This window comes from Epinephelus moara, chromosome 6, assembly GCF_006386435.1.
Source record: "Epinephelus moara isolate mb chromosome 6, YSFRI_EMoa_1.0, whole genome shotgun sequence".
In the NCBI taxonomy this organism is placed as follows: domain Eukaryota; kingdom Metazoa; phylum Chordata; class Actinopteri; order Perciformes; family Serranidae; genus Epinephelus; species Epinephelus moara.
In genome coordinates, this window is record NC_065511.1 from 14,157,927 (window position 1) to 14,218,874 (window position 60,948).

Consider the following 60,948-nt stretch of genomic DNA (forward strand, 5'->3'; position numbering starts at 1 on the left):
GGTGTTCCTCTGTGAGGTCACTGAAAATGACCTGTCACAGCAGAGTGTCAACTTAACAGAAGGTAGGTCTGGACAAAATTGATGTAATCATAGTGATGAAATATCTATCAAGTACAACTTAGCGATGCTAACTAAAGATGTCATACTGTGAATCTGAGTGTATTTGAATGGCCAAATTAGAGTATAAACTGCCACGGGTGTTGATAGTGTTATTGCTGTGTCGCTGAGGCAAATGAGACAATATCTGATATTTTCTCCCACAGTGACAACAGGTAGAGTGGGTAATCAGAGCAGTCACACACACACACACACACACACATGGACTCACACATTCACACTCAGGCATAGAGCATTCATCTCTCACTAATCTAACCGCAGGGATCCCTCACAGTTTTGGCCCCTAATAGCAGGAGCTGTCAATATGGACAAGGTTAGTGAACCCAGGGCCATAACAAGCCAGACCCCCACCACCCGCCACCGTAGCACACACACCCCACATCCACACAATAAACACACTGCCTGGCTTTGATCACATACATGAACATCATGAGTGTAATTTCAGAATATAGCGATAAATGTGTGCACTGCACACGCCTTAATACACCTCAGTCTGGTGCTAATTGAATTTTATCCATTATACTCCAGGCTCCACGGTGGTATAAGGCACAACATGGCATATAATTAACCATTCATTTTCAGTGGCATAATATTATATGGATGTTATCACCAGGCCTCTATCAGGGGACTTGTATTGATGAGCTCAATACGCTCATCTGGAGTAAAAATCTAAATGTATAGAGGAAGTGCATGTGTTTTTCTCTGCCCATAACTGAGATTAAATTAGAGTAAAAGAAAAAAAAGTCAAAAGAAGAAGAATCATCATGCCGATAATAGGATTATTGTTTGTTGTTTGTTTGTTATGGATGGCGGATTAAAAAGAAAACCAGGGTTAAACGCAGGGAAGATTAGCACAGGCTGCGTGGTTATCGCCCTGCCGTTTCATAAAATTAGCAAACGCAACAGACTGAGAGCTCATTTGCATGAGGAGATAACGCTGGCATTGTTGTACGAGTGTTGCCGCTAATTAGAGGTTGTGCGAATACTGTTATGATGAATTAAACCCTTCATCATTAACACTGAGAAAACTCACAAATGATTGGACAGAGGGGGGAATAGCTGAAACAGGAGCTTGAGAGAGTATTTACAGGGTGTCAAGTTGACTGACATCCCCCCCAAAAAAGCGTCTAGGGAGGGGCGGCTTTCCCTTTCGAATATTATCAAAGTCAGTAAAGCCCCAGATTGAAATATTATGGGGTTTAATAAGACTTGGGGGGTGTGACCTGCTTCTGTGTGATGGGTTTGTGTGTGTGTGTGTGTGTGCCTTCTGGATGTGTGCACGCGTGCTTGTGAGAGTGTGTGTGTGCGATACGCGTTTCTGTACCATACTGTATGTGTGTTTGCTTTATCTAAAGTGGTTAATTAAATAGGAGAGTGGAATTGTCATTTAGTTTTAATTATGTGCCATAAATGAGGAGAGCAGCCGGCTCGCTCTCCCTCTCTCTATGAACTGGTCCTTCAAAAACATCAGTGAATAAAACCTAATATACGGTTCAGTTCGGAGTTATGCAATATGACGAGGGGAGGGTGGGGGGGGTTGGAGAGTGGGGGTGGTGAAAAGAGGGGTGGTGGTGGTGTGGGGGGGGGTAAAAAGAGAGACGGTGCTAATTAAAGTCAGCTCTCTGTCAGTTCTGGTGGATAAACACTTCAAGAAGCTTTGCAGATAGACGAGAGATGCCTTTGTGTCAGGGAAATCTCTCTTACGTGGAAACGTACTCCGCAAAGGGTGACAATCCCAAGGGAGAAAGCGTCTGATAAGGACCTTGTCTCAGTTTTTAAAAAGCCAGAACAGGCCTCATTAAAGACCAAAGTCATATAGATATGCCCTTCGTCTAGTTTCTATAGCCAGCTACCAAAAAACAATGGAGACACTTGGAATGCCAATTGTGCTGCCTACAGATGAACGTTAGGTTTTGCCAGGGAAAAATATAAATTAGTGATATTTTGTTGTGACTAACAATAATGATCGCTGACTTATTTGATTAACTGTAATGTACAATGTAGACATCTAATTTCTGGCTTCTGTTAATAATAATTAGCATCTACTTAACAGAGAACTGACAAAGTGCTTCCCATTTGCTGGAGATGCCTTCTCTTGTACAATAAATTTGTTTCTAGCAGCATGTTGCAATTGTATAAGATGTACTTTTTGACTAATAACCACATCAAAAAGTTGTACGACACCAACAGTATTTAAGCTCTGAGCTCATTTCAAGTTCCGAACTCTCAAGACAAAAACATCTTATTACAAATTTTAGTATTTTGGTTTGCATGTGGGATAATTCTCAGTTTGTTCATGAAGTATCTAATTCAAGCTTTAGTCTTTTGTTTTGCATAGGTTAATCTTTTCTGACTATCACATTCCACCGGTGACAACAGTGCTTCATGTGGTTCACACCTCATTCAGCTATACAATTAAAAAACAAAACTCTAGTCCCATAACAATCATTAGCCCTAAAACCTTTTGCTAATGATGACAGTCACATCTGCTAGAATAGCACATAGTGTAAATCTTAGGCAATGATTAGATGTGCCAGGCTAAGACAAAATGGTGTAGATGCTTCATCAGAAAGAGGACAAACTTTGGAGCTACTTTGTTGCTTTGAGCTAAATGCTAACATCAGCATGCTAACATGCTCACAGTGACGGTGCAAATACTGAACACTAAGTGGAACAAACACTGATTTGTATGTCATTAGTTTTGAAGAGTATTGGACAAATTTAAATTTTGACCTGACCTGGGGAAGATGAATATCTGAACCAAATTTTGTCCCAATTCATCTAGATGTTGACATATTTCACAAGATAAGAAATCTGTTTCCCCTAGCTGGAGAAACATTTTACCATTCAGAGCTGTCTATAAAAGATTCATAGTTCAGGTCATCATCTTAGTACGTAGCTAATTAGCTACCAAGCTACCTTAATGAAAGATAGCACACAATATCTGGCTGAATAAAAGAAGCAAAACAAAATGGTCGTGTTTCTTTCTTTGCGTTTAACTAGAAAATGTTGTTTGTAGAGGGCCACAATGTTACATTGAATTAATTCCAAACTGGTTGTTACTGCAGTTGTGATTTTGTACATGTTTTCAGAAGTGTAACAATGAGAGACACTGGAAGATGTGTTATGCTGTGTTGGGGTCATCGGCAGCAGTGCTCAGTGGTTGGATCGTGCAGCGTTAACTCTCTTTCTAATAATGGTCAAATGAGCACCTCTTCAAGTGTTACCAAATTTTTTTTAAATGTCATAAATGTCTCCTCCACATACCATCGGAGGTTAATGGCAAAGTAACCTCTTTCATGTCGCCAGGCGTTGATCCTGTGCTCATTTGTCTGCTTTGCTTTGCTGATGTTATTGTGTTACTTCCTGGTCAGCAGATACAGCCGGGGCCTCTGTTCTCGTAGATGTTGGTTGAGGGATGAAATGAGCGGCTGCTGCAGCTCCGAGGGGCCCCGTGCCTGCAGGCAAAGCTGACCCCGCCGTCCTCCTCCGACTGTCTGTGATGAGGCGGCGATACTCGCTTCAGGCTACAAACGTACAAGGGGGGTGGATGGAGGGAGGGGAGTGGGAGGGCAAGCCTGCATGGGGCAAAGGCTTAATTTGCCTGTTTTGTCACTAAATTTAAAAAGGGAGCTGCTCAGAAGTGTAACATTTTACACAGTGTTTAATCCCACTCTGTCATGGCAAACAAGGGGCTAATGGGGAAAAATGGGGTGAGGGAGTGGGGGGTGGGGTGGTTGAGAGGTTTTCCCTGAAGTGTGTGGAGCCAGTTGACTGGTGGAGATTTGCATCTTCTGCATAGCCAAATCTGCACCCATTAATGACAGCACCAAATGCATTTAATTTGTAATTTAAACAATGTACTCTGCACTCAAGATAGAAACCTATCAATTTCATAAAGGATATTGATGATTTTCAAAACTGATATTTTAAGCATAATTTTCTTTTCTAAAACTGTCCCCACTGAAAAATTACAGCAGTAGTTGTTTGCCTTCAAATGATCTGTGTATTTACATTTTTCTCTAGCAGTAAAGAGAAAAGGGCAAGAGATATATTGACCTTACATTGCCACAAACCTCTTAAGGAGGACGGATGGTTGGCCTTATAAATATTAGTCTAATATACAAACCGATTCAAATCCGAGCACAGAAATCATCTAACAAAAGGGTTCACGTGTGATTCATGAAACATTCTTATCTTGCCAGGAATGATCGGGCGTTGATAAGTGTGGAAGCTGAAAACAACTGTCATTTAAATATACCGGCCCAGTATATTCTCGGTTTAGAGGCTTCACTCATTGAGTTTACAGTATGGAAAGGCGTAACATGGCCAAGAAGAGAAACTTCTCTGCGCTAGAAATGAAAACGTTGGCGTCCCAGGTTCAATTGAACTAATTGCTTCTGTTTGGCTGCCTGAAAAGTGGCATCAAAGGAAATTGAACTTGAGGTTGGAATAATTCATGAATACATTATATGTACTAACCTATAGATTACATGTATTAATAACATTAGCCCTTACATCTCATAATATTGATATTGTTATAATATTTCAATACATTCTCACTCCGACCTCGTCAGATGTCATTGCCTGGACTTTCGTGGACTTTCCATGTCGACATTTGACATGCAAGGTAGTGTCTGTTGTTGATGTTCTGGGACGTCGTGTCAACTTCAGCCTGTTACATGCATTGTCTGTTTTCAAAATACACTTCCCTTTACACAGGAAATGTACACTTTGCATTCAGTTTCTTTCAAGATAAATGCGCTACGTGGGTACGACGCATCAAAAAATGAAATCATTGTGGGTTTTTCCTTCGACAACAAACATATGTGGTTACCTTTAGCCAACACACATGTGATTGGGTTTATGCAACAAAAGCATGTAGTTAGGTTTAGAAAAATATTAGCAGAATTCAGCTTTACATTCATACAGGAAGTGAACACCAACCTCCCGTGTGAAAGTTGATGAATGTTGGACCCATCCACCACTCCTCAGATGTACTATTTGGCCCGTACTTATGCTGTTGTTTGGCCACGTTTACACCTGATGACCCTTTTAGGTGCCATTTCTTGCACTGCAAGTCCACACTGACTCAAACTCTCCCTCACGTCCATACTAATAAATGCTGAGCTTTGTGTAGAAATGACCATACCCCCAGTTTTCTGTCATACGGTCATATCGTAAATCAGGGCCAAAGTGTGTAACAACATCAGAAACTGCAGTTTGTATCCTGTTTCCTTCCTGCAGTCAACACTGGTTTCTTGGGGTCATGACATGTTCATATGAGTTGCTCTAGGAATATTCACATGGATCAATTTGAGAGGCAATGGCAACCAACCCATTTTGTTGTCTAAGTAGTCTGTGACAGCTAGTATTTTCTTGTGTTAAAATGATTCCGTTCAAAGCAGAACAAAAATGATGACCCACATTAACTGTGTTTACCCCCTTTCTAAGTTTACTTGAATTATGTCCAGGTGGTATTGGTGAACTGTATCCTATGTTAAACAAGGATTCTTCATTAATCATTATCCTTCTGATTATCACCAACAGCTAAGTTTACTCACCTTTTTATTTACTACAGTAATACTGTGCATCGCGTCCTAGTGGCTGCGAAAAGGAGAGATAGCAAACAAAAAGGTATTTGGTGAAGGGGTTTTTTGGAACTACACCACATTTCTCTTTGACTGACAGCCAGCAGTATTTTCAAGGCTTTCCTTCCTAGTGTAGCCCGGGCGACAAACTGCACATCACAAGCCGGCCAAGATGGCATCCATCGCACAGCCCTGCCACTGATCTCACCGCCATCGGCCGCCAATCAGACTCATCACATAGCTGCCTTCTGCTTGCTGACAGCAGCCAGGGCCAAGAAAGTTAACTCTTCCTCCACCAGTCTGGACCAAAAAAATACTAGAATAACTGGTTCTGTCTGTGTCTCGCTTTCTCTTTGTTTCTGGTCAGATTGTATCTGCAGAAAACAGGACTGAACCACAGCAAGCGATCACTCTCTCCAGGATCCACCTCAGCCTTCTCACTGTCACCAGGACAGCAATGCAGCTGTTTTTTTTCCAGTCTTTCTTTTTTTACAGCTAGGCCAGCCTTATCATCTCAGTTTGCATACACAACACTGTGGTGAATTATTGTGTGAATGTGCATAGTGAACATCTCTAACTTAATTGGGAATATTGAATAGCAGATAATTAGATATTTGATGTGACACGTGGCGTCTAATGGGCTTGATGCAGTGGTCTCATGTTGTTCCCATAGCGAGAGGGATTTTTGATGTGTTGTCAGGCCCCAGTGTAAAAATAACTGAAGTGACAGCAGTGACTTGGTTGTCAGTGTTGTCGAGGCTGGTGCGGATTTTCACAGCCGTGGGTCCTGTGTATGTGTGTGTGTGTACGCCTGTGTATATGCGTGTTTGTGTTGTGTGTGTGTGTCTGTGTGCATGCCCACACTTGTATACGTGTGTGTGTTTGTGCACGGCAATGTTGTGGGTGACAGTGCTGATCGCTGTGTGATGACAGCCTATCATTGTCGCTGTGCAAGAGTGAGAGTGGCAGGGGGGCCTTTTTGGCATGTGTTTTCTCCACGCCTTCATCTGTGTCTATGGCACTCCGAGCTTGGCTTAACAAAGGAGAAGCAGGGTGGTGAGGTGGGGGGGTGGGGGGGGGGGGGGTACAGGACAACAGTGGTGGAGAGGTGTGAGCGGATGTTGTCAACTTTTTGTCTGAAAAAAGTGATGTGCATGTTGCACCTCTCCTCGGTNGGGGGGGGGGGGGGGGGGGGGGGGGGGGGGGGGGGGGGGTACTGGGTGCCGGATGTCGGAGGCTGGGTGGGGCTAGTCGTGGAGAAAATGTGTTGGTAACGCAGTCACATGGTGTCACTTCCATCCACGGTTCAGGAACAGGAAGCAGAATTCACAAACTCTGGGGGGCAAAAAGTCACCATGGCAACCAGCATCTTTTTTAAACTCTTCTTCTTGTGTGTTTGCATATTGCTGCTGCAAAAAACACAGCTTACTGATGTTTAACTATCAGTTACATTTAAGGTGCTCACAGTAGTTGCCTCCATTGCTGCACATTTGTCAGTTTCATGTGGCACATGAGGATCCAGAAACCAGATCAGTTGCATGAATTGGTTCAGCTGTATTTCGCATGGCAAAAAATACCAAGCAAACCTGACATTATCAACAAGTGCCATGCGGGAGCAACCATTTCTTTCTCTGGTCCGAAATTTGGTATGGGGAAGGACTTTTGTAAAAACTTGCCTTAAGCCATTATTCACAGTGTGTTTCAAGCAGACGGATTACATGATTCTCTGTCACAACAAAGCTCTGCAGCACTGGCCTGGAAACACTGTGAAAAGCCTCTTTCTTTGTGCTGTTATTACTGTGTTCATATATGGAAACCTAAACAGCATTCATGTTGGAAACGGCTGTTGAAAATACACACACATACACACAACGGGTGAAGTAAAATTATCTTGGTGCAGTGACAAGGAAGTGACAGGCTGTCCATTAAATCAACACCCAGGAACTGCAGCTACCTACCTTCCTACAACTACGGTGATGCATGGCCATTAACTGGACTGTCTGCCCGTCTGTACTCTCCACATTCACCAAAGCTTTCACTCATCCGCAGACTCCTCCATGGGGAAAGCAATATGAAATAGATCATATACAGTAATTGTACTCTTTAATTATCTGACCTGTCAATCCTTTTTTATATTAATAATATAAATAATGCATAATAAATGTGAACATCTTTATATTTGCTATTTTCTAACTTCTCAATCCCCCGCTTTAATTTCTCCACAAGTTCAGGTTGAGTTTACATTTTCTCTCTCAGTTATTTATACCAGGCGTACTGTGACAAAACCTGTCACTTACTCTTTTATCAGAGGAGAGGACAAACTTTTCAGATGCCTCAGAGACAATCCGCTGCATGTTGTAAACTCTGAGGATTGTGAGAAACGTACGCTTGGTAAGTGTGGAGGCAGTTAACCTTTGATAAACAGATGGACAACTCCAACTGGTGCTGTGAAATTAACAGGCTCGAAATAACAACGGGACAATTACATGCAAGCTGCCTACAGTGGCAGTCTGCTTCATTTTCCCTTGATTTTACTTTTTGTTTCTTATAACTGATACTGCAGTGGTCAATGTTCGGACTTGGGGACACCTCAGCAAAGTGAGGACAGTGACATTTTGAGAATATAGAAATGCCTAATGCAGTAACAGGTTTCACTTTATTACTCTAAAACCTACAGTGGTAAATTTGAAGAAGAAATCTACTGCCATAGTTGTACTGAGTCATATCCAATTTTGCCCGCAAATAAGAATTAATCTTTAACACATGGAATCAGGAATACAGACCACAGCATTCATGCCACACAAAGTCCGTATGTCAGTTATTTATCTCGGCAACAAAAAGGCCTCTCTTGATAGTCTTCTGTCTTCATTGCAGTCCAAGAAACCCCGTCAGCAACCTCTGACTACAAAAACCAATAATGTTAATGGAGGGTCACAAGGGAGCAGTGATTGAGCTGGTTGGGGGTAATGCAGGGATACTGCTTCCAAACAAACACATTGAAGTTCTTTACAGCAAGGGAATGAATGTACAATACATGCCCGTGAGGTCCAAATCCTCTGGGAAATAATCATTTTATATAAGTCTTAGAAAAAGCATTTAGAGCTTTACGGGACACTAAAACTCTCCATAAAAAAAGCTTTCATTGCAGGTTTTCCCAGACTGTTGAAGAAATCCCCCACACCACACTGGAGGTATTTCTGTGACCACATGTCTGATTTTAAAGTAATATTAACAAAAGTGATATTGACTAGTTGTGGTCAGGGGGGAATCACCACGGGGCCCATGGAGATTAGAGCATCTGTATTCTGTCCAGTGTGAGATAGTGTCTTGTCCGTTGTAATCAGGGTCTGACACTAAATTTATATTATGTCACCACATTTTTGTATTTCAGCACAAGCAAATGTTTATTCTGTTGGCACCAGTTTCAAAGACTTAGTTCGTAGCTTGAAAAGCCTAAAGCAAATTTTTAAAATTCTGGTTCAATCTGGTTTCATTTGATGTGAATGTCGCTGCCTTTGAATCACCATTAGCCAAATATTATAGAAGATTTTCTGTAGAATAATAAGATTTTAAAGGAGCTATATGCAACACTCGGAGCATATCAGTGTCTGAGCCGGGATGGTCTGTAAACAGTTCTCAACATAGAGGTGGCTGAACTGGCTGGCAGCACACAGTGCTAATAGCATGAACAGTGCTAACAAGAGCAACAGTGCTGACAGAGCTAACAGTGCTAACCTGGGAGGGAACTGGAGGGTAGTAGTTACGTTTTCTGGACGTCGCTGTCACCATTACCAGAAGTAACTGCCTGTAACTGCTTTATAAGCACAGTGCAGAGTGGCGGTGATTAGTCAGCCAATGGGATACAGACACAGGGTTTTAAATGCACTAACATGCACACGCAGTTGGACCAGCATTAGACATATAAGCACAGATTACAGCACACAGAGAGGTAGCATGACTTCATTGTCTGCTCAGTAAATCACTACTTCACAATATCTTTATATAGCAATGTAATTGTTGATACTATTTTAATGTTCTGAGTGTCTTATAAAGAACCTTCAAGAATTTATTCTTGATTAAACTCGTTGGAATTCATGGAACTCTTGATTTACAACCCCTGTATTTTACTTTGCCTTTTTTCAAATATGCGAATACAATGTAGATAGAAAATAGGTTTGCTTTTGCATATGATCACTTACATGGTAAAAGGTTGTTGTGATTCTAAGGGTCCACTGCTGGAGCGGGTCCGCAAACATTAACACAGTTCCCCATATTCTCACTTAAATCCATGTACAACCCTATTGCCAGTCAGGATCTTGACTCTGCAAAATCCTGTCCAGTGGCAACTTTTAAAATAAGTTTGTTTTTTTTCTGCAGTATCTGTGCAAGGCCATGGTATGGGTAAGGTATGACAAATAAACTATGATTAAGGGATGGTTAGGATTGGGCATCTAAAACTCTTGGTTACGGTAGGGAATGACTGTAGTTAGGTTAGCAAAAAGAAGTGGTAAACATTCACCGTAGAGTTGTGATGGTCTCCCATATGAAAGTTGGATGGGCTACTTGCCAACCCACCACCACGACCTCCACACCTTTCATTTCTGCTTCACTACATTAAGGGCACACATCTTCCTGCAGTAGCACTCACTGTGCATTCCAATACCCGTACTACCATGCTATATGGTATACCAGATGAAGATTTAGTATGTTCCAATACATAATTAGTCAAATGCAGTATGACAAAAATACCAGAATGTTTTACTACATCCAGTCTGATTTTGCTGTTTGCAACCTACCATGCTTTTTTGGCTATTCTGACCCACAATCCTCTGTGCAGTGGACAATAAGTCACATCAACTGAGCCGCAAACAGATGACAGCTTGACAGTTCATTGACAGCTGTTTGACAGCTGATTGACAGCTGTCAGATGTTGCAATGACGGATGACCAGTTGAATAGCAATAATAGGAATATTGATTGTTAAAGTGAACAAAATAATTATAAATATTACAAACAACAACAGGAAATATCTTTAAAAATAATAATGACTGAGACCTGTTGTCGTACTTTCACTGTTGCCAATACAATATGTTCGAATCTACAATCTGTGCAGTTATAACTTTTAAGTTAAACTACATACATTGTAAAGAAACTACATACATTGTACAGTAACAACAGCAGAGCTGTCTCCGTCTCTGGCAAACTCAGTGAGTGGCATTTGTTTTATCTCCAAGGTAATGGATATACAAGCAAGGGAGTCAAAGTTCAGGGCATAATATTATGAGAACATAGTATGTCTCAATTGTGTGCATACTGCAGTCAACAGTACATACTTTCTAAGGGCAGCTGCAGTACCTACTAAAAGTAACAAGAAAAAGTATGTGATTGGGAACACACCCTAAACGTCAGTACTGGACTTAAATGGTGTGTTGCAGATATGTAAACACATTTCATGAACAGAATTCCTAGGGTACAAGGTGGTTATGCTTTATAAAGATGTGTAAGGACATATGAATGGCTTTCCATGGAGAACAAGACAAGCAAAACCTTTCTCCACAATCACAGTCCAATCTTACTTCTGAATCCCATGATTGTTACATAAACCTGCACGGCAGAGTGTGGTGAAACACTGAAAATGGCGGTTGGAGATGCTCTACATACTCCATGCTCCTGATTAATGTGAATCAGTTTGGTTGGATCACAGTTATGTGTTTGACACGTAAGTGTTTTATAGGTTGAGGGGGCAGAGAGTTGTAGATTGCATCTTTAATGGGGGGTCAAAGAGAAACAGGTCTAACATGGGAATGTGTAAAACATACCTATTAAATCAGGCTTGTTAGTGAACTTTGAAGCCTTGTTTAAACGTTTGATTAATGTGATTATCATATCACAGCAGTCTCAAGAATACAGTTTTAGCAACAACATGTAATGTTGCGCCTTTCTTCCCTCAATGGGGCCCCATAGGTCGTTTGTACAGCAGCTAATTACGACCTATGTTTATGTTTAGTAGCCACAGGCAGTGACCTCGAGGACATCAGGTGACATAGTATAAGGAGCAACAAAGTCCATGTAGGGACATGGTCAGGGTGGTGGGCGGGTCAAAAAACACAGGATTTTCACCCAGGACACCGCTGTTCATGTCCCCTGTGAAACCAAAAGTCAACTATGAGTTATTCTTAAGTCTCTAACTCCATAAACAGCGCTAAACAACGGCAACAGTGCTGATATCCTACAATAAGCAGCCAACAAATCACATTACCTTCTTAATGTACAGTTACATAATTGACGTAAAGTTACTGAGATTAGGTTTAGGAAAGTTCACTCAAAGTTCACATGGTTCCTAACATGCAACTCGAGTGGAAAGTCCAGGGAAAAGTCTGCATTTTATGTGGGAACATATGACCTCATGGTTGTATGGTTTGGAGGACTTGTTGGTAAAAAACCTACACTTGCTACAGGGTGTAACATATCTTTTTATAGCAGCCATGAGGGAAATTGGATCGTGGAACTACTCAAACTGTAAGACAGCCCACCAATAGTCCAAGACCCAGATAGCTGGTCGTTCAGGTGAGTAATTCGGTGTTGTGAACCCTCTCAAAATGCACGTCAAATAGTGACTGATCAGGACGAATCCATACACTGTCTGACCAGCTTTAGGGTTCGTGGCAACAGACTGAGCTGAGATTAAATGAATGTTTCCCATCAAGCACCAGCATCAGTACAGTAATATCAGTGGACAGGTGACCAACAGGCCCTCAAGACCTACACATTCTCATCCATGCCTGCCCAGGATGAGGCCTGTCCAGAAAAAGGCCCAGAGGGCCCATACTGTACCTCACAGTCATGTCTAATTTTGGTTACTGCGGCAACGGCAGGGATTAGGAGCATGATGAGGGAGGGGCTCCTCTAACAAGACTGGTCATATGCATAATTCATGTAAACGAGCCAGGCAAGAAGGCGGGGGCAGGAGTAGTTGATGCGTGATGAGCACTTCCCAAAGACACACACACATAGCAATTCACAAATAACAGTTAACGCTAACCATAAGTTAACTGATATTACACTGTTAATGTTCATATTAACTAATTTGTAAAACATCAACACACATGCACATCTACCAAGTTTAGTTAAACATGGTCGTTATCTACCCATATATGCCGTGGCCTTTATAGCCACACCTACTTACTGATTTACCAAAAAGCACCAGTCAACGCACAAACATGCCAACATATAACATATCTAATTAATGCTTCATTCACTGAAGCAAAAATCATGTGAAGCTGATGAGAAGCGGTGTCAGCCGTGCCTTAACACCACGCTGCAGCTGAAGCTTGGAAAACAATCCCATCTAATGAAATGACAGAGGGTCATGTCAACAATATTAGTCATTTTTACTCATGAACAGATGTCTTAAGGGACAAGATTATGGCTGTGATTTCACTGTGACTCAACACGCATATCACCAAAGCGTGAATGTGCGTGTGTGTGTGGGTGCGTGTTAGAGCCTGGGTGTCTGTATTAGTGAATTTGAATGCGCTTGTTTATGTATATGTTGCTTCTCAGTGGACATGACAAATGTGTCGCCCCTTCAGTGTGTGCTACACCAAGATGCCGCCATCCACAGCCCCTCAAACACACACACACACACACACACACACACACACACACACACTGCCACCTCTGCGCCCTCGTTCTCCTCTTCCCACCCCCCCACCTGCATAATAACCCCCCCTCTGTCTTCACTGCCAGAGCGCCCATGTCCAAACCAAACACAACAGATCAACAACTCGGCATGCAGATCGTGTCACAGGATAAATTATGCGCAGCGTGTCAGCTTCATACGTGGGCTCTCGGCTGGCTGTCCGTGACATGTGTCAGGGTGCCCCTGCATCTCCGCCGTGCAACGCTAATGACGTGATGCCGGGTTAGCCTCCGCTGCACCCCACCCCACCTCTCCGCCTGCCCTCAACCACCCCAACCCTTCTACCCCTTCACCCACTCCCCTACCACCCCCCACCCATCACGCGACGATGAGACAGTGTGTCACCTCCAGAAGGGCGGAAGGGGAAAAAAAACTCAGGTTTTAAGGGGATAAAGATGGACAGCAGTGTCAGGTCCAGTGTGAGAGTGTGGTGGTTGATGACTGAGGGTCCTTAGATAGAAGAGTGGGACCAATATGGTCACTAGTATTACTCGGTATATGTAATACATCAAATATGTTGATTTTTGTGCTTTAAAAAAAATTAAATAATCTTCCTTCCAAATGTTACCTGTTAAAATGGGAAAATTTTCAATTAAACTTTTATTTGAAACCCACATAATATATTTAATTGTCAATAATAACAATGATAATATTACTTTTGCCAATACAAGTACATTTCTTTTTAGAGGTATACAACACTAAACCAAATACCAAAGGCCAGTATCAGCTCTGTATATCGGTCTAACCCTTTTACATACACAACATGACATGTAAGACCTTTTTAAAACAATTTACCGGTCTCCCCTTCCTCCCTCCCTCCCCTCAAATCTCTAACTTCTCTTCCCGCTCAAGATGGTGCATTTTTTATTTATGCCCTCCTTTTTTTCCCCTTTTTTTTTTTTTTGTTTTTAGTCTTTGTATGCAAATCCTGTCTGACTTGTCTGAATTATGTGTGTCTGTCCGGGAGCCTCTGTGATTCGGAGTGACTGAGGATTGCACACACGGTGATTGCATCCACTGGGCCTACTCTGAGCCTTGCATAAGTAATTGAGATGTCAGTATGTGTTCTCATATTCCCACAACAAAACTGTAGGAAAACATGCACTGTTGAAGGTCATTTGAATAATTCCTTAATGGAAGGGAGGCCTTGTTTTTCGGGATGCATGAAAAAGCAAATGTCAATGATCAAAATCAAGCAGCATCATATCTCACGGAGGCAGCACTGATTCCTGGAGCACTTCACCCTCTATCTCCTTCTCTTTCTCACTGAAAAGATAGATAAGGGATAAGTGTCTTTGTGCATATCAAACACAACACAAGCCACTATTTCTCAAGGGTCTTTTTGAAACACAAATTGGTTTTGAGACATTTTCTATGTTGACCTCTTTGATTTGAAATAGGAAATGACAGGGACATGGTAGTTCTCATATTCAGAAAACCACTGGGAGGTCAATGACTGAATCATACATATACACACAGGATAATGGGAAATGTGTCATTAATCTTTCATATGTGGATTGTTATTGTAGCTATAGACACGTCCCCAGGTGATCAGGCAAATAGAGATGGATTAGTTGATATGCAGAGAGAGAAATGTGCATAGAAAAATATGTAACAGATATATTTAAAGAGGAATCTCAGAGATATCAACATGCATGGTTTATTATTTGTCTAAATACAAGTCAAAGAAATGGAGAAGCAAAGATACAAAAAAGAGGGGGGGGAAAGGATGAAAGAGAAACAAGGAAAAAATTACAGTGCAGTGTAAGAGGAGAATGGATAGGTATCACGTCTTGTTTTATAAAACCACATCCCTCATCCACCAAGATGGAGGAAACATTTCATCCCCCCTGTATTCTTTGTGTTTTGTCCGGGCTTGTGATGGATGAAGGGCCTGGCGACACACACCTGCAGTTCTCATCCACCACCACATCATAACTAAAGGCTTGGCAGACTCAGATGATCTCCTACATCCGTTAGCCTGCTGCTGTCAAACACCATCATTCTCCAAAGACAACTCTGTCACATCAACCCTCCCACCACAAAATGAACCCACCTTGATGAAAGACTGCCGCGTGTCCATCAAAGAAATACAAATACACCGCTACTGACACCAGCTGGAGTGCTGCACTCTCGGTTACAGAGAGGTGAGTATCACACTGTAGTGCCTGAAATGACGTAGTCTTCTTCAGTGTATCTGAATCAAAAAGAGGCAAATGGATAAATTAATGTAAACAAATCAGACAGCTTTTTGTAAAAACAATGTGTGCTGACTGTAATGGACCCCATCAGGTTACCTGTATAGTTAATGGTTTAAGCTATGTAAAAGTGCTTAAATCTTTGGTGGAAAAAAGAGTTCAATCTTTTATTGTAGATTCAAAATGTCATTATTTTTTAAATGCTTTTACTGAGCCATAAGTGCTATGTAAAGAATGTAAAGAAACATGCATCCATCACCCCTTTGGAGACATTTCCTGTGCAGAACCTAAATGCAAAATTATATACACTCTAGGAAAACTTTGACAGAGCAAAGACGCCCCGCAAACTGTCTCTTTATGTTTACAATAATCAGAAATTTATTGGGAACAATGTGTCAGCACAGAGACCTTTATAATGTAAAAAACTAAAATATTAAAATATTTTTTATTCAAAATTACCTGATGAAGGTTTTTCCACCAAAATGTAATGATGTTGAATGTGGACGTTCACATAAATTTCTGATCATTGCAAGTGTAAAAGACATTATGCAGGAATTCTTTGCTCTATTATAGTTGGCCCCTCCTATGCACCTGTCATGCTACAGGTGTGCAAAAGTTTTGCTGTAGGGAAATCTTTGATAAAACTACATACTTGGAAATGAGGCTTTAAGGACCCAGGTTTTCCAGTACCCTGACATCTTTAACAGCTAAATTAATAAAAAAAGAAATTAATTGTAATATTGTATACACCCCTTTTCAGTGTCTGTGATTACACTGTCTCCAAATCCAAAGGAAAGGTTGCGGCACAAACACAACCTTTATGACACTATGCAGGACATGTTTTGGTTACTGCATATGTAGAGTAGAATTTCGCAGATCCTGTACATCTTACAGTATGAAGCAGAGCAACATAATTGAATCAAGCCTTCAAACTGACTCAAATCAACATAAAAATAGAGGCAGGTATCTTGTGCAAAAACGTGAATACTGATAACTCCTTCCTGAATGGAATTTCCACAATGAGGAGTTTTATCGGGATCCAAACAGATTTCTCCGACTTTAGTTTCTGATCCAGTGCAAAGGCTCTCAGTCGTCGTGGCTTTGTTTGTTGATTCCCTGTCAGACATTGTTTGTTTGGTTTGAGGTATTTTGGAAGGGTATTAAACCATACGTCGGAGTTGTGTGCAAAGTTGGAGGTTTTACAGACGGCAGACGTGCGCGCTGGGATCCTCAGCAGGCGCTTTGTCTTTGTTTCGCGCTTGACAATGATCTTCATGCCGCTATCATAGACGAACCAGGAACAAGGACCATGAACATATGAAGCCTAACAAAAGACTTGTTTGAAACCACAGGTGTGAGTGTGTGTTTGCACTGAGCATACATACATTGGGGGTAATAAAGCACCTTGAAGATTTAGAGGTGAACATCAAACATCAGAAGCACTGGCATCAATATGCCCTCCCTGTCTGTGACTCCTAACTACAGAGTGGCACCTCTCTGTTATTGCCTCTAACAGATGACACAAATATACACAGTATGCTTGATGTAATGTACAGAATCAGAGTGTGAAGTAGAGTACACATTCCCATGCAAACGCCAATACACCTCTGTTCTATCTCGGCAGAGGCAGATGCGAGTTATGCAGGTTAATACTCCCTCCCCGTGTTCCCACCAGCCCAGGTAATTTTGTTATTCCGTTTGTGCCCTCTGTCTACACCCACCCCTGTCTGCTGTACATAATGGTCCCAGCCCTGAGAGGAAGCAGGCATTTACTTATACAAAACCTTGAGGAAATCCCTACCAATCCTCAGGGCTCACGTTCAGCAGCGCCCAAAACACAAAGGCTATGCAAATCTGCCCAGCCTGCGTTTATCTACCCTCGGTTTCCGTTTGCACCACGGGAACCAGCATTGTGCCGTGCGTGGCGATTATCGCATGTAATTTACATAGAATACGCACAGGAAACAGTGCACTGATCTCTAACAAAGCAGGAAAGAGTCTCTATCGGCTCAGCAGCTATCTGACGGCACAGCAAAATTACAGGTTTAGCTGTGGGGTATTAAACCTACAAGGTGTTTTTTTATTTCTGGTGTGCAGGGAACACTATCTCCTCCAAATGTTGCTTGTTTATCTGCCTTGTTTGTTTTATAACCCAACTCTAGCAGCCCCTTTTCCGAGGAAGCTGCATCTTCAGCCGGGCTAATCTGCCCTCTGCCTGTGTTTCCTTTGTCACTGAATCCATGTATCAACACAGCGAGGTGCAGCCAGATCGAGGAGGTGTGTAATTGCACAAAGACACTCGCGCTAATATAGCCGGGAGAGCGAGTGTGTGTGACTGACTCAGCCGACACGAGACACATTGTGAGTGTGAGGAATGGAAGTCATAACACTGCAGCATGGCGTCATCCATACAAAGGCTGGCACTGTAAGTACTCTATCAGAAACTTGAGACATGAGGGCGAGATGAGAGATCAAATTCCTGATGCAGACGCTTCACCTGCAGGGCTGCCTGAGGAAGAAAACCCCACAACTTGCTGGGCGGTCATCCAGAGGTCATTGTACACAACGAATCACTTTCAGCTCTCGCTAAAGCTAAATGTTAAGGCCGTGGTATACACTGAAAGGAGTGAGACCTCAAGTTTAAGAACATAAAACAGCACACAAAGCAGAGAGTGCTTGTAAGAAGTGGTGAGAAAAAGCAGTGGCCACAATGCAACAGAAGAGACTGAAGGACTTGGATGATGTAGAGTAGAAGCTGCTTGATTAGCCAAAAAGGTGCAGACATCTTCTGTCATGCTCGGCAAGCAACTATGCAAACAATCATTTAGAGGAGACAGAAACAAAGTAAATGAAGTGAGGAGGAAAACGGTAACAGTTTACTGCACATTTTTTCACTGATCTTAGACAATCACAAGCTGGCTGTGGAAATCAAAAAGGTTCAGCCAATAAACCTGTTTGTGCTAACAATGCTGATGTTACACTTCATCCTGCGAAGTTGTGTTATCTGAAGAAACCTGCTAAAGTACAAACAGGTGTGTTGAAAATGTGGCATGTACTACACACATGTGCATTAGATTCTGGCTCTGACGAATGATGCAAGCAACTTTAAATTTAAGTAATAGCTCTGTTTTGATTACGGTTTCCATCTTGCCAAGATTCACAGTAACACCTCTCCACTGCCCCGTCACGAAAATCAATGTCACTTTTTAAATGCACAGTGTTAAGATACGCAGGGGTTTCTTGTTAGCAGCATTGCAGCTTCCTCCTGTATCAAATGAACAGTTGTGTTAATTATTGGTTGGTACAGTGTGGCCAGTCAGGAGGCTGTATCAAGCAGAACAGACACCCATCTGATTTTGTTCCAAGAAGACAGGCAAAAGTACACTGCCGTCATTAATATAACACTGATTCTTTCAGAACGGGCCCTCCGAAGGCCAGTCACAAGCCTAGCATGAGTTCCTTACAGTACAATAGGCACCCTTACAGGCTTATCATCCCCGTCATCTTCATCATTATAATAATCATCAGCAGTATGATGTGGCTCAGTCATCAGTTACAAGTATGACACAAGTGACTTTTCTTCTCCTCTTAAAATTTTTGCAAACATAAAAGCAGGCCTGTTGCAGAGTATGAGCTAACAGTGAGACAGGGGCGTTTTGGATCTCACCTCTGCCATTCTTAAGTTTAACCCAAAAAGTAAATCGTATTACACTGAGTTAGGATTTGACATGGGTATGATTGCTTTAATCTGTCGCCATGCTACAGAGTCAAATTTTATGTTGAGTTCGGTGCACCGCCATGACAAATGAACACACAACCACAGATGTATGACTGTTAACAACTGCTTTGGGGTTTATTTTACAATTGAGAAAGAAATGAAACAAACTAATCGGTGCTAAAAAGTTTTTTTTTCTTTTTTTTTTTACAATATTGTCGATAAAACATTGAAATGTATAGTCATTGTGCATCGCTTATTTATTTTCCACACCATTTCATGCATCAAATTGGATGCAAGTATAATTAAAATCATTTCTGTAAACCAAGCCAAAGAAGCTAAATTTGTATTTTCTTTAAAAAAAGGACATTTTGTAGCTCTACAGCATATATCTATATACACCATCTGTTTTTATTTTTTATCATTTTTGTATATAAAATGACAATATAAAAGTTAGAGAATGCACACACCTTAAGATACAAAGAATGTTGAGCCGTTTCAAATGGTAAGATATGTCTTATGGAGTACTGACATTTTCACTGGTAATCATTTACATGTAACGGACTGTTCTCTTTACAGTTGAATAAAGCGACACAATTTAGAAAGAGAATGTTGTAACAAACCATACAACTGGAAAATTGCTATAAGGTGATACTTCACAACAAGGAAAAGTTTTTTGAGCAAACTTGCATACTGACGGCCATTCATTTTTCACTGATTGACTCGTAACCAGAAGCAGCATTTCAGTTTTTCCAAATGTTCACGTGATCTTTTTTTTCTAATACACTGACAGATTTATGAGCAGGCCATTCATCATCAGAAACATTGCAATGACAGGAACCCAAAAAGGAGAAGGGGGGAAATGATAATCCTTGATCTTTGAAATCAATCTGATTTTGACAAATGCAAGATATTTCAAAACATGGTCTCTTTACAAATTCAAAATTCAACTGTCTAAGGTGCTACTTCAGTCTTTCAGGGTATTCTTTCATTCTTTTGGTGTATACATTTAATTTTTCACCTTCTTCATATCAAGTATTATACAGTTTTCTCTTCCACTAATTCTTTTTCCACTCACCACTCTTACCATTGAAGCAGTAGTTGTATTTTTGCCATGAAAAGATTAAAATCTTGTGTTTAACCTTGATTCACTAAAATACATGCACAGATCAGACAAATAGCATATAAATATATTACAAAATAAGTGTAAAAAAGCTTGGCAGAACAAAAACAAATCAACATGAAAAGACATGGTCCAGTCAGGCAGTTATCACAACAAAAAAATAATAAGACCGATTTTTTTTTCTGGCGGCTCAGTTCGGCCCAGTGCAGTAACTGTGAACAATGTCATTTTAGTGCAATGAAATTCTAGTCAGTTCCACAGCTGTCAGTCTCTACGCTCAGCTCGAGACCCCGCTTAAACCTTCTCCATCTTGTCTAGCTTCTCCAGTTTCTCCAAAGCAGTGACAAACACCAGGTGGTCCTCTGGAGACTTGCCATGGGTCTTGCTGAGGTGCAGTTTGACTGCGTGTTTGCTGACGAATGTCCGATTGCAAAGTCTGCACTGGTACACAGAGCCTGTGTCGTCCTCTGCCGTGGTCAAGGCTGACAGGGGGCTGCCGAATGTCATTTTGTCTGTGATCACCTTTGAGGCAGCCTGCTGCTCCCGAAGGTGCTCAGCTGACAGCTTGGACAGGTCCTTCAAGCTGAAGCCCAGGTGAGACTCCAGGTGGCTGATGTAGGAGGAGGGAGTCCTGAACTGGGAGGCACAGTCACCACAGAGGAACACGGGCTGGCACGAGTCCATGTTCTTGAGAAACTTGGTGCCCCCAGTCCGTCTCAGCTGGTACTTGACATTAGCCAGCCAGTGGGATATGGTGGTCATGGAGAGGCCTGTGAACTTACAGATGTGGACCCTTTCCTGGGGGCCCAGGTCAGTCATGGCATAGCGGCCCTCTGAGGTCTCCCTCAGGCTGGAGGCAAACTGTGCCTGGAGGATGAGGAGGTGCTGGGGATTCCAGTTGGACTGCCTCCCTTTCCTCTTCTGCACTGGGGAGAGGTCCTCTAGGGCATCCTCAAACGCACTGCCGTCGGCATCCGACTTCTCTGAGATGGAGGAGGGAGTTGAAGATTTGGGCGTCAGTCTCCCAGTGAGGTTTTTTACCATATCGGAAATGTCCATCAGAGCATTCTCTCTCAGAGGAGAGGACACTGAGTCAGGGAGGGAAATAAGGGGTTTGTTACCATTTACATTATTGTTGGTCAACAGCACATTGCTGCTGCTGTTGTTATTGTTATTGTTGCTGTTAACAGTGGATTTATTTTTACTCAGGTCTATGGGCTGGTCACTGTTGTCATACAACTGATAGTGGTTGACGGGCTCAGCTGGCTTGCCCTGAGGAGTTGGGTTGAAAGCTGGCTTATCCATCATGCTGTTGCTGATTTTGTAAAGCATAGATAGTGGGTCTGCAGCTGGGCTTACTGGTTTGGAGGCCTTACCCAGGTGTGTGTTCATGATTGACTGGAGTGCACTGAGAGGGTTAATGAAGGGACTTTCTGGTGAGTGATCGGTGATGATGCCAAGACTGTTGCCGTTAGTTACTGGGGATTGGCATGCCTCAGAGCTGTTCTTTGAATGGTTGTTGTGGCCATCTACAAGGCTCTCTTTGGGCTCCTTCTTGCAGATGAGCTCTGAATCTACACTGCCTGGGCTGCTACTTCTCATACCGGATGGTTTACCTAAAGAAAGGTCATTTGGAGATGCTAATTGTTCTCTCTGCTCTCTCAGTGCAGGAGAGGGGGATTTTACTAACGACGGGGGCCGGCATCGTTCCAGGCTCACCATCTTCTCCTCCTTTTCTTTCTTCACAGTGGCAGCTTTCCCTGTCACTTTCTCCACAAGCTCCTCCATGGCAGTGACGTTGCTCCTGAGGGGGGTAGGGGAGGAAGGGCTCCGAGGCGAGTGGATGACTGAGTTGGGGTCATTTACCAGGCCTCGTAGCCCACTGTTAAACATTGGCTGCATCTGGACACTCTGGACCATTGGGGGTAGAACAGTAGCAGAGCTCTTCATGGCACCTTGCAGCTGGTAGGCTGCATGGATGCTAGAGTAGCCACCCCATGTCGGTGTGCCTGTCTGGGCTTTGCTGATGGCACTGGATACCGTGTTCTCAAGGGATTTAAGAATATCTAACCCTCCTTTTGGTGCCTCCTCTAGATCTTCTTCTCTAAGGTATTTGTATGATGTGGCATCAGACTCAGATTTCTCACCTGAATCATCTCTCTCCTCCTTGATTTTTCTCTCCACTGGCTCACCTGCTTCAACCTTCTCATCCTCACCTCCTTCCCTCTTTTCCTCTGAGCATGAGGAAAGGGCAGGGGACACCGGCTGGGACTTAACACCACTGGGAACAGGGAGTCTGGTGGTGGTTGGTGGCAGTGGGATAGACTGAATCTTCTCTTCCACCACTGGATCAAAAACCAGCTGTTTGCCCTTCTTGGATGCAGAATTTGTAACCTTCAAAAAGTGACCAGTAACCATCATGTGGGCAGTCAGCTGTTGCAGTGTATCATGAGAGCTCCCACACTCCATGCATTTGAGGATCTGAGCTTTACGAGCTTCAAACTGCCATGTGTAGCTGGCACCATTCTGGTAGCCGTAGCGGTTGTTTGGCGTAACATAGGGGTTAGCTGCAGATTTTGCGTCTTTGCCAACATCCCCTAGGGATACACTACCACCACCACTACTAGCATGGATAGAGTCTGGGGAGCATGGGGAGACTATAGCATCTTGAATTGCTCGTTTTTTAGCTGAAGTGGGCACCAGTTTAGTGGCCAAGGCTGGCACTGGTTCTTTGAGAGGCACTTTCTGGTAATGCTTGGTCTTGATCATATGAACACTGAGATCTTGCAGAGACTCAAATGAGTGGCCACAGTACATGCACTTCAGTACCTTCTGGGCATCCTCTTTCCCCTCCATCTCCATCAGGGAGCGCTTACGTGGTTTGGACCAGCGCTTTCCCTGATCCTCCTCTTTGTCCTTGTTGTCATCTCGATAGTGGCCCGTCTCATTCATGTGGACTGTTAAACCTACCAGTGTGTCATAGGCAGCGCTGCAGTCTTTGCAGCGAAACTTGCTTGCACCAGTGAAAACAGAACCATACAGCTTGTTGTTCTGCCGGTAGAGCTGCACTGTGCTGAAGAGGCTAGGCTCTGGTAAAAGGTGGTAGGGGGTCTGCTGAAGAGTTTTGGCAAGAGCTGCCTGGTGCCAGTCATAGGCTACACCACTACCATTACTAGCCCCACCACTGCTGCTCCCACTGCAGCTGGTTGCACTGTGGCTGCTAACAGAGCTAGCTGCTGTGCCATTAGTGTTGCCACTCGCACTGCTTGTGTGGTTGACAGTGGTGCTGGAGCTCCTGCCGTTATGGTGACTGCTAGCCAAGTTGACTGCACTGCTCTTGTTTGTGGTTGTAGTCGTGGAGACAGAAGCAGTGGGGGCAGGCTCTGGAGTGGTGAGGGCACTGTTGACACTGCCAGCTGCAGCAGGCTTGGATTTCATGATGTCCATTGTGATGCTGGACCAAGAGGCATCTGAGATGAGGTTTGCATAGACGGCTTTCATCTGTGCCAGGCTATCCTGGAAAGAGAGGCCGTTGTTGGGGCGGAAGGGCAAAGCCGTGCCTTCCCTCTCCTGACCATCCCTGGAAGAGGTGCTCTTGAAGTCCGTCAGCCGATCGCTGGTATCACTGAGCGGAGACCCGTATCCAGCGTCAGGGTTAGTGCCATTGCTGAGTGGAGAGTCTCTGTAACTAGGCGGCTGGCCTCCATCCACATCTTCCTCTTCCTCATTGCACAGAAACTCAGTGTCCTGGCCATCTAATGAGAGGCCGTCATCCTGCAGGTGCTCTTCCTCATCGTGAACGTCTGCCTTAAGCTCGTCCTCGGGCATGTACGCTGGAGAGAAAGAGAGCAAGAGAGAGAAGACAAAAAGGGGGAGGAAAGAGGAAAATAAAAAGAGGTCAGCTCAGTGAAATTAAAGATTTACAGCACACCAACAGGACCACTGTCAAAATAACATGGAATGAATACTCAACGATGGGAAACGTAGGCTTTTACTCTCATCCGTTGTTGGTGTGTCCATGTGTCTGTATGCATGCATGCATGAATTTGTGTGTATTTCACACACATGTGGCTCTGAAAGCCAGTGGTGAAAAAAGCCTCCAAGGGAAAAATAAATCACTGAGCTTCTGACAGTTGTCCTTTTCCTTCCCAACTCCCTATTCCTCCGCACATGCCTCATGTTCCCCAGGAAATGACTGGCTGTTTGGCCTTGTTAGCCAGCTGCATGCTTGCATGTTCAACTCCCCCTTTTCTCTTTTCTTTCTTTCCTCCCCAAGCTTTATTGCCTTTCACTCATCCAGTCAGTGAAGTTCAGCTGCTCACATGTTCAGGTTATGCAACTGATCAGGGAGGGAAAGAAACAAAACGCTAATTTGGAGATATTGCAGCTTTTCCTAAACCCACTCTGACGAGCTGAAGGTCATTTTCATTTGTGCTATTAAGCAGGAACTGGCAAAACAATGGCACTTGGATGGAGAATGTCACAATGACTGTTGAAGGAAGGAGTCTGGGGCATTCAAAAATACTACAACTGTTCTGTGATCCAAAATGGCATGGACTGTGCTTAACAGAAAGACGGATTAAAAATGGAAAGCAAAAGGGAACTAAAGAAGGCTGAGATGTAACAGGTTTACCAGTAAAATGTATAAAGGCAAATTAGAGAGGAGGCCAGACCATGTGTACGTAATGTATGTGTGTGAGTGTGTTCACATGCTAGGGAAGACACAGCAAGCATCAGTAAGTAGGAGAGACAGGAGGTGGTTAGGGGAAGATCAAGTGAACGAAAAGATGTGGGGGAGAAAGAAAAAGTGAGCAGGAGGTGGTGGGCTTGGTGGGCGGGGAGACGGGGTGTAAGAGAAAAGGGAGAAAGAAGAGAGAGGGAGAGGGTGAGGGAGGCAGGGAGACAGGAAAGACGGCCCCCTAGCTTCTTCCTTTATCTCCTTCCTGCATGGTGAGATGTGTGTCCTAGATGCCAGTATCAGTCTCTCCTGATGAAACAGATGTGCTGTCAGCTTCAAACGGCACGCTAACCTGTCATATCATAATCTAAGTGGACATAATACCTGATATATATACACTGGCAACATTTACTGCTGCCTGAGAGGAGATGGGTGGAGGAGGTGGGGGAGGTGAGCAGCTGCACCGTCGACTGTGACTGTGTGATGATGTGCATGTGTGTGCGTGTGAGTGCCTCGGTAAGTGCCTGTTTGCCCGCATGCTCACCTCCCCATGCCTACGTGTGTACTTTACGCACTCTGCAGCTCATGCATGTTTGCTCTTACAGTGCAAACCTGAACCCACCGACCATAATATTGCCTATAAGTCTGAGTTCGCTGTGTGCTACTGATACACCCTTCTCCAAATGAGCAACATACTCCCCTAACGCCTGACAGGATTTCAGTGAAATGAGAGCACTACAGGAGAACCTGGCTGCGCTTCAATCCCACTGACAGACTGAGACCGAGACAGTTTCTAAAACTCCTGAAAATCCCTAACACAGCAGATTAGCATTATGTGCTGTACTCTCTACAACACATCTGCAGAGTGTCTTCTGTTACAGTGCCTTCCCCCTCGCTAACCCGCTTCCAGAACAGGAGGCTATCAATACATATCAGCCATTTAATATACAAAGCATCCTGCAGGAACGGCTATTCGTTCCTCACGAGCCCACATGAACAGTGCAAACATACAGTAGGAATTACCTATGTGAGTCACTCACAACGGCTGCAGCCAAAAAATAGCTAAACCCCGATAGCTGGCAGTGCTTAATACATACACTCACACTCACACTCACACTCACACACACACACACACACACACACACACAGACAGCAGGAATGAGAAGCAGCAGATCAGAAATATCACTGGGTGAGTGACAAAACAGACTGCAGCAGGGAGGGGCTTCGAACAATGAGCAGGTCGCCAGGGAACCCTTTGACGATCCCTGTCAATCAATGCCTGTCCTGCCATGTTGTCATGGAAACAACAAAGAGGGAGATATCAAAAGCACACAGACAAAAGACTGGCAGAGACAGACATCTGTAAAAATCACAGGCGGCAAGTGGACGGTTTCGCAAAGCATAAATGTACAATATTAGTGATTAAACGTGAGTCTGAAATAAATGATCCCCCTCGTCTCTTTTGAGATGCTGCATCTATTCTGACAGGATGCTAAAAATCTGAAGCACGAGGAAGAGCAAAATATTAAGAGCCACACATCAACTCTATCTGTTCAGTCACTGCAACTTGAAGATGTGTGATTCTGACTGGCGACCAGATTAAGCTCCTTCTCTCGTCCTGGACGCACATATGCAGAGCAACACCAGCAGCAAAGGGGCGGGCTCGGGAAGGGGCAGGGCTGGCGTGCCGTCCCTGGCGGTTTGGTTTGCCGAGCGGGTGATGGCTGTGAGCAGGGCCATCTGCACGGGCGCCAAAGCGCCTGTCACTTTTGCTCGGGGACGTGCCGCCATCAAGGAGACAGGCGGCAGCGTGGCCAGGATAGCACTGCAGACTCACTGTCAGAAGCAGCAGCGATCAAGCCCGCCACCAGCCACGCCAGATCACCAACAACACACACCAAGGAAGCCAGAATTAGCATTCAAGTGCACTGATCTCACAATACCTACACATATGGTTAATACACTGTTAGCAAAAAGGGATCTCAAATATGTAAAGTACCAAAAAGGGTTGTAGGAGTCCCTTTGGATGTTATAAAGAGCCTTTTTAAAAATGCATAATGCACAAATGGATTGACACTTTACGGTGCTGTAAAGCAGGTGTTATCAAAGGTTTTCATGTCTCAGGCTACCAAATATACTTTGGGACAGGCCTTTATTTTATTAGAGATAAGAGCTCAAGTGTGTTTTGTTCTCTTCTGCCTCATTTAATATTATTCTTATTTAAATAAGAGAGTTCCCGAAGGACCACCACAATTTAAGTACTCATGAAGCACCCTTGATTCTGTTATGTACCTAATATATGAAGATGGCAGATTTTGCATTTGAATCTGTGATCAGGTTTGTGCATTTAACATTGTTTCAAAGAGACCAGACCAGAGCCTATTCTGCAGAACAGACGTCACTTTGATATGTTTTTTCTGACGAAAAGTCTGTGGTGAACGCCCTGTATCCTGCCTCGACACAACACTGGGCCTCACAACGGGACAACATGATCAACCTAAGAACAGATCATCTCTAAAACATTCCCCCTCACACACAGCTCAACTTTGTGTATGACTTGATTTTTGTAAACGATACCAAATGAAATACAACCAGCGGACACGTCAGCGTTTTGGCAGCGAGCAAAGCAGAAACATATCACTCCTTTTCAAAACTTTGCTATCTTTCCCCGCCCTACCCATTTTTTGCCTTCTCCCTTTGCTTTGCTGAGAGTCTGCCGGTTGTTAAATCAATAAAACTCTCTGTCAGGCTCGCGGAGCTTCACCATTTGGCCGATGTCAAAGCCAAACAAACCAGATAAGAAAAGGCAGAGAGGCGATGAAACGAGAGAGAGGAAAAAGAAGGGGATGAAACCAGTCAGCCTCCCCTCACCACCACCTCCACCACCAGCCCCATTTCTCCAACACCCCTCCTTCTATTTATTTACACACATTTCTTTATTTATTTGATGTGAGTTTGGGAAGAGGGGGCAATCACGGCAGTCATTTGCGGCACTAATGTCCAATCACGGGCCCCTTCACTCATGTGATTTAGGCAGTGTAGGAGTGGGTTCGCAGCAGAGAATGGTGGGGGGGTTAGATGGTGGGTGTGGGGGGGCCGAGGCCGTTTAGGCCGGCCCCTAATAGGAAACTGGCAGTCTTATTCCTTCCCCAGATTCTGTTTGTCACCCCGCTCTCCATTACGTGCCTCTCAACCCTGATGGCTTTGGACAGGAGCTGATCAAAAAGCCATCGCTTGACCTACACGCCGTGGCAGAACGAGACTCGCGCCCTGCACAGGGAGAGTGGGAGAGAGGGAGATGAGATAGACGAGGCGAGGGGGAGAAGGAGGGGTGTATGTCAGTGTATGTGTGGAGAGGAGAAAGAGTGTGGTGAGGAGGGAGGGGAGGATGGAGGAGGAATGAGGAGGGAGGAGGGGGGGGGGTGATAGCTCTCGGACCGGGACAAGAGGGCTGTAAATAAAATGACATTATTATTTCCTCTGTCCCGTCATGTAGAAAAGCCAATTATGGTAATGCTGCTGCCGGCGTGTCAGAGGGAATGCTGGGATGTGCTTCCCGTGAAGCGGCTAACATGAGAGCAATGCCCTGATCAGGAACACAGGCCTCAGTTTGACAAGAGACTGTACAGATAGGGAGAAGAAGAGAGAGAGAGAGGGAGAGAAACAAGAGAGAGAAAGAGATATGAAGCTAACAACAAAGCTGCATCTGGGCCTTGTTTAAGGTAAATATTAAGCTATCAGCAGAAGAAAAGATTTCTTAAAATATGAAGTTTGAGGATCCAAAGTCTGAGGGGGGCAAAGTTTGTTCTTGCCATTTACTTGGTATTACCCTAATGGTATTTCATTCTCATTGCTACAGTCATATATTTAAAACATTCCAGTTACATGGAGTTATGGACATCCCTTTTTATTTTTGGAAAAATACAACAAGCAACAAATCAAACACCCATGAGAAGGTGTGCCGTACAGAATCACACTAAGTGCAGCGCCACGATATGAACATGATTGAAAAGGCCTAACCTAAGGAAAAGCTATCAACCTGAAAAGTTCAGGAGTTCATGAATTATACTCTGTCACACCTCAAAATTTGACGAGATGAATTATGCAAAGACGACGGTGAGAGAGCCGGATATTGAGGGTGAAGGCGATCATTTACGTTAGAAGCTAATTCGTTCTCATCTCATCTCAGGCTTCTCCAGGTATCCCGTTCTCAAAAAATTCCTCCTACGCTTGATAGGGGGGCTCTCCTTAAAATAATACCTCAGCTACCTTTTCTCCTTTCACTCCCCTCCATCACCCCCTCTTTCTCTTTTTCCTCCCACCCTCCTCCTCCTCCTCCTCCTCCTCTCTCCAGCCTTGCTCACATGCCCACATGGGCCCCTCCCAAGCGGAATAATGGGAGCATATGGCCTAGGCAGCACCTACAGGGCCTTAAATAACTGCTGCAGCATTCCAGCTCGCTGTACCAATTTATCTCTCACCCCCCCCCACCCCCACCCCATTTCAAAACACTTCTAGCCTGAGTTGAGCTCAGCAGACAGCAGGCGGATGGGACATGTTGTTCTTGAGACACACAGCTACATTATAGACTGACGTAGAAAGTGGTGTGAATGTGAATAAGTGCTGTGCCAACAGGATTAGTGGTGGAATTCTGTATTATTGATATTCATTGAGTCAACCAGCAGCCTTTCCGGTGATCGTTTGCACCGGTGGCTCCGCGCAAACACTTCAAGTCACGTTGAGTTACAGTTAGCCTGTAGCATTATGTAAAGTCACAGCACTGATGTTTTAGAGAGCAGTTTGTTAGTGTGTTTTGCCTTGCAAGCAGGATGGCAATGTTGGATTGCCTGCCAGTCTGAAGCCCACATCTCGACAACTAGGGCTGCAACTAGGGATTATTTTTGTTGTCGAGCAATCAGTTTATCGATTAATCGATTAGTTGTTTGGTCTATAAAGTGTCCCAAAATCGTGAAAAAATAATAATAACAATGCATTTTATTTATAGTGCCTGTCAGAGCACTCAAGAACACCTTACAAGACACAGCTGAAAAAAAGCAAGCACTAGACAGAAATTGTAACTATAAAAATTAGGTATAAAATCATCATCATAAAGTCATCATCAGTGCAGTGTGTCTCCATTAAATCAGACCGAGTAAGCCATCTTGAAAGGATACCTTTTTAGATGGGATTTGAAAGTAGAAAGGGAGTCAATATTGCGAATGTCGTGGGGATGAGAGTTCCAGAGGCGGGAGGAAGAACGGCTGAAGGCTCTGGAACCCATGGTAGTCAAGAGGGCAGATGGTGATGCAAGTTGGATTGCAGAAGAGGATCTAAGAGTACGTATGTTTTAAAATGTTTCCCAAAGCTCAAGATGAGGTCCTCATTTTCTTGTTTCGTCCACAAACCAAACATATTCAGTCTACTGTCATAGAGGAGTAAAGACCCAGGAAATATTCACATTTAAGAAGCTGGAATCAGAGAATTTTGACCTTTTTTTTTAACTAAAAGAATTATTAACACCAATTGAATATCAAATGAGTTGGCGATTAAGTTAATAGTTGACAACTAATTGATTAATTGTGCAACCACTGCAGCTCTGTTGACAACTACTGGCCAGGCAGAGATGGGAGAGAATTCTTCCTGAACTCAGAGGGACTGTTCTGTTACTGAACGGGTTCAGGTTCAATGTCTTTATCGGCTAATGCTGTTTTATCACCACTTTGGGGAGAATATCGATCGTCTACTTGCTAATGTTACTTTGAATAAAGTATCAGCTAAATACCAAAACAAGAACACTTTTGTAAAGTAAGGTAAGGTCAGAGGTCAGGCAGGGAGCCAGCGCTAAGCTTGTTCAGGTCATGCTCTCGTGAAAATATGTCAATACGACCCACAGACATCCTTCTATCTGACCTCCACAGAGTGATGTATGAATTGATGGGAGGTCTAGGTGAGTATTTATGCATACTATGATTGTGTACGGGCAGGTGATACAAGAGGCATGTGGGCAGGTTTGAGTGTGTGTGTGTGTGTGTGTGTGTGTGTGTGGTAAGTGAGAGAGAGTGAGTGTGAAAGGTGCTGCTGTTTTATTTATAGAGCAAGCGCTATTTATACCCAACTCAAAGATCAGTTCAGAGAAGCAGCTTGTGGGCCACAGCCAAGATCACTCTCCATTACTGTGCATGCACAAAACCAAGTCTCAGACACACACACACACACACACACACACACTCACGCATACTGGAAGCCGGGGCTGCAAGCTCAATCGTCTCCGCTTTTTACACATGCATGCAGTAACAACACAGGGAGACATTTACAGTATATCCAGCCGTGTGTGAGTTGGTGAAGGGGTGGAGGAGGGTGGGGAGATGGTGGTTGAGGGGGGGAGGGGGGGGTTTGAGCCCACACTGACTGACTGAGTGTTCTTCATGGAGTACAGCAGGCTTTAACATGCTGGGGGATCAATACAGTGAACCAGCGCCAATCGATTGCAATTCATCTGGCTCCTTTTTTTTTTTTTTTTTTTAAATTTCATTCTCACCCACTCACACTGCGCACTGAGCTGCTGCTGCTGTCCTGCGAGGCAATACATAAATAAACATGCACACACACATATGCATACACATGAACACATAAACACAATAGCACGCGCACACACCTGAGTGGCTGGAACGATTGCACCCTCCGTGCAAACGCGGGTTCAATAAACCCCGTATGGAATTTATTTATTTTTATTGAGCATATCAGCCCATCCTGGTCTTCTCTGCATAACAAGGCCTGTATAATTAAACCATAAATTTCAGTGCGCTCCTTTAATTACCACAGACAATGTCAGGAGGCAGCAGAGTAAACAAATGGCTTTGAAGTGAGCAAGAAAAAAAAATGCTTCGACACAGCAATGGAGAAGCTGTTCATTTTGGTGGGGATGTTGTTGCACTTGAAAAGGATGAAATGTTCAAAAGAGTGTATGTGCATGGGGAGTACAGTATGTATTTTTTTTCCCCCTCCTGCCTTTTCTAAGAATGCTTTTGAGGGATGCAGGTTTGCTGTGGAGGGAAGGGAGGAATAATCAGTGGAAGTGTATCGCTGCGAGCATGACAATGTGCAAATATGTATATTTGGATGAGCATGGCACGCTTACGACAACTAATAAAGTATGTTAGGAAGTGTGTGTGTGTGTGTGTGTGTGTGTGTGTTTAAGCATTTGTTTTTCCTGAACACACAGAAGGCACCGGTTTGTTTTTGTATGTAATTTATTGGGAGCCACGGGTTCTTGTCCCTCTTGACCACGACTGGAGACATCTGCAGATCGGTGTGTCTTAACAGTATATATATGGCAGTGTGAGTGTGTTTGCGTATGTGTGTGTGTGTGTGTGTGTGTACGCTTTGGGTCAATGTCAACACACAGACCTGCTTCCCAGCAGCTTAGCTAATTACACAAGAGCCCTGAAGGCCACTTAGAACAGGTTAGCTAATTAACAAACAGGCTGATTGCAGATTAATTGAGAGGTGTTCCTAATCTTCACCCCTAAACGCAATGACAAATGCTAACTGGCGCTAATTAGGCCGGTATGGAGAGCCGAGAGTGGAGGTTGTATTTACAGTTACCGTCGCTCATATGGACGTGTGGCTTATATCCAGCTGGCTTTTACAGATCTGCCAAGCAAATGAAACTTCAGTGAAACTACTCAGATGCTAAAGTGTGTACGAGACAGTCTCATCAGCTCGCAGTCTAAACACTCCAGGTGTCATTTTAAATGATATTTTTAATGAGTTTGTAAATTAGCTCTTTGATATTATTAAAGTTGTTCTTATTATTTTCAATTTTGGTGATAAAAGTAGCGATTTATTTTAATTATTGCTTGAAATTTTATTTATTCAGGTGGTATATTTTTACTGAAGTTTACACTAGTGTTATCAAATATGTCAAATACACATCTAATCTGAACGTTTTATTAGTTTCAATACTAATTTTTCCCAATATCATTACTATCATTATTAATTTCTTGATGAATTAATGATTTATATCTTTATTTTTATTTTTTTTAGGTTGGTGCATATGCAGCCAAACGGAAGTTTCAGGTGTCCTTTCCCAGAAAATTTTGAGCACTGAACACTGAATTTCCTGCATTCTGGTGAATTTGTATGCACCATTTTGTGCATTTTATGCATCGATTTATAGTGCATGTCTCTTTAATTAAGTCAAAATAAAAGTCCTCTTCTACTTTCATGCTGTTGTTTTTTTTGTTATAAATATTTAGTGGGACATTACTCCTGTGTCCCACCTGGACCGTGCTGCTGGACACATTATTCACATTATCCCAATAATGGAAATTTGCCAGGATCAACTTACTGTGAGTGATTTTTATTGCAAACCTTAATAAAATAGTGTAACGTCCCATCCCTACTTCTTATACTGAGATAATGTGTTATGATAAGTGGTATACTATAACTACTTTTGTAGTGTTCCATAGCTGTGGATCTTAATTACATCACATATACGTACATATTTCAGCAATCTCTTTGTCTAAGCTCTACATTCCAAGTTACCTGTGATCATAATCTCCTGCACTTCCTTTGAAAACTCTCCCTCATATGTTCACTGAATGCAGTGTTAAGACTATAATGTTTGACCTTTCTGTGTGTGTGTGTGTGTGTGTGTGTGTGTGTGTGTGTGTGTGTAGGATTTGGGTGCATTAAAGTCTGCTCCAACATGAATGGCGTGCGTAGATCATGAAACCTGAAACGGCTGCTACACAAAGGGCTGCGGTGGATTACAACGGCAAAATGAAGAGAAATAGGCCCCTCAGCAGGGATCTGAACCAGCACCCATCTGTGTGACGATCACCTGCCAATAGAAAATAGGCTCCCTCACCACCCCCCTCCACACATACACACACTCAATCTTGCAATTTTCACAGCCACTAAAACTACTCCCCAAGGCCCGACTTCTTCCAACTTCCATCTGCCTGGATACATTTATCATACAGCTCCCTTGTCTATCACACACACACCTGTGCCTTTTAAGCTGCCCACTCCCCCCCAAACACACACACACTCTCAAATTCCACCTGGCCTTTTTCAACCTCTGACCCCACCCTCACCCAAGTCTCCCTCCCTCCTATAATCCTTCCCTCAATTCGTCGACGCCTTCGCTTCCTTCTGTCTTCTACACCACCTGCGCTTTTTAAATCCCCACATCAGGATGGACCACTTTACCTGCACACACACACACACACTCATGATTGCCAGTAAATACACACACATAAGCACATGCAAGCACCCTCACCTAAATCCCAGGAAGCACACACCAACATACACAAGTATGTACAAACACACACACACATGCACTGTCCCTGACAAGACAACAGCCAGCAGCAGCTGCTTCCATCTCCTAGCAACGGCCGGCCTGATAGATGACCCAACGATGGATAATTACCGTAAATCACCACAGCTCACACACGAAAGGAGAGAGAGGGGCAAGAGAGCTCGAGAAAGACTGAGAAAGAAATGGAGAGAGCGAGAGAGTAGGGACTGAAAGGGATCAGAAATAGAGGGCTGGGACTGGTCATGTGTGCACTAATGCACCTTGATGAGCTCAAATTTGTCTGCCTTTTAAAGCACACACACGATGTAGAAATGTAGACTCTTGTGTACATGCAACACATACGCACAATTCATGCACAGTGGCACACAAAATAAACCTGTATATCTGCACAAACGCTCATAAAAATGCACATCTACGTATATATATATATATATATATATAAGTGCATGTTCACTTTGTTTACAACACACAAACACACACACACACATACACGTTGTCAGCATTGTCGCTGTAATCTGAAACCACAGGCCCCGCCTCCCTACAGAGGCACATGTCTGTCACAGATTCACCTCTTTTACACAGAGGCGCCAATCACAGGCCAAGCGGTGCTGCAGGGTGAGTGTAAGTGCTTCTCTGTAGAGCAGGGAGTGTGATATACTGGACAAAATTAATGCAAAACTGACGCCTGACAGAATGGATTTTCTTTGTTAGTGTAATATATAATGTTGTTACACGAGCTGCACCTATAAGTCTCCCCTGTATATGACTTTTAGTTAACTTGATTTCTAATAACTTATCTTTTAACCCTCCAATAATGATGATAAACATTTGCAAGGCATGACAACTGTTTGTATTTCACGTGTTCTAAATTTAGCAACACAATAAACTACCTTCAGAAGTTTTAATAATTGCACTCCGGTAAAAGTTTACTCCAAATTATCAACAGATCTCCGATATGCACACGCAGCTGCTCCATTTACTTCCCTTTCATTTTCTGCTCTCTCAGACATGCAATCTGTCCCTCTCTTTCCCTTCTTTCTTTCCTCGCTCCCCCCTCCCCACTCTCCCTCCCTCCTACCCTCCCTGTGCGAGTCCTGGCTGCTGCAGACATTTGATCTGGCTGCCTTGTGATAGATTGACAGGTAATGAGGAGGTTGAAGGGGCGTTGGAGACAGGAGCAGGTGTTCAGCACAGTCTTTTTGGCCAGCGCTAAGCTGCCATGTCCTTCACTGCTGCACCGCACCACTCCGCTTCCTCCCTCTCTCACTCATTCTTTCCCTCCTTCTCTCCTTCCTCCTTTCCACCATCCCCCTCTTTCTCTTCCTGAGAGAAGAGGACTATGCAATCCATCACGCGGTGACACTGTCGGACATAGACTGTCTTTATATGGGGAAAAACGCATGGGCTGTGGAAATAAATAGAGAAACGAACATCGAGTCCCATGCTGGCAGCAGCAAACTAGGCCTCGGACTGATCAGTCAAACTGTGTCGAGGAGAGGATGAGACTGATTTGGAGCATCCTGTGTAGAGGAGACCGATATGGGTTTTTGAGATGCTGATACTGGTACCGACATGACATCCATCATGCTGAAAAGATTTCATTATCATGCGTAGCCACTCAAAATGCACTCTAGTTAGATTAGAAAAGCATCTGAAATAGCATTTCAACCATCATACCGTTCCAAAAGTCTCATGAAAGCCAAACTAATGACATTCCTTTAGATTTAGCAGCTCTGCAAAGTGGGGAGCGCAGGTTTCATTGCAGGATTTACACACTTAAGTTGGTGAGTAAATCCTCCCACACCACACTGAGGTGCATTTTTCCGGTCAGACACCTGAAATAAAAACATTACTAACACAGTCATCTTCACCTACTGTAGTCAGGCAGAAGGCTTCACTACACCACATCAGAGGTGGGCAGCCATGTCTGGCCGAGCTCCAACAAGAAGCCAATATCAGCAAACATACAGTATACAGTATATCGGTGTGACGCTACACCTATCTGAGTCACTCTACACTTTGACCTGTTTGAATCCTGCTGACATAGCGAAGCACCGCTGTGCATCATACCTCACAAACTAAGGAGGAGGAAAGAGCAGCGAAGAGGAGGAGGATGAGTGGGAAGAAAAAGCAGAAATCTGAGGATGTGGAGAAGTAGGGACGAGCTGAATCGAAACATGGGCTGCAAGCATTTTTTAAATGTGCAGTTAAGATTATTTGCTTTGTTTCTGAGGGTGAATTGTTGCTTTGCTGCATTAAGGCATTGTTTTGGTTGCATTACACAACTTAAAATGTCAAGCAAAGCTAAATCACAATGATATACATCTCCTTCATTGGTCAGGAATTTAGTGCAGGAAATACATTTGTTCTGGGGTTGAACTTGTCTTTAACTTGTACTTCATGGCAGGTTTGATCCAAAATGACTAGAGCTGCTTGGTAACTATTCCCCAGCAGGGCTGTAATCACCTATTGACATTAGGAGGGACCATTTTCAATCTAAACCTTCTGCAACCCAACCCTTCACAGGGGTCTGGGAGGGAATACACCCAGGAGACATTTTTAGACACTGAAAAGCTAAAGTGACAATTTTAGAGCGTTTAGTAACAAAATTTTTGGATCACGAGTCCTCCAAGTTTTCATGACTCAGTGCCATTTTAGGAGCCAGCATATGACTGAAGGCCACACAGGAAAAATGCACACACTATGGCTTTTTTATGACCGTTTTATGACGTACTAACACTTAACCAAAATTACAACAGTCGACAGTGATATTGCCTACGCAACACAAATATCATATTCTAGTTTTTCACTTAAGATTTGACAGTAATGAAATAGAGAGACAGTGTTTTACACTGATTGTACCTACACACGGCAGTTTAGCGATGGCTTCTGCTGGTGTATGGCAACACCACTTGGACAAACCACATGCAGAGCTGCAGCACACCGTAATATTAGAACCCATTCATACCGAAATCTGTTGAGTTTATTTAGGATTACGATTACATTTGCTAATGATTATTTAGGACAGCGGTGTGTGGTTGCCTGTTGTAGCACAGTAATTTTTTTCTTTGTTCTGTCCCCCAACATGTATTACAATTACTGCCTAGATACCCAGTGTACCGGAAAACTTTCTCTGTCAAATTTCTGCGTGACATATGGCTAACAGCTAAGATGGAAACCAACAGCTCTGCTAAAGCTACTGTAGCTTTGAAAACACCTTAAATGCTTTGAGGGTGGAGCTTGCATTGTCGTCATAGGAGCCAGAGGACAGAGACAGTGGGGGAAAAACAAGGCCTGAGCCTATAAATCCACCCCTCCAGTTTATTACCCAACATTAAAGGACATGTCACCCTCCTAAATCAGCAGGCCGAGAGGAGACAGCAGGGCTAAAACAGGGAGCATTTGCATGTTCCCTCAAACATTCCTGAGAGGTGAACAAACCGCTCGACCACCTACCTCCACTTATATCAACATCACAGTTCAAACAATTTGGGATTACGCACTGCGTGATGGATGCCATTCGGTTGCTGTCATGATGGATCTTTCTGAAGCAAAGTGAGCGTCTGGATACAAGGAGAAACTTTTGTGTCCTGTTATCAAGGTTTTTGTTTTTAGCTTTTTCCTGCAAACGGATTTAAACATCCAGCACCTGGTCAGGCGTCTGACCAGCTTTCCTACTTATTCATAGCTCCAAAAACAGCTTCACCTGGACAGTCGTACAGACAGTTTAATTATTTCAAATAACGCTAGATAAGAGTGTGTAGAATTAAAGAGGAAGCCACCAAGCTTAAAATTAGCCTTTCCCAATTGTCACCCTACTCAAAGAGAACCTGTTTTCTGGGAAAAAAAAAAAAAAAAAAATGTCATTGACGTGCAATCACATTCAAACACACTCGCCTGTCAGTTTATAACTCTCCTACTCTCACACACACACACACACACACACACACACAGTGACACACTTGCACCCGCACACACAGACCAAACGTTGTCCAACACACAAATAGACACCCACACATACACACTTTTTAAGCCCTCGCCTGGCATCAGCTGTCACACAACCTGTCTCGGAGAACTAAGCAGAGACAGACGCTGTCAACTTAGAGTGCCTCAAATGCCCACATCCAGCCAGGCAGAGGAGAAATCAAGCCTGTCTCCCAGTATAATTTGCGCTAATCCTTCATGGGAGATAGTAAAGTCTATGGCATATCTGCCTAATAGCATCAGTCACCGGCAGGTTCTAATCTCATATTTAGACCCATTTCCATCACGGACTGACGACAAAAGCACCAGCACAAAGTGTGATTACCTTCTTATTTTTTACATTTCTGCATGACTTGACTCCTGATAATGGCGGGGTGGGGGGGATTTTAAAAACATGAGAAGCGAAAACTTTGAGGTTCTTTTCTTAGTGGAGGAAGAAGAAAGTCATTTCAGGCAACTACAGACGACAGGTAGACAGAAAAGAAAAGAGGAGTAAAGTAAGTGGCGGACTGTATCGGGAGAGAAAAAGTGGAGGTAAAGAGAGTGAAAACCTTTCAGTCAAGAGCCTGCACACACTCAAACACTCACATTTACACATCCTTGCGCACACACACACACCCTCACACACTCTCATACACACTCTCCTTTTCAAAGCGTTTACAACCTGTGGTGTTTGTCCTGCTCTGCTGGCTGCTTTACCACGTGCATTTGAATGCCGACTGGAGTGCATCCCTCTCTTTCAGACAGCGCCATAAAAGACGACACACACAATGAGAGCTCTTTTCAGCCGAGTGGGGCTGCCTGGGGGTAGGGAAGCACCTCCAAAAACCGCCACGGCACTTCACAACTCTCAGGGCACAATGAGGTGCCGAGCCTTGATGAATAATAAGAGATTATTCATAAAGATGACAAACAGAACAGAAACAAACTATACAAGGTGCTGGGATGAAAAGTCCTTTAGCTGTAGCTTTTTCTTCTACAGAGTGTGTGTTGTCTGTGACTGTGTGTCTCCAAGAGTGACCTGGCGAAAGCAGGGAGACAAAAAGAAGGGGAGGTAGCGCAGGGATCCTAATGAAGCCGTAAATCAGAGTCCGATGAGAACAGGCTCTGAAGGAGGATCACATCACTGGAGATCAATGCAGACAGCTCCACACACACACACACACACACACACACAGACACTGACGAGAATAAAGACAAGAAACAGTCAGACGCAAGCACATGCCAGAATTCCCAAGCGAGGCCGACTTATGAAGGTACAAGCGAGTACATGAACATAAGCACACACATTCTACACACACACACTGTCATCTACAATCTATTAAAGTTCCTCCACGCTGTCCCCCGCAGAACCCACCCATGGGCTCAGGAGTCCCACCTCCTTGTTCAATCCCGCTCGTCTGAATAATATCGGCCGTGATGAATGGCGCCATAACTCTGATATCCACAATCAATCTCTGCTTTAAAGACACATCCATCTTCTGTAATGCTGAAGGTGGGGGGATGGAGGGTGGTGGGGTGCTCGCCTGACCTCCTAGTGGGCGGGTGAGGTATGGGGAGAAGGGGCTCAAGGGTGCCGACAGGGGAAGAAGGGGAGTCGGCCGGGGGGGGGGGGGGGGGGTGCACTGAGTGATGTCTGTCAGCTCACATCTGGCTGCAAAAATAAATGAGGCTTATGAAGACAAATGAAAAAGGGGCCGTCTTCCCGGTCCCCCACCTCCCTGACACACACTCAAACACACACAGACACACACCATGCACAGAGAGGATAGGACAAAGAGAGAGGAAGAAGCTGAATAAGAGCGGAGCCTAGGTTTTTTCTACGTCTCAAAGCTACTTCTCTCATTCTTGATCTCCTTATAAACACTGAAGTTGTTGAATACACACTTAGCATCAACAAGAGCTGAGTAGCCCGTAGGTGCCAAAATGTGCTTCAGAACTGTAGCAGAACTGTGTGAATAAGACTGTTTTGTCGTGCTTTAGCTAAACTTGGCTGCACGTTACAATCAATGAAAAGCTTTTACTGCTCAAGACGATTTTCTCGACGAGAAAAAAGGAAAACAAAGATATCAAAATGGCCACTGTAACTGAACCCTGAGTTCATACTTATGGCTGTGTGTTCAGAGGAGGGGGGACGGGAGGGTACTTAGTGGGCTGGGGAGGGGTTTAAAGAGTGAACTATCAATGACCTGTTAGAGAGGTCATCCCTCAGTGACACCGCCACTGAATATTCTTCTTAATGATGTACCATGTCTTTTAACCCCCGCAGACAAAGCAAGGAAACATTACACTGTCAGGAGGGCTCCCCCACAACTTTGTCTTTTCTTTCTCTTTTCCCCTCACTCACTCACTCACTCACTCACTCACTCACTCACTCTCTGTCTGCTCGCCACCTCATGCTGCCCTGAGTTGGATTTTTAATAATTAAACAGAGAACTTCACCCAAAGTTTTTCAGCCGTGTTGCCTGCTACAAGTAGAAATACACTCTGTTTAAGCTGGTATTAGAAAGCGAAAGTGAGCAAGTGGGCACAGTTTTCAAAGAAGACGCATGCTTGGAAGACAGATCAAAATTTTATGTATCTGAAATCCCTAGAATGCCTGGAGAAAAAGATGTCCCTCTACATACATTTTTATACGTCCTGACCTGTGGAAAGGTCCTTGCCTGGTTGCGTTGACTTCATTTTAAAAGACATAAAACTTTTATTTATTCACTGTGATATGGTAAGCCGATCTAGCTACTCAGTGGTAACACTGGTTGGGAATTATATGATTTAATTCAATATATTTCAAAATAAACTGAAGCTGATTTTACCTCTACTTTGGTCGCACTTGCTCACAAGAAATGTTCAACCAAATAAGATGTCGCTTGGTGGTGGACAAATGCTGCAAGAAGGCATTCTACAACCAAACAGGTCAAGGGGCAGATTACAGTGTTCTTAAAAGTCTAATCTGGCCATGGTGGAGGAAGGCAAGGGCACCCAGGTGAGATAGTTTATTGATTCTGCAAATGGCTGTGATGGAGTTAACCCCAGCAGGGGCCGACAATGGGGGTGGACGAAGGGTTGGGATGAAAGGTGAGCCGATGATGGATGAGAGGAAGCTGGAAATGGAGTGCGTGCGGTGAGGTAAGACATTAACACAAAAAAAGTTGTAGATAGGCATGCCATGACTGGACTGACACCGCTTGCTATTGTAACTGACACGTTGGTTACAACAGGCGTTCCTGTGTACAAGCTGTTCTGCAACGTAATGCGTTCTTAAGCGGGCCCCGAGCGTTCAGTGCCGTGACCCCGCAGACCTCCGACTGGGGCCCGACCAGCCGGGAAAGCTGTAATCTCTCTGTCAAACAACTCTTCAGTAGCAGGTATGAAGAGTGTGTGTGTGCATGTGTGTGCATATAAATGTTTCCAGACCACGAGGAGATAAAATGAATAAAAATGATGGCAAAATAAGAGAGGTACGTGGAGAGAGTTAACAGCTATGTTCTATTACGGCTATAATAATAATCAGACAGATAAAGACTGTCTTTAGCCAGATCAGAAACAGGAAGACAAACAAGTTCCTATCCAGGAGGAGCATGACACACACACACACACACACACACACACACACACATAGACACACACATTTCATTAATCCAAGTTGCTGCATTAAATACCTCTCTGTACCAAAACGTTAGGACTAAAGTATCATTTATTATATCATCATATGGTGATAATTTTATGAATGACTTTAACAAATCCGTCCAGGTTGTTGAACTGTTAGCTTGAAGGGTTTTATGCTTTTTAAATGTGATTTATTATTTCAGATTTTCAGAAGTTGGACTGACACTGGCTTTAAGGTAAAGCAAGTGCCTGTATTCAGTGGAGCAACCCTACGTAGACAAACACACACTCACACTTACATACGTACACACTCGGCAGCAGTGTGTGAGTACAGGGAAGACAGAAAACATTACAGAGCCCTTTTTTTGGCACCAGGCAAAGTGAGCAGGGAGGGTGGAGGTGGTCGGAGCGGGTGGGGGCAGAGAGGAGAGAAAACGAGGAGGAGAGTGAACGGCTGGGGCGGGCTGAGGGAGTAGAGATGAGGGAGGGAGGGAGGGAAGGAGGGAGGGTTGAGCGTTGGAATGAACTCTCTCAGGCTTTGTGGTGCACGTTTCCCAAGGCCCCCGCCTGGCCCCTTTGATAAATGACACATGTCATTCTGTCAGCTTGTGACACTGCAGCTGGGAGGCCCTGTGATGTATGGCTCTGCTGAAAAAGGAAATCAACTTTTTTCCCTTCTCTCTCTCTCTCTCCCCCCTGTTTCTGTCTCCCTCACTCTTCCCTTCTTTCTCCCTCCCCTCTTCCCTCAGCCCAGGCTGAGTGCATGGCCTTTTTATATGAGGATTTAGGTTTCCTCTGGTCCAGTAAGCTCCCACCTCCTCCTCCTCCTCGCACCCCCCTACAGCGATAGACAGGCATGCATGCAGCCAGGTTGCGGCTGGTTTGTTCTCCCGTACACACACACTCGCAGTGACGCAGCTATTATGATCGTGTACAAAGCCGTAACCCGAGGAAAAGGGGGCAACGCCACCTTGGAGGTGGATCCAGGATTTATGGCGAAAAGCCGAGGAAGTAAACAAAGTATGCACTCTTTAGTAGGCGGGGGGGGCAGGTGGAGAGGGAGGGGGGAAAGATTCCGGTTGGGCAGGATGGCTGGTGTCTCCCACTGGGTCATCTGTCATCCATGTGTCTGACTGGAGGACGAGCACACACAGCTCTGGAAACATCGAGCATACACACACACACTCCCACAGGAACTGGGATGAACTAAGAAAAGTATGCCACACACACGCACACACACACACCAACACTTACGCGGGCACATACTGTACAGATGCAGGCAGATAAATATTCACACTCCAAAAGAGATTTCAGAGCAAATACCCGCACTATCAATCTTCAAACAGTGGGAAAAAAAATGAAAACAAAGACGCGATGAGATTTTATTTCACAGGGCAAATGAGTCTAGCCAATGAGCTGCTCCCGTGAGGCCTGCCCTAACCCTCCCTTCCTGGCAGATTAGCCTATCACGGCATCCCATTGACCCCTCCACTCCATGCACCGCCCACGCAATGGGTGAGCCAGCATAAAGAAGACCAATCTCTCTCTTTCCCGTTTTTTTTTTCTCGTCTGCACACACACTTTCTTACTCTCTCTCTAATCATATCCTGGTTCTTTCACTTCCTCACTCGACCCCCCCCCCCCCACCTCCCTCTGTCTCTCCCTACATCCCTCCTCCCTCTAGTTTCTCTCTCAACGGCTGACCTGTTATCAGCGCTCTGGAGATTTAACGGCCAAAAAAAAAAAAAAACAGCCGAGCGTGAGTCAGGCGTGACGGAGGGACGTTTCCCAGTGTCGCCTCTCAATCTTCATGTGATCTCACACACACACATATTCACTCACCACTACGAGAGAAACACATTGATTTAGAATCAAGCAAATGTCCAAATATCATCACCGGCGGTTACTCAGTTCCGGTCGGGTTAAATCACGGTGAGGTGATGGATGTGTTGGTATGAAATCACAGGAATGAGGAACAGGATTTCAGGCCATTCAGCGGGGCTGCATACACACTAATGAGTAAGAGTTCACTATGTGTTGCTATGGGGACCAGGGCTACTTTGACTAAAGGAGAGCAAAAGAGCGAGAGACACAGAAAGACACAGGGAGCAGAGAAAAAAGAAAACAGCATGAAAAGGAAGGAGAAGTTGGTGAGGATCCAAAAGACAAAGATGGAAAAAAGGAGTCGGGTCAGAAATATTAATACATTTGTTTATCAATATTTAGCATTTATTAAATATGACCCACAGGTCCATTATGATGGATATATTTCATCACCTTTATTACTAAAAGGTTACACAACTCTGTTGTCTAAGATAAGCTATTTTAACTGTATTTAATAGTGATGCAGTAAACAAATATTTTTAGTGCTATTATTATTATCATTGCTATTATTATTATTGGCTTATTGGCTTAGAGCATTTTAGCATCATATAATTCTGGTTGAAACAGAAACTATTTGGAATTTTTGGTGCCATGAAAATTGTCAAATTAATACCATGCAGCATTACAAATATCAGCTATCTGCACCTTCCAGCACCGAAACATTGATACCCGCTGTAAAGGGCTTGTGTCTGTTTGAACCTAAAAGGAATATAATGTCAGGCGAGGAGGAGAGAAACTGAGCCAGAGAGAGGGAGAGAGATCAAACCAAACCCGCAAAGAAGTGCAGCAATCGTCCGGACTGCGGCCACCTGGGGGTCACGACCTGCCTTCGACCCCTTCAGATGTGCACTCAGGGTGGTGGGTGTGTGTGCATGGGAGTGGGGGGGTGCACAAGGCATCATTAGGGCTGAGTGATGAGCGGTGGCCATGTCTGACGACTGCAGGGTAGAGCTCCACTGCAGGAGCGACACTGCATTTATAAATGCCAGAAGGCCTTCACAATGCTGTCAACAGCACCAGTGCAACAACTGTGTGTACGTGTGTGTGGTTAGAGGAGGGGGGTGGAGGGTAGGGGGGGTGAACCACCACTGGTATGAGCCCCCCCCTGTTAACAAGCTGCCTCTGTGACCCACAGGATATTGCTATACACATGTAGACAACAAACACATTGAAGACACACAGCGCTGCCGCCACTGGAAGAGCATTCCTCCCGCTAATGTCCATCTACATGAATAGTGTAGCCACTGTAGCCATTTTGTTTTTGTTTAGTCTCCTTCTTGCCCAAAGTTTGAGCAGTTTGATTTTCTCTTTTAATCACAGCTGGAGGAGAGGAAGAAAGAGGCATGAGGAAATGAAGGAAGTGATATGACAAGAAGGGCAGTGTGTGTGTGGAGGCGGGTTCCTGGGAGTGTGTTGTTGTATGTGTGCGCGAGAAGGCAGCAGTGTTGGACTCCAAGGTCAGCCGATAAACACCACATTCACAAGTCAAGAGCGGAGGAAGGTGTAGAAACCCGCAACCTCCCATCTACCCCAACTCCTCCGATCCTAGCCGAGCATTCGCCTCAATTAATCACTGGAATTGTTACACCATGGTAATACCAAAAACAATCTCCATGATCACACGCACAAACAAAATTTCAAATTGCTATCATCCATCTCACCTGCCCCCGTTAAAGGCACGGGGAGGGGAGGGGCAGTGGTGGATGGGTGAACCATTCATTGGCCTCCCTCTCGCTCTCCGTTCTAAAGGCCTGGCCAGTGAAATGATGGTGAAAAATTAACGGCAGGCAGCCAAACAAGTAAAGGCGCCAGGGCGAGGGGATCAATGCGTGGCATCCGCGGCGGGAGCAGCTATGTAAAACACTTGCCTTAAGTCAGCCGCATCCGGTTAATATTTAATCCCTCCATCCATCTCCACAAAGAGCGTTTCCCTTTTAGCTTTAGCTACCGTTTACTTTGATTACACACAACCGTTTGGGGTGGCTGGGATAGGGTGGGNAAGTAAAAAAAAAAAAAAAAAAAAAAGGTGATGCAGAATGAAGCTCCGAAAAAACAAACCGAATTTCACTCCGAGGGGGTTGCCTTATTTAAAACAAGAGATATGCAAATAAAGCAGGAGTAGCGAAATAACACTGATATTATCTTCCCCGGTTATTTTCTGTGGCAAATGATTTCTAGGGAGGAAATCCAAAACTGTAACTCCCAAGTGAACATGCAAATCCATCTGTGTATTCCTGGGGAGCCTTCTGCGCTCACTCTCATGTTGCTTTTTCGCGTTGCTGTTTTTGCTTCCTCCTTCCGATTGAAGCTTCTCATGTTTATTCTGCGCCGGCACTGAAAACTGCATTTATTACAGACACCAAGTAATAACTGCACAGTGTCAACAGCGTGGCACACAAGCGGATAATAACTTTAAAATTCATAGAACACATGTGCATGTGAGGGTAAATTATATGGTGTATAATTAGAAATAAAGGTATGTAACACTAAACTTTATGTCTCCCTCTTTATGACTAACACACATACACACTGGCCAATGAAATCGCAGTCTCACACACGATGCTTTCTATTACACTTTAATAATTAAAGGGAAATTAAACTGCATGCCACCGCACTGATTTAAACCCCTCAAAATTGAGAAAATATGGCAAATGGAGAACACACACGCTTGAATTTCCTTTTTTTTTTTTTTTCGCTGAAAAGCCAGAAGCCTGCCGACCCCAAAATGTGTTTGTCAGCCAGCGGGTTTACTGGAAGGCAGCCTTCGAGATGGGCAATGGCAACTGTTCATTTTCTCACTCATTGACCTCAACTCCCCACTTTACAATGTGGAATAAAAGCCGCCCTGTATTAGCCAACACAGTGAGTAACAAGGGAACCAGAATCTAGGTTACTGTGGTGCCGCTGCTGAGCAAAAGGTGAACACACCACACACTGTGTTCAAATGCACCCAGACACAAACACAGAGCAGGGACGTAATGAAGGGGCCATTTAACCTGTAGAATGGAGTTAAACACTGTACTGCGTCCTGATCTAAATCTTTAGAAATGAGCGTTATTAAATGGCACAATGAAATGAAGTTAAATCATCAGTTTTTGGATGCGTGCGTCATCGCATTTTTCTGATCATTTTTAGTTACCTGATAGCAGAGCAAGATCCAAACAGCAGATCACAGTTAGTACGGCTACAAATGGACAAAACTGGACACTCATCCACCTACAGACACATCAGCATGATCGCCCAGCTATTGATCAGTGAGCCTCTGCCGCTGGCCGCCGTTTCAAAAGGGGGAAGAGAACCGGGGCTGCAGGGCCTGTGACAACACTGACAAGGGTAAAGTGTTATTTCGCTCGCACGCCGACAGCTGGACAAGGGGGTGGGAGGGTTGGAGAGGGGGGTGGTGTTGTAGGGAGGCAGGGAGGGAGGGGGGCATTCGGCCGGCCGGGCAGTAATTCTTAATTGACACCTGTCAGGATAATGGCGGCAGTCACAGCTGTTGCAGGAGAATTTGTCCATCGTCCCGTTCATCTGTCAGCTCTAATACCCATCCTAAAAGCTGCCCCCCCTCCCTTCCCTCCCTCCAACAACATCCCACCACCTTGCCATCCATCCACCCACATAGACCCCCACCCACTAACACCATCTTCTTTGATACTGCTGCTGGACTAAACACTGGTGCCCGCTGCCATCATCGAACATCCACTCTTCCCATCTTCCTCAATTGCCAAACCTGTTTCATTACGTTGCTCTACGCGCTCAAACCATGTTGAGATGATTAAGGATTTGGCGAAAAGCAGCTCCAAAAAATCAAGAATGCACAGTTAAAGTCTTTCGCTCCTTCCCCTCATTTGTTTCCCTTCCCTCAGCTTTTCATTTCCCCGACGATCTCCTTTCTAACTTTGTCTGATGAGGTACAACCAGCGGGGGGAAAAAAGGAGCACAGTTTAAAAAAGAAAAAAACAAACATTTTTTTCATCCACCGTTTTTCATTCACCCCCACCACCACCAGCACTTCTCTCTCTTTTCTCTTTGCTTTTGAGTGGCAAAGAACGAGTATTTATCCAGAAGAGAGGGGGATGTGAGATGAGAAACATGCTGGAGAGGGGAAAAGAGCAAGAAATAAAGGGAGAGGGAGTGCCGAGAAATGAGAGGAGAGATGAGAGGTACGTGAAAGAGACAGAGAGAGAGAAAGAGAGAGAGGTAGAGAGGCATAAAGGAAGAAGAGACGGAGGAGAGGGAGGAGTGCGCAGGGGTTGGGTGTCCCTGGATAGGGCTTTTGCTCTTCTGTAGTGGGCCCATCTCGTTTGTCTTGTTTGTTTGTTGGCATCAAAGAGCTGCCTCTCACTCCCCCTGCTAACTGATGTAATGAGTGGGTAAGCTACATGTTTTTTTTTTTTTTCCTGCGCCGAGGAATTCAAATACTTATTAGACAAAATATTCTGTAATTGCTCATCTTTTATTGATAGAAGTAACATGTTAAATTTGGCTCTAGCAGACTTTCCCATAGCCTCTCGAGGAGGCACGGCACTGATCAAGAGAGCAAATTTACCCTCGGCAAATGTAATACTTTACTTAAGAAAATTTGAGATGTCAATTTTTGTGCCTTAAATGTTGTACGACTACTTCTCTTGAACGCTTCCCCTCTTATCTTCCTCATGTCTTAAATTATGTGCCGGAGAAGAAGCAAAAAAAAAAATAAAAACACAACATACGAACAAATTTTCATTAATGAGCTCTTAAGCTGTACATCCCCACTGTGGAGCCTTAACAAAATGTAATTACTCAGCACAACACAAATATTACATAGTAATTAAGCACACTTAACAAAGAGCTGGTAACAGCAGCAGCACGCCGTTTATCAAAGCTTTGAGTCCAATCTGAATTTCACGAAAGTAACAAAAAAAAACGAGTTTGTTATGCTGCTGCAACATTGAAAAATGAGAACAAAAATTCTTTATTTGGGGGAAATTGTTTTTCTATGGCAGTCAGGAGTAAGACTGCTTGTCAGCCCAGTCCCAGAGGGCTGCTTTCTATCTGTTTCAGACTTGATTTTCTCAGACTTGGGATTTTTCTTTTTTTTCTTTTTTGGATCCCATGACTTGCTGCTGTTTTTATGTGCTGCAAGGCAGGCAACAAAGCACATCTGGCTGCTTTAATGATATGATTTCCCATCATACTAAGCCACCTCCATTATGACCTCCCACAGAGACATGCTGGCTGCACTTAAGCATTAGGTGTAGGTGTGTGTGTGTGTATGTATCTGTCTGTCTGTCAGTCTGACTGTCTGTGTTTATGGTTGACGGTGTGTGTGTGTATGTGTGTGTGTGTGTGTGTGTGTGTGTGTGTGTGTGTGTGTGTACACACTGCTAGTGATGGTAGCAGCGTGCCCTGAGGGCAGCTTTTGTTGAGAATGCCCCGGAAAGAATTAGAAAGAAAGAAAGAGAAAGAGACAAGGAGGGGTGTTATTGCTATGGTGTGAAATATATCCTTATCTTTGTGAGCAGAAAAAGCTTAACACACGCTGCTTAAACCTTGCTAATACCTTCCATTTGATTATATTAGAAATTCACTGATAATCAATACTAAGAAAAAACCTTTCATGTTGATCTTGGAGCTGTGATGTAAATGGGAATGTAAGAATTTTCTGTGTGCAAAAGGACTGTGTCTGCAAGGATAATAAACATAGCTAATGCATGTAACTAAGAAACAACTACCACACACACAGACACACACACAAACACAGGGGCACTTGTGGTGACTCGAGGCATTAGAAGAGCGAGCTGAGCATGTTTGACCTTTGACTGCCTCAAATCCCTGATGTAAATTTAACTAATAGTTTCGGAGGGTGGCGCAGGAGCAAAAGTGGCTATCGACGAGGTCGATCGATGCCACCTGCTAACGACACCACCGCTCCAATTAGCGTAACCTCTAGCCGAGTCCGACCGCCAAACACACACACACGCTAAAGGGAATGCCCAGGAAACATACAGCACAACTGAATGGGTGGAGGGAATAAAACTGGCCACTGTGGATCAATACGTGTTCCTGCTCTGTGCAATATCCCTCGTTTTGATTGGGAATAGGGAACAGATATGACAGTCAGAAGTGAGAAATATGTGGAGCTGCTGTTAGAGGTTGTTTTCGTGCTCCGGTGGGGGAACTGAGAGGGGATCTGAAGGCAGGCCCTGCTAAAGAGGATGACTAACACGGCGTGGTTACCGTTACACTCGTTCAAGTTATTCATTCCAGGAAAACTAACACCGGTCAGTGCTAAGCTACAAACACACACGCTCTCTTCGCCTCTGTCTCTCTCCCCCTCTCTAACTCTCAAACACACACAAACACACACACTTTTTTCATTGAATTCTAACATAAACTCCTCATTTCTCAGAAGCTATGGAGCCTTTAAGCCATCGGATGTAATAAGCCGCTCCAACTTTCAGGCCAAAGACACTAGTTCCTTTGCTGAAAAGCAACTTTTTTTTTTATCAAAACATGACTGTTCTAATTCTCAGGAAGGAGGGTGGTTGCAGATCCGGCAACATTAAAAGTAAAAATAAAAAAAACACACCTAGAGGCTATACACTGCTGCACTCCTCAGGACGTTGGTGCAGACAGAAGGGGTGGGGGGGCCACATAAATCTCAGCATGCTGATTATTTCGAGGGGAGAATATCACATAACAGCATCGTCAAGTAAGAGCACAAAGGTCGCTGTGTAATCTTAGCTACCCCGGGCATGCAAAATCATTAATCCCTGGGCACTGTGATTCTCCAGCTCGGAAATAAACTGGAGGCCTTCAGCGAGGCGGCTCCAGCACCGAGCTGGGAGGACGCTCAGCCAAAGTACGTGGAGACCGTGTTATGATGTGTTGGTGATTTACTAGCAGGGGCTGCAACACATGCAAAAGTGTAAAAACATCAACTGGGTGTCTGCATTTTAAAAAACGGTCCCTGGGATTAGTTTGGAGTGCTGATACATCAAGTGGTTAGAACAGGCCTGAGCTGTGACATTAATATAAAAATAAATAAATCTCTCGCAACAGTTTGAAAAATTTCCAGCCTCACATTCCAGCCGAAAACAAGGGGAAACTTTAAGAAAGCGCGCCGCTACTTCGACACGAAAATTAAGCCCGGTAATTGAAGGGGTTGGAATGAAAACAAAGGAACGAGACAGTCGAAAATAAAAAGAGAGGGAAAGGTTGCGATGTGCTGTAGCTGGTCTGACTTGCTTATTACAAGGTTATAAGAGTGGCGGGGGCGGGGGTGGGGTGAGGGCTTACCGAGGTCATTAACTGGCATTGTCTCCTGACGTGATTAGTCAGGTAGCAAAGTCCATTTGTCACCTGCACAGGCAAATTGAGTTGGTGCTGCACTAGGGGCTATGGGGACTGTATAATATCAACTTGATTACATCAAGGCAGCTGCGGACTTGACACCTTACTGAATTTGTCAGCATTAATCGTTAGGGCCTGTCACAAATCCATCAGCTCCACAGATAATTAGGGCTCTCTCTAATGAAGCCAACGGGAAGCAACCTTACCCCCACCGCCACCCTCCCATACCCACACACACACACACACACACACACACACACACACACAGTCTCTTATAATTAACCATCGTGGCTCCACAGAAACAAGAGCGACTATCTTATGTGCTCTTCCTCCACGTCTTCCTCCTGTAAGACTATCTAAGCCTGCCTTGGATGAAAGACGGCGTCACTCTGTTTTATTGTTCCAGCCTTCCCTCCTGTCCCCCCCCTCACCCTTAAATCCAGTAGTTTAATGACGAGGTGAGGCTACAAGTGTAATAACACACACAGGATTGTGCATCTGTGCACAATAAAATGCATATTGGAAAGACGAAAATATACATGTACTTTTTTTACACACTCTGTACTGCAGGTTTTCAGGCTTTCTTTCCATCTCAGCTTTACCACTTGGATTTCTAACTATACATGGATTCTTAAATAAAACTATGAGAAGATAACAAGTGTAATGAAAGCTACATATTGTCTGAAAAAATCCTTTTGTCCTTGTGGCCATTTTCTGTGAATCTTAACCCTACACACACACACACGTACACACACACACACACACACTTTGAAATATTACTTGAGAAAAGCGTGTTTAAAAAATGACTCTTTGAAAAACTAAATGTAATTTTGTGTCAGAATCAGAATTGTCTTTATGTATATGTAAGATCTGTTTTAAAATTGATCAGAATTTTTAAGAAATTTTAAAATTTAAGGAATACAAAAATTCAGTTGTTGCTACACGACCATGACAGACATTTAATTAGAACCTGCCCTCATTATCTAAAAATAAAATTTGTACAACTGATTGTTCAACTCAAAGACATCCACAATTATGGTTTTCGCCATCTTTGGTGTTGTGGAAAATTTTGTGCCAGATTTGTGGCCTTCAAACACTAAAATAAACATTACATAACAAATAATATTCTCCCAAAAAAAGGGTACAAGGTGAGAAAAAAAGAAACCTGTCGAGACAAGTCTGCTATTGTTGTTTTAATTGTCTGAGCTCTTATTTCCATGCTCCATGTCCCACCATGAGCAATTTCCTCTCTGAGTAGCAGCACAGAGAGGAAGCCACAGGTCAGTACCAGCTCCCAGTGGAGCATCAGGCTAGCCTAGTGTGTGTGTGTGTGTGTGTGTGTGTGTGTGTGTGTGTGTGTGTTGGTTATTTGTTGCTACTGGGAGCATGGAGTGGAGGGCGTTATCTCTGACCGACTGTCATGTTCATGGAAGAATGGAAAACATCCCGTCTGCCAAGCTGTGATTGACCATTACAACCCATGATGCGCATGGCACTCAGTGGACAGTGTAATGGATCAATGGTGTGTGTGTGTGTGTGTGTGTGTGAGAGAGAAAGAGTGTGTGAGCGTGGTGGGAGAAGGGGAGGGAAGGGAGGGGTCACAGCGATGTCATGTTTTCATGCCTCCATCTACATGCAGAAACCTAACAGAAGTCACTCTGCTCCCACTATGGCCGACTCTTTCCAGTAGGCTATTTCGCCAAAACATAAACCGAAACACACACACACACACACACACACACACTGAGGAAAGTAAAGTGAGGCTCAATATCTAAATCTGAATCCTGTTTTGCAGCGTAGGCCACGTGAAAAGCGCTTTGCTAGAAAAGGCAAGGAAGAAAGAGAGAATTCGACAGCGAGCACCGGTTGAATGTTCTCCATCCTACACTCCTTCTCATCCTCCTCCTCATCCTCATCACCACCACAACCACCACCATCATCACCAGCTCCCTGCTTAAAATGATAAAACCTGCTGAGTTCAAAGTCTTCGTCGGCTGGCCCTCCTGTTCGACCCGCTTTGCACCTCATATTTCAAAATCTCTTTAAAATTCTGTAACTGTCTTTTGTTCACTCCAGTTGTTAATGCCTAACTTCAAAGGCTCGGCCTCATTAGCACAGAGGTAGAAACCCCTGTCACTCATTTACATTTGTTTAAAGGCTGCAGGGAGACGAGAGGAAAAAGGGGGGAGTCCAAATCCAAACCACTAGAAGTCAACCTTGTCGGTCCTCTGCCAAGACCTGGTTTTATCAGTTGGTCACATTGCAAACATTATACTCCCCTCCAGCAGTGGATATTGATTTCATTACTGGACTGATTCTTACAGTGAATGTGGGGTGAATTTGGATGGGAACGTGTGAAAAAAAACTCAACGTATGTCTCTGAAGAAAAAGCATTCAAACACCTGATTAAAAAAAGGAGTGTTTGGGCTGATTTTCCCTGTGATCTATCCAACATACAGGCCGTGCTGTCATCTGCTTTTAGTACCTTCCCCTGGAAATAAAACGAGTTGAATTTCCACCCTATTTTACAACTTTTTATGCGTTTCAGTTTCTGGTTGAGACAACAGGAGGGTGGTGTGTTCGAGTGGCTAAAGCTACCAGAGGCATGCCTGTCTTCATGGAAGGATTTATTGATGTTTATCAGGGATGAATAGATCAAAGACTGCCACATGACAGGCGATCAATCACGCATCAAATCAAGGATGGCAATCCTCTAATAAAACTGAAAGAAAGGGAAAAACCGGCTCTCACCAGTTTTCTCCCCCTTCTTTCCCAGTCAATTATTCATCATTACTCACTCTTGAACCTCAAAAGCTCCCTTTTATCCCCATAACATGCCATTTAGTTTATCTCACCATTCTTAAGAGAACTTTCCTGGCAAAGGAGGGATAAAAAAAATCTCAAAGTGGCATTGCGCAGATATGTGCGTCATTTGCGCAATTAGACACATTTAAAACACAAGTGTGGGTCAGGGGTTGAGCTGCGCGCTGTGTTAATAACACAACAAATTAAATTTAAACAGTTGTAAAATAAATCTCAGCATGCAGCACAGCTAAACAATGTGATGTGAGAGGCGATATTTTCATTTGGCTGTTGTAAATAAAAACTAGTTGGCTACTGGGATGGGAAATGGTCGTTATGGAGGGGCGGGTTATACCTGCTGATCGCCGCGGCTCTTGCTGCTTTCTCCTCGGCATAGTGACCGTCACTTTCCACGGTGCTTCTCATGCAGGAATTACAAACAAATCAAGTCTATCAGTTTTGGAAAATCATCCCGTTTTTCGGGGGAAGGGGGTTTGATCTCGGAGCTGTCTTCTTTTCAAACTGGCTGCTCTTTTTTGGACTTAATAGCTGGGTCGGCTTCGACAATGAGCACGAATATTACGAAGGGATTCGGCCAGCTCCTGACACCTTCATGTCCATCAAAGATCATCTTCCTTCATGTCTCTTATGGCAGGGTAAAAAAAAGAAGCAGCAGCAGCGACAAAGCACCTTGAAACCCAAGTTTTAAGTTCACTCCCCCTGGAAAAAAAATCTCCCCAATCTCCAGTGCTGTTTGGAGGGGGGCGATACTTTGCTGCGCCTTTTACGCACACCAAAACTAAAAAATAAATAAACTCTGGCGGTAACAAAACAAATAAGTCCCGTGTGAGCGCAGCGCACAGCTCTGATAAGTAATGTATCCTTGTGTTTCCTTCTCTTCTTCTGCCAGAGACCTGAAAGAGAGAAAGGGGAGAGGAGAAAATAGATAGACAGGCATTAGATGGGTTAATGTCAGTCCCGTCACCACCACGCCACCTCAGCCCGGATCCAGCCTCACCAGTCCGGCGGAGACTTTTTCTTTCCTCCCTCCCCTCCTTCCCTCTTTCTCTCCCATTGAAAAAAAAACACAATAAACGGGGCTTTCTCTCTTACTTACGTTTTTAAGAGTCGTGGAAATAATTTCCACCGCTCATCTCATCGCATCTTGGACATAGTCGGGTTTTTTGGAGGGGTGGCTGATGCGGTGGAGAGGATATCACTTGAGAGAGAGGGGAAACAAACAAGACGCAGGCGCATCCAAGCTTCGCCAACAACAGATCAGATCGACATGGACTAAAATATTTGTCTCTTAGAAAAGCAAAAAAGAGGGGGGAAAAACTCCAGGGACTGATCCGAGGTCTCCCAAAAAAGAAAAAATGGAAACGCGGTGGATCCAGAAGCTGTTTCAGACAGTCTCAACTGATAGACAGACGCATCGAGTGGCTTTTCCTGCTACATTTTTACTCCTCCCCTCTCCACAAGCGTCACCCCTGACAGAGGAGCCTACCTGTCAATCTTTTTAATTGTCTTGTTTTCCCCCCTCTCTCTCTCCTTCTCCCTTTGCTTTAAAAAATCCCAAACCTCCGACAAAGGAAAGGATCCATTCGGAACTTACCGGGAGATCAACTGAAAGCAAACTTATAAACATGCATCGCAAACCACAACAAGTCCCACTGTGTTAGTATGAGCCTCTTACAACTTAAATGTCATCTTTAGCGCATAAAAGCGTGGCAACTGACACAGCACGAGTTAGAGGTCTCCCACAGGGGGTGGGACGAGGGTTCAATGGTCCAATATGTTGTGATAATAGTGATACATGATTTTTGAATGGCCAGAAAATGACAGTCAGATGATCACACATAAATGAAACGTGCATGGAGACAGGAATGCAAACAACACACTCCTAAATTTCGCTGATCCACGCTTTGGTTACAGGTGTACATGTGGGTGCAAACATGTTTCGGCAGCAGCCCCCCCTCCCCCCCTCCGAGTCAAAACGCGAATTAAACTGGATCGCAATGGCACAACACGCGGTGTGATTTATATGTGTACATGTTTGAAAGGATCCGGCGGGGTTGGTGTTGGTTTTCGTGGGAGGAAAACGGGCTGAGGATACGTTAGGAGACGAGGATTGATTTGTTTCACCTTACTAGGAAGTGAGTGTTGTGTCCGGGAAGGGGAGGGACTCCGACAACAAGTCTGGGGCGCTGCTGTGCTACTTACAAGGCTGCACCAGTGCAACGTTTTAATCCTAAATACTCGATTCTAGTGCTTGTTGTTTTTGTGCGTAACAAACAGAGGCGTGCTGCAAAGCATCGCGGCTTTTATTTTTGTTTCAAGGCGCGTTTAGCGCGGCGCTGCCCGGCCCGGCCTGCACGCTTTGCAGAGGGGGGATAAGCCTATAGCGCAAGCTAATGGCAGCCGGGCTCATTGCTGCCATAAAACGTACGTCAAGTTTGTCCGTGAACTTTGTCACATTTCGGAGCCATGTCCAGCCTACTGCTGGTGAGACACGGAAGGAGAGCGGTGTCGGTAATCGGCAAGGGGCGCAGAGGCACCGACGCACTTTCAGGAGTTCATCCGGTTGCGCGGCGCTTCATCATAGATATGTCCTACTCAGCGCACTTCATGGATTTTAAAGGATCCTCCATACCGAGCAGTATGAGAAAGCTGGTCGGGAACAAGCTTAGTCCTAATTTCAGAGAGGCCGCTTCTCTGCAAACCGTCGCGGTTCCGACACCCGGAGACGCGGACTTGCTCGTCAGAAATCGGTAAGTTGTTGTTTTTGAAAGGTGAGGCACAAACAGACACCGGGCTGCTGCTGCTCTCTCCCTGCGCGCTCGGAATAGCAATAGGTGACCCAAAGCGTGTCATGAGTCTATCAGTGGAGCATTATTTGATGCCGATCTATCACAGTAATGTTGAGAAGTTGTATAAAGGGGCTGCGCTTACCTCGATTTACCCATGTCCAGCACCTGCGATCATCATCATCATCATCACAAGATGGCAAAATACGTGAGGAATAAGCGCTGTACTGTAATTCCAAGTTCCGCCCTCTCTGCATTTGTCTATCAATCCATCTCGGCATCTCTCTCTCCCTCTCCCTCTCTTTCCCTCTCTCTCTCTCTCTCTCTGTCCTCCTGTCTCTCTACGTCACCAAACTGCAAACAGAAAGTCATGGGGGGTGGGTGGGTGGGGGGGATCAGACTGGCATCAGGAGATGGAGATGATGGAGAAGGAGATGCAGTGTTACATGGCGCGGGAATTGCAGCATCATTTCTCTCATTCTCTCTCAGCAGCAGAGAGTGTGTTCACAGTTAGGGGAGAGTAAAGGCACCTGAAGTCAGTTTCCATGCCTCCTGTACCATCACACTCACTACATGATTATTATATAAACTGATAAACTACACGCAAGGTGGAAAAAAGCATAAGTTAATGCTCTTTTGGAACATTTCTGTTTCTATTTCTGATTCCAGCCGGAGGTAATATCTTACCCTAATTTTGATTTACTACTATATAACCGACTGTATGTGTTCCTGATCTGATTTCAAATGTTATATTAGCCTCACACAAATACACCTCAGGGTTTGCTGTGCTATTTACTGCCAATAAAATATATATTTTTCATCAGATTGGGTGCAACACATAGTGCATTAGTGTCTTATTGCCTTGACAGAGATCGGTTGCGTAAGACCTTTGACTGTTAGGTTGCCTGTACTAGTGATGCGTCACAGTCCTGGGATCAGTGAAGATGTTTTAACTTCAAGAAAAATAAATATATTTGTTTGTCGTATTGTCCAAATTGAGAACCACTTATTCCATATTGCACAGCGTCAGTGCAATTCTAATGAAACATTGCGTGAAAAAGTGTAAAATGATGAATTTAGAGTGAGAAACTGATCATTGCAAAGATCACGACTGCAGTGAAAGAGGTGGACTGCTTTGTATGAAAGAAATAAAACAATTTCATTAGTAGATGTTACTGATGATATCAGTGATGCTGGTCTTTGCAACATACAGTCCTGTGCGCTCCAGAGTGCTCGGCACCTCCACACCTCCATGTCATTTTGAGTAAGTCTATACAAATACATGACCTACACATGAAAGACAGAGGTGGTATCAAATTGCATGAAGTGCTTTTTGACCTGGATCATCATGAGTCCAGTATTCCACATTTTCTTTTAATTATTTTTGATCAGAATGCCCCTAAAACAAATAATTTACATACGTTTGATTGTCAGCTATGCTAGAAATAAATAATACAGGCCTTGAAACGGTAAAATTTCATGTAGTATTTCTTCCAAGTGTTGCATATGTGTATCAATAATACCTATCATGTTTTAATATTTGATGGTAGTGTTGGTTTTTACAGTTTGCTGTGCACTATGTCATTTTATCGTATTGGCGAATGCTGTGTTATTAGATTTAAACAAAGGTGCATATGTGAACAGACTTTACTGCTACAATTATCAGCTCATTTTAATTATTAAACTCAAATGGCTCAGTGTTTTTGCAATCGTATCTTTGATGGTCACATATTTCCTGTGAGGACACTGATTCTATAGATGTAAAGTAGTCAAATGAAGGTGTTTTATTCTATCACTGTGACCCATCTTTAAGCCACAGAGGCATTATCTACAAGCTCAAAGTACACGTGTGACATGCACAGTAATGAGGCACAGCATGCGTGCCGCTATAAAAGACAGTAAATGATTTATTTATACATTCCCCTCTCACATATTTGTTCCCAACATGTTACCAAAGTAAGATGAAAACGGCCGTCTCCGTGTTGAGGCAAGAAGCAACTATCTAAGATTTTAAAAGTGCAGTTTGTTGTGGGTGTCTCTGAAGACAATGAATCATGACATCATGCAATGTGTTTTGTGATACAAGCCTTTCCCTGTCAACGCAGGACTGTTCTCCTCCAAAGAAAAGGGAATCATTGCCAAAACAAACCAGAGTGTTTGTGCCCCGTGCAGACATGTCTAGAGAAGGAAGTTGAAGTCTTGACCTTCAGAGAGAATTCAGGAAATGTGCGCTCGCACTAATGACCGCATAAAAGCTTTTATACATGATTGTGAATACATGTGCATTTTATTCACAACTAACTGCTTTATTTTCTCACCTTTAATCCACTTTTTTTCTGTTTGTGTTTCAGTTTTGTGGGAGTCAACGCTTCTGATATTAATTACTCAGCAGGCCGTTACGACCCCTCAGTGAAGCCCCCCTTTGATGTTGGTTTTGAAGGTATTGGTGAGGTTGTCGGCCTCGGCCTTAGTGCCAGCTCCCGTTTCACCGTCGGGGACACTGTGGCCTACTTCAGCAGTGGTGCGTTTGCCGAGTACACAGTGGTGCCAGCCAAGGAAAGTGTGCCTGTGCCTGCAGTGAAGCCAGAGTTCCTCACCCTGCTGGTCAGCGGCTCCACGGCCTACATCGCCTTGAAACGTCTGGGCGACCTGGCCAAAGGTGAGACGGTCCTGGTCACGGCGGCTGCGGGTGGAACGGGACAGTTTGCCGTGCAGTTTGCCAAACAGGCCGGTTGCCATGTGATCGGAACCTGTTCATCCAACGAGAAAGCGGGCTTCCTCAAATCCATCGGCTGCGACCGGCCGATCAACTACACCAAAGAAGACCTGGCTAAGACGCTGAGGAAGGAGTACCCACAAGGCGTAGACGTGGTGTACGAGTCAGTTGGAGGCAGCCTCTTAGAACTGGCAGTGAACTGTTTGGCCAACAAGGGCCGGCTGATAGTGATCGGCTTCATCTCGGGGTACCAGACTGCATCAGGGATCCCACCCTTCAAAGGGGGAAACCTTCCGGTCAAGCTGCTCCAGAAGTCGGCCAGCATGCGAGGTTTCTTCCTGCCCCACTTTCTCAGTGACTACAGGGAGGCTCTGGGTAGCATGATGCAGATGTTTGCAAAGGGGAAGCTAGTGTGTGAGGTGGATTTGGGGGATTTGGCACAGGAGGGGAGGTTCATAGGCTTGGAGTCAATCTTCCGGGCTGTGGACTACATGTATGCTGGCAAAAACCTGGGCAAGGTGGTGGTGGAAGTGGCACCACCCCCTGTTAGCAACAGTAAGCTGTGATTTCACTGATTGTTAATGTACTAAAAAAATCATACTTGAACATCTGAGCTTTAATTATTTTTTATAGAGATTATGTTCTTTATTTTTGTCAGATGATCTATACAACACTCTTAAGTCTACACACTGCTTCTACAAATAAACAAAATGAGCCACTTATTTTCTGTTATCATGATTTTGGAAATGATGCAATACAAAGGTATTTTTTTTATTATTTGTGTGAGGCTGTACGTCATTTGTAATTATTGATTTAATATGAATAAATATTAACATTAACTAATAACTACGTACTGATGATCATATTGGAGAAATATTCTGATTAAAACTCAGAAACAGTACACTCTGTTTCCACCCAGAAAGTATTTTTTCCTAATCTTGTGTGCCCACCTTCTGGTACAAGTCCACCTCCAAAATTAATTTAGACCAGCTGCCATAATGTGCTTGCTTTTAGCACTCTCGGGCACTTTATCTACCATAAATGTTTTATGATAGACTTCATTGTTTTTCTAATGGGGGCTTACATTGGTATGTGCTTGTCAAAAGTGAGTGCTGCTCCAGGTGTGCTTGGTATTTTACCGCCTGTTTGTGGCTGACAGAAACGGCATTCACACAATCAATCTTTTCATTCACATGCCCCGAAGCTGCACATAATAAAAAAAAATTAGCCCAGCTAACCAGGAGTTGGACTAGAAAATGCCATTACTTTTCCACACTGCAAGTGAAAAAAAAACACTCATAGTGAATGTATTGTGAAATGCCCTTTGACATTTTTTTTTTTCATTTCCATTTTGTTTTGTATTTAA

The 60,948-nt window shown here is 44.0% G+C and overlaps 2 protein-coding genes across 3 annotated transcripts; one reads left to right on the forward strand and one right to left on the reverse strand.

Moving 5' to 3' along the window:
• Positions 1-19,435: 19,435 nt before the first annotated feature.
• LOC126392032 (teashirt homolog 1-like) lies at positions 19,436-57,214 on the reverse strand. 2 transcript variants are annotated; one of them, XM_050047141.1, is made up of 3 exons: positions 57,012-57,214; positions 54,415-54,973; positions 19,436-24,278 (listed from the first exon to the last, which is right to left on the reverse strand). In XM_050047141.1, exons 2-3 carry the CDS (start codon positions 54,452-54,454, stop codon positions 20,740-20,742), a joined length of 3,579 nt encoding a protein of 1,192 aa, XP_049903098.1. In that variant the 5' UTR covers positions 54,455-54,973; positions 57,012-57,214; the 3' UTR covers positions 19,436-20,739. The 2 variants fall into 2 exon arrangements, with proteins under 2 accessions (XP_049903098.1, XP_049903097.1); XM_050047140.1 differs by lacking the exon at positions 57,012-57,214 and adding an exon at positions 55,177-55,658.
• On the forward strand, positions 56,218-60,483 carry LOC126392036 (prostaglandin reductase 3-like). Its single transcript, XM_050047145.1, has 2 exons — positions 56,218-56,830; positions 59,218-60,483. The coding sequence occupies exons 1-2, from the start codon at positions 56,547-56,549 to the stop codon at positions 60,146-60,148; spliced, it is 1,215 nt and encodes a 404-aa protein (XP_049903102.1). The 5' UTR covers positions 56,218-56,546; the 3' UTR covers positions 60,149-60,483.
• Positions 60,484-60,948: the final 465 nt, after the last annotated feature.

What these genes read in the sequence shown, in the direction of transcription:
- LOC126392032 (XM_050047141.1), bottom strand. Translation starts at nt 54,454, where the DNA reads ATGCCGAGGAGAAAGCAGCAAGAGCCGCGGCGATCAGCAG. An exon ending in AGAGCCGCGGCGATCAGCAG is followed by an intron (nt 24,279 to 54,414) that starts GTATAACCCGCC and finishes CTTTCTCTCCAG; the next exon opens with CGTACATGCCCGAGGACGAG.
- LOC126392036 (XM_050047145.1), top strand. Translation starts at nt 56,547, where the DNA reads ATGTCCAGCCTACTGCTGGTGAGACACGGAAGGAGAGCGGTGTCGGTA. An exon ending in GACTTGCTCGTCAGAAATCG is followed by an intron (nt 56,831 to 59,217) that starts GTAAGTTGTTGT and finishes TTTGTGTTTCAG; the next exon opens with TTTTGTGGGAGTCAACGCTT.